A 71259-nucleotide genomic window follows, 5' to 3' on the forward strand; every position below is an offset into this window, starting at 1 on the left:
CTGCTCCCGAAAGGTCACAGCCTTGAAGACCCTATGGAGTAGTTCTACTCTGCGCACACGGGGTTGCCGTGAGTCAGAATCAACTTGATGACAACTAGCAACAACAACGAGCCTTCTCACTGTGATTGCCTTTGCCAGGGATTGGCAAATGACAGTCGGCAGGTCAAATTTGTCACCACCTGCTTTTTTAAATATAGTTGTACTGGCACACGGACATTCTCGTTTGTTTACATACTGCCTATGGCTGCTTTCCAGTTGCAACGGCAGAGTTGAGTACTTAGGACGGAAACCGTATGACCTGAGAAGCCTAAAATATTAACTATCTGGACCTTTACAAAGGAGCCCCGGTGGCGCAGTAGTTAAGTGCTTAGCAGCTGACTGAAAGGTCAGTAGTTTGAACCTACCAGCTACTCCAAGGGAGAAAGATGTGGGAGTCTGCTTCTGTAAAGATTGCAGTCTTGTTTCAGGGGACAACTTAGTCAACTGGCATTACATAGTTCACAAAGATAATGTTCTACATCCGAGTTTGGTGAGCAGCATCTGAGGCCTTAAAAGCTTGTGAGCAGCCATCTAAGATACAACTACTGGTTTCTACTCATAGGGAGCAAAAGAGAATGAAGGACACCAAAGGCTCGAAGAAGAAACTAGTCCATGGTATCAGCCCACACGAACCACAACCTCCTCTTCTAACCTGAGACCGGAAGAACTAGATGGTGCCCAGCTACCACTAACAACCATTCTGACCAGGGACACCATAGAAGGTCCTGGGTAGAGTGGGAGAAAGATGTAGAACAAAATTCAGATTCCTAAAAAAGGCCAAAACTGCTGGACTGATAGAGACTAGAGGAACCCCTGAGACTAAATAGCTTCAATTCCAAGCTCAATAGCCTTTGAACTTGGAATCGAAGCTGTTTCTGCAGATCGCCTTTCAGCCAAGTAATAAATCGGCTTATAAAATAAACAGTATCACCTGTAAGTAATGTGCTCCCTTAAACAATTAACTGTATGAGGACCAAATGGTCAACAGTTACCCAAAGGCAAAGATGAGGAGGCAAGGAGGAGAAGGGAAGCTTGATAAATGGAAACAGAACAAACAATGGAAATGAGAATGACACATTGTAAAAATTATAACCAAAGGCATGGAACAATCTGTATAAAAATTGTTAAAGTTGAACCTAATTTGCTGTGTAAACTTTCACCTAAAACACAATAAAATATTATTAAAAAAAAAAAATACAGCCTTGGAAATCCTATGGGGCTGTTCTCTGACCTGTAGGGTTGCTTGCTGTAAGTTGGAATAGACTCAACGGCAGTGGGTGGGTGGTGGCCCTTCACAAAAAAGGTTTCCTACCCTGAAGCCTTCTCCTGTGACCCTCTGTGCTGTTCCCCTGCTGATGAGCTGGAATGGAGATGACCCCCAAGGTGGCCCTGGGAGCCATGTGTGAAGATGGGTACCTGAGTAACAGCTCAGAGGAAAACTGCCTGCTGAGCCCTTAAGGGGGAAGGGGTGTCACAGGGCGTGGATACAGGGAGGTGGGGGTCCTGGGGCCACCCTGGAGTCTGCCTGCCCCTCAGTGTGCTTAGTTACTTTTAGGGGTTGTCTTAGGCTGGGTTCTCTAGAGAAGCAAAACCAGTAAAGCATATAAACATATATAGGGAGAGAGATTTATATCAAGGAAATGGCTCACGTGATTGTAGAGGATGGAATGTCTGAAGTCCTTGGATCAGGATAGAGGCTTCTTGTGATTCACGTAGCCGCAGGGGCTGGCAAACCCAAGATCAGCACATTAGAGAGCAGGGCTCTTGTTCACAGGCTGTGAAGATCAACAAATCCCAAGATGAGCAGGCAAGACCACAAGGCTTCCCCTGATTCATGTAGCTGCAGGGGCTGGTGAACCCAAGATGGGCAGGTCGGAGAGCAGGGCTCTTGCTCACAGGCTGTGAAGATTGAAAAATCCCAAGATCAGCACGTAAGCTGCTAGCTCAAGTCGCAAGAAGCAGAGGTCAGACAAACAGGAGGCAGCTGTAGGATCGAAAGCAGACAAAAGCCAGAATGTCCACTTACATTCGGATGTAGGCCACATGCCCAGAAAACTCCCTTGCAGCTGATTGGCTACTCACAGTAGATCCCATCATGGGTGCGATCACATATAAACACTGAGAATCATGGTCCAGCCAAGTTGACAAACAATCTTGACCATCATAGTCTGCCTCCTGTCAACTTGGCACCTGTACACATCTCCCCAAAACATACATAATCTCTGAATAAAGACAATTACAAAGATACTTGTGCCTAACATGATAAAACTAATGTGTACAACCGAAAACACACTAGCCCTGTTTACATCTTATATTTTATAAGTGAAGAAAACAAAAATATTTGATGCACATATACAAAGCAGAAATACTCATAACAGGGGTTGTCTAAGTAATAAAGTCAGCACTTCTGTGGGGCTTACTTTGTGCCAGGCAGTGTTCTGAGGACTTCGTGTGCATCAACTCACTAACCCTACATCAGTCAGGAGAGGTTAGGTTAGGCTTTGCTGCAATAACAATCAACCCCAACTCACTAACCCTACATCAGTCAGGAGAGGTTAGGTTTTGCTGCAATAACAGCCCCTCATCGGTTCACATCTTATCTGTTGTGAGTAGGCCTGGAGGGGGGGTCATGTGTTTCTGGCTCAGAGCAGCTGTCACCTGAAGTGAAGTGAATGGAAGGAAGCAGGTGAGTCGCACGCTCTGAAAGGAACACACAGCACACATTGCTTCCACCTGCATTTCCTCAGCCACACCTGAATTCTGTGGGAGGGGGCTGCAGTCCTACCTGTGCTGGGGAAGAGAATCGGGAAGCGATCAGGTTCAGGGAAACAACATCCCCGACTGTCACCATCACCAGATCTGTGATGAAGCAGGGATGATCACTGCCCACATTTTTCAGACAAGAAAAACAAGGCCCAGAGAGGTTAGCTGACTTGCTCAAAGACATACAGCTTTTAAGCAGCTAAGCAAAGCAGTCACCCTATAGCCTTACAACCTTCCCATTTCTAATTCATGCCAGGTGTGTTTTGTAGTCTACTCTGGGATGCATGCACACTGTCACACTCACACGCATATATATACTCACATGCACAGACACACACATTTACACTCACACTCATACACACAACTTAGGCACTCAGACATGCAAGTCATGCATACATACGCTCACACATGCACACACGTAAACACATACACACAAACACACTCACTCGTACATATACATACATGTTCAAACGCACACATACACACATGCACACACACACTCATATACTCACAGTTTCATGCACACTCACCCCCCACCTCAGCCACACAGTGGGGTGATGGTTTGGAACGTGTAGGCTGTGAGGCCCCATCGTCCTCCCCTTGTACCTTCTGTGGCTACGCTGAGATCACTGTGACTTCCTGTTACCTTGTAATAATTTATGGCAAATGTAATGTGCCCACCACTGTGTGAGCTCACCCCAATCGCTCTGTTGTCTGAGCCTCTACTGGGAGATGTCCTCGAGCCCTTGGTATCACTACTGGGTGATTGATGGCACCAGCCTCCCTGCGAATTGAGGCCGACCCAGTTGGAGGCTCGCCCTGCTCAGGAGAGACGGCAGAGAAGGCTCTGGTTGGTTTGCTTTGTCCCCAGAGGAGAGCGTGCCTGAGGAGGGAAGATTTGCTGAGCTCCAAGCAGACAGTGCAGTTTATTTTCTGCTGGCGGATCCTCGGAGGGGAGGCTGGCTGGGCCATGATGGCTCCCGGGCCTCTTGACCTGAAGCATTTACAGTTGACCCCTGACCTGCTCCTCCCGCGTGCGCGGTCTCCCTCTCTGTAATGGCAGCCTCACCTTCCAGTCTGCAGGCCAGAAACCTCCGGGTCACCCCGATTCCGCTTTGTCTGGTGCCCTGCACCCGACGCATTAGAAAATTCTCTTGCTTTAAATCTTTAGAATAGATCCAGAATCTGACGGGTCTTTGCCCTCTCCACGGTGCCCCCAGATCCCAGCACCATCACCACGCACCTGGTCTCCCAGCTTCCACCCTGCTCCACCTGCTGTCCACACAGCTGCCCAAGGAGTCCTGCTAAAACCCAAGTCAAAGGAGGTCCCTCCTCTGCTCTAAAGCCTCCCATGGCTCCCAACTTCCTCAGAATAAAAACCAAAGTTTTCACTGTGCCCTGAAGCCCCAGGTGTTCTGGCCCCCATCCCCTGTCTGCCTTCATCTCTCACCATGGACCCCTTCGCTCACAGCATTGGCCACACTGGCCTCCTTGTTCCTCATTTGCCAGCACGTTCCAGCCTCCAGACCTTTGCGCTGGCCGTTCCCTCTTTGCCCAGTACTGCACGCTCACTCCCTTACCTCTTCCAGGTGACATGGTGTCCTCTCTGCAAAGTCTCTTCTGCGTTACTATTTACAGTCCCACCCCCAGCGTCCGCTGCTCTGCTCTGTTTCACCTTCCATCCTCAGTGCTTACCGGTATCTGACATGGTGTATGCATTTCTACCTAAATGCCGGTTTCCTTGTGGGCAGGCATTCTGTCTGTTTTGTTTCCGGCTGTATCCCCAGTGCTCGGCACATGGTAGGTGCTTGCTAAATATTTCCTAGATACATGCATTCAAACATGAGTTAAGCACCTACTGTGTGCCAGTCCCTGAGTAATGCAAACTTAATGTGCTCAGCTGCTAACCAAAAAATTGGAGGTTCGAGTCCATCCAGAGGCACCTTGGAAGAAAGGCCGGGTGATAAACTTCCAAAAAATCAGCCATTGAAAACGCTATGGAGCACAGTTCTACTCTGACACACATGAGCTCGCCATGAGTTGGAATCGACTTGATGGCAACTGGTGTTCTTATGGTGTGCCAGGCACTGTGAGGCCTCTGGGGTCACAGCAGAAAGCAAGCCTGAGGTACAGTCTGATGATGGAGTCGGAAGAAGGCAGACAGGCCAACAGCATTATGACTTCATGTGACTAGGGCTGGAATCAAAGAGCCAGAGAGAGGGCCTGAAGGGGGGCTCAGAGCTTGGGCTCCAGGGTGAGTCCAGGTCCTGGCCCCACACCCAATAACAGACCTGTGTGATGCTGGGCAAGTTGCCCAGACTCTCTGAGCCTCAGTTTACTCATCTGTAGAATGGGATGGCCATGGTATTTTCCTGCTCTGAGGGATTGCTGTGAGGGTTAATACAATGGGGCTCTGTAGAACACTTACGGCTATGCCTGTACATGGCAACGGCTAAGTAAGCGTTGTCAGGGGGTGCTTTTGAGTTGATTCCGACTCACAGCAACCCTGTGTGACAGAGTAGAACAGCCTCATAAGGTCTTCTAGGCTGTACTCTTTATGGGAGCAGATTGCCAGGTCTTTCTCCCAAGGAGCTGCTGGGTTTGCCATTGTTATGTATTTTAATTGGGTTTATCAGGAGGAGTAGGGAAAAGTGCCTCTGCCACACCTTTCCAGAAGCTGAGGTCCCGCCGTTGTTGTTTTAAAAGCAAATACATCTAAGAGTTGCTGTGTATTACAATTGACTAGTTGATGTAGTGTTAGGTTCTTTCAATATCCAAGTCAACACCTATTAGTTTAACTTTGCCATTTATTGTCTTCTATTTTGCGGACGATGTATTCTCTGTTTAAGGTCTCAGACACTGTCACAAGCCCTCTCACTGGAGGTCCCTGATTGCTGTGCCCATAGGGTCGGCGGCTACAAAGACCTGGGGGTTGGTGCTCACAGCATCTCACCTACACCAGGGTCTCCCCAGCCTGGTCTCCTCTTGCTCTTGAAGTCCCAGTCTCACAGCTTCTTTCCCTCCACACATCTCCCATTTCAGGGCTGTAATGGTTAAGGTCGTGTGTCAACTTGGCTAGGCCACGATTCTCAGTGGTTTGGCAGTTATGATGTAATTTGGCAGTTATATAGTGATGTTGTTTGGCAGTTATGTAATGATGTGGTTATTCTCCATTTTGTGATACAGTCGCCTCCATGATGTGATCTGATGTAATCAGCCAAGCAGTTGTAAGGGGAGTTTCCTTGAGGATGTGGCCTGTCTCAAATATATATATGGACGTCCTGGCAGAGCTCTCTGGCTTTGGCTCAGTTTTGATCCAGCTTGCCATCATCTGACCTCCAGTTCTTAGGACTTGCCTTGAGCCAGTGACCTGCCATATTGCCTGCCTATCTTAGGATTCGTCAGCCTCTGCAGCCTGTAAGCCAGCAGCCTGCCATCTGACTTGCCAATGTTGGGTTCGTCAGCCCCTGCAGCTACGTGAGTCAGGAGAAGCCTTCAGCCTGATGCCTGACCCATGGACTTGGGACTTGCTAGCCTCTATAGCCATGTGAGCCACTGAGCCATTTCCTTGAGTTAAATCTTTCTCTCTCCCCATATAATACCAAAAAACCAAACCCGTTGCCAACTCATAGCAACCTTATAGGACAGAGTAGAACTGCCCCATAGAGTTTCCAGGAAGCGCCTGGTGGATTTGAACTGCTGGCCTTTTGGTTAGCAGCCATAGCACTTAACCAGTACACCACCAGGGTTTCCATATGTATATATGTTTTACTGCTTTTGCTTCTCTAGAGAATCCAGCCTAAGACAAGGGCCTTTGTACCTGCTGAGCCCTCTGCCCAGAATGCTTTTCCCTTTGTTCTTCAGGAGAACATAATCATGCATCTTTCAGACTTCAGGTCTGTCATCATCTCCTGGGAGAAGCTGTCCCCCACGCCCCAAGACTAGGTAAGATCCCCAGTCATGGGTGCCCCTAGCGCAAGCACTTTTTGTTCAGCGCACTTGCTACGGGTGACACTCATGTACGTGATGTATTGCTGCATCTCCTTCCCCCGCTGCCCAGCTGTGAGGTCCACGAGGATGGTGACGTGTCTGGCTTTGTTCATAGTCCTTTCTCCAGCACTGGGCCCACAGCATGGGCAGGTGCTCAGTAGTATTTGTAGAGTGTGTGACCCAGGGGCCCACACTTGGTGTCTGATCAGTGACAGCTGCTGAAAGCCAGTGGAGTCCCTGGGTGACGTAAACGGTTAACGCTCTTGGATGTTCACTGAAAGGTTGGAGGTTTGAGTTCACCCAGAGGCTCCTCAGAAGAAGGGCCTGGTGACCTTCCAGAACATCTCAGCCGTTGACTACCCTGCGGAGCACAGTTGTGCCCTGACCCACACGGGGCCTCCGTGAGTCAGAGTCAACTCAACAGCAACCGGTGGTTGGAAGTAACCAGTTACAAATGGTGGGTGTGCTGTGTTGCAGTATCAGCTTCCATTCTTCACCCTTCTCTGTTTACACAGCCTTTCTAGTTCCTTCTGCTGAAGAGGTGGCGTTTACTTCCCTGCTACTTGACTTTTGCTTAAGCCGATAGCATGAGGCAGAGGTGACCGTGCGGCAGCTCTGAGGTTAGGCCTCAAGGGACCTTGTTTGATTTTGCTTGTTCTTTGCTCCTGTGCCATCACTGCGTGAACAACATGCCGAGTAGCCCACTGCTCCCAGAATGAGGAGGAGAGGTGCGCTGCGCCGAGCCGCCCTCACTGAGTGCCTCCGGCCGAGCCTGGCCCGTCAGCCGACCTGCAGTTACACAGGTGAGTCCATCTGAGGTCAGCAGAGTCCACTAGGCAAGCCGGCCCAGACCAGCCCACCCCAGGCCAACCCTCAGACCCCTGAGCTAACTGAATGCTCACTGCTTTATGCCACTGAGGTTCTGTGGTGGTTTGTTAGAGCAGGTGTTGGCATATTTGTTGAATATTTGAACATACAACCAGACGGCACCCAAATGCACCCAGCACTGTGCCTGGCACGTTGTAGGTTCTCAGTATACAGGTGGTCCCTCTCCCCACTTCCTCTCTCAACCACAGTAGCAGTAGGTCAGAGAGGCCAGTATCTGGGACTTCTTAACAACTTTATGTGTTGGAATCCACTTGAGGGTAATGGGTAGCAACTTTCAGGAGTCCCTGGGTGCCGCAGATGGTTAGGCGCTGGACCACTAACCAAATTGTTTTACACAATTATTTGCATCCATATAATGACATTAGACTTTCTCTTTTGGCTCTGACTCATGGCAACCTCACTTCCTTTGGACATGTTATCAGGAGGGACCAGTCCCTGGAGAAGGACATCATGCTTGGTAAAGTAGAGGGTCAGCAAAAAAGAGGAAAGACCCTCAGTGAGATGAATTGACACAGTGGCTGCACCGACGGACTCAAACGTAGCAAGGACTGTGAAGACGGCGCAGGACCGGGCAGCGTTTCATTCTGTTGTGCAGAGGGTCGCTGTGAGTCAGAACCAGCTCGAGGGTACCTAACATCAGTAACTAGAATGACAGCAGAGGAGCCAGGTGACCCAGGCAGTCTGTGATCTGCTGCTAGCCCAAGATTGGCTGCTCAAACTCATCCAGAGGCACCTTGGGAGTAAGTCCTGGCAATCTGCTTCTGAGAGGTCACAGCCCGAAAACCCTAGGGATGAGTTCTGCTCTGCACACACGGGGTCGCCAGGAGCCAGAACCAGCTCGGCGGCAACTAAGAACGGTAACGGCAGCCTTCAGCCCACCCACAGGCACCCCCAAACCCACCAGCCAGTCCTCGGTCAAAACCTTCAGCCCGCCCACAGGCACCCCCAAACCCACCAGCCAGTCCTCGGTCAAAACCTTCAGCCCGCCCACAGGCACCCCCAAACCCACCAGCCAGTCCTCGGTCAAAACCTTCAGCCCCCCCACAGGCACCCCCAAACCCACCAGCCAGCCCTCGGTCAGCGGGACCTGAGGATCTCTCTCCCGTTCTGCTCCGACAGAGAACCCTGTCTGCAGGTGATGAGGAACCCTGGGTCCGACAGTGAAGCCACTCTGCACCAGCCAAGGGTGCCTGCCTTTCGCCGCTGTAAAAAGACTGGATTTTTCTCTTCATCCTGCTCAGCTCCTGTTATTTACTATAAATAATCAAATAAGATCTTCTTCCTCCTCCCTTCCTACCCCTTTCCACATGCAAAAGCCATAATTATTTCAACTCAGCATCCCTGTCACCAGTCCTTTGGAAAGGAGACACAATTAGCAGTGTCTGGGGAGCCAATATTTCATGTTTGTACACAGTGATTATTTCAGCGAAGCAGGTGGAACATTCAGCCTGGAGGTGTGTGTGTCTGACACACCTCTGCTCACTCGCCACTCCGCACCCCAAGCTGGCCCTCTAATTCCCTCTCATCTCCCCTGTGCGCCCCACGCCCAGGGGCCTCCAGGCAGTAGGCCCTGGCTGCGTGCCGGCCAAGGTCGAAGTGGCCGGCTCCGTGAGGCCAGAGTCCCCAGGCAGGCGGGACTGATCTAGTCAATGAGACACGGTTCACTGCAGGGCAGTGAGGCCCACAGGGCAGAGGCGAGGGGCAGGAATGTCTCTGGGGCCTGCTATTCCGGGTGGTTCCTGGCCATTAGTTCTCAAACTGGATTTTCCACTGGCTCCCGAAGAACTTTTGGCAGCCTGGGGGCAAGGAACGATGTGCCACCTCTTCACTTAAACCCCAGGTCAGGCCTGCCATGCAGAAAGAAAGGCACAGGAGGCAGGCCCTCACGCCTGTGTCCCCGTATGGCCCTTGCGCCCTCGCCTGCATAACTTCAGCCAAGGCACATCACTTCTCTGCCTCTCAGTCCATCTTTGAAACAAGTGATTCCAACACTGCTGATGCCTGGGGCTCATAGGGGGCAGTGGTGTCCCGGGGTAGAATTCCTACCTTCCATGTGAGAGACACGGGTTCAATTCCCGGCCAGTGCACCTCATGGGCAGCCACCACTTGTTTGTCAGTGGAGGCTTGGGTGTTGCTGTGATGCTGAAGAGATTTCAGTGAATCTTCCAGACCAAGATGGACGAGGAAGAAAGGCCTGGAGATCTACTTCTGAAAGTCGGGCGGGCGGTGTTCCGTTCTGTTGTTCATGAGGTCACCGTGAGTCACAGGCTGGGTCAGTGGCAGCTAACGATAACCAGGACTTGTGTTCAGGTTTCAGCTGAACTTACTTTACACTGCAGCCCTCTTGACTTGAAATCAAGTTCCTCAGAAGGAGAGCCTGAAAGCCAGCTTGTAGAGGGCGAAAGAGGGAAGCAGGCAAAAAACAAAACAAAAAACCTTGTCCTGGAACCAATTCCAACTCTAGGGAACCTATAGGACAGGGTAGAATTGCCCTGCAGAGTTTCCAAGGCTGTAATCTTTACGGGAGCAGATCTCCAGGTCTTTATCTTGTAGAACCTGGTCCCATGGCGGCTCTGGAGCGATACCAGTACCAGGGTTAGGTCCATCTTAGGCCAAGTGGGGTTGGGCCCCTCGTTAGTCATTCATTGCATGGTTGGCCCCTCACATCCCAAGTGGGGCACTGCCTGTTTGGACCAAGACAGGTCCTCTCGTCACCCACAGCCGACACTCTCAGCAGTTGAGGTGCCTGGTGGGCACCAAGAACACCCACTGCACCTCCCCACCCATCCCTACTTCTCCCTTCCTATTTGTTTTTCTCCCTTTTTTTTTTATTGTGGTAAAATACCTATAACAGGAAATTTGCCATTTTAACCATTTTTAAGAGCAACCACCACCTCTAGCCAAAGGTGGAAACAACCCAAATTTCATCAATAAAATTGATTAAAATTTTTGTACAATTCAGCGGCATTAATGACACTCACTATGTTGTGTAACCATCACCACTATCTAGTTCCAGAACATTCTCATCACCCCAGAGAGAAACTGTGTGTGCCTTCAGCAATAACCCCCCAGCCCCCAGCCCCGACCCCTGGTAGTTCTGGCCTACTCGTGTCTCCACAAATGTGCCCATTAGATATTGCACATAATTGGAACCGTGCAGTATTTGACCTTTGGTGACTGGCTTCTTTCACGTAGCTTCATGTTTTCGAAGTCAGCTATGTTGTAACATGTTTCAGAATTTCATTTCTCTTTATGGATGAGTGGTGTTTCACTGTACGCATCCCAGAACCCAGTGCCATCGAGTCGACTCTGACTCACAGCGACCCTATAGGACAGAGTAGAACTGCCTCATAGAGTTTCCAAGGAGCGCCTGGTGGATTCGAACTGCTGACCCCTTGGTTAGCAGTTTGTGTGCATAGACTACTTTTTATTCGTTCATTCATTGACGGACCCTTGGGTTGTGTCCACCAGCTATTGTAAATAATGGCACTTGGAGCACTGGTGTACAGGTATCTGTTTGAGTCTTTGTTTCCAGTTCTTTATGGTGTATCCCTAGGAGTGGAATTGCTGAGTCCTGTGGTAATTCTATGCTGAATTGGTGGAGAAACTGCCAAACTGTTTTCCACAGTGACTGTGTCATTTTACATTGCCATTAGCCGTGTTCGAGGGTTCCACTTTCTCTACATCCTTGCAACACTTGTTTTTGTTTTTTAAAAATTATGGCTACCCTACTGGGGGTAAAGTGGTGTCTCACTGTGGTTTTGATTTGCCAGAGCGGGCCCGGGAGATGCAGTTTGTAGGACCAGCCTCCTGGTGCACAGAGCTAGGCAGAGAATGGACGCAGGGGCAGAGAATGTCCAGTACAGATGCTGATAATATGTGGTAATTAGATTTTTCTCTTATTGAGGTAAAATTCACATAACACAAAACTAAGTATTTTTAAATGAATAATTCAGTGTCATTCGGTGCATCGCAATGTTGGCTATCTACCACCTTTATCTAGTTCCAGAACATTCTCATCAGCCCAAAAGGAAACCCCGCACCCATTAGCAGTCATTCCCCATCCCTCGCTCACCCAGCCCCTGGCGACCACCAGCCTACTTTCTCTCTATGCATTTGCTACTCCGGATATTTTATGTAAGTGGGATCAAGCGATAAGTGCTCTTCCGTTTGTGTGTGTGTGTGTTTTCACTCAGCATGCCGTTTTCCAGGCTGATGCACACTGTGACATGTTATCAGAACCTCATCTGTGTTTGTGGCTGAATAATACTCCGTCGTATGGATAGAGCACGTTTTGTTGAGGGAACTTGGGCTATCTCCACCTGGGCACCGTGAGTGGTGCTGTCTTGAGCACATGTGGACACCTACTTGAGTCCCTGTTTTCAGCCCTTTGGAGTCTGTGCCGAGGAGTGGACTTGCTGGGTCGATGATGAAATTTTGAAACACTTGGTGATGCCCTGAAGACCTGGCCCACGGCAAGTGCCCTGTGAGGTAGGGGCAGAGGGGCAAGAAGGGGAGCCTCATTTCACAGATGAGCAAATCAAGGCCTAGGAGGCTCTGGGCGGCAGTGGAGCTGGTTTCAGAGGGCCCTGAAAGCAGAGAAAAGCCCCAGCTCTTGGCCTGCAACTCCATGTTTGAAATCTGTCCATCGCCCATGCTGATCGATCACCTGGACATGTCCCCTGTGCCCGGCCTCCCACGCGAAGCTGGTCGGGGATTATCCAATCGGGGAAGGCTCCGGCCTGCTGAGTCTCCTCCGACCCAGGCACCAGCGTCTCATCCATCAACTCGGGTTATTCCTCCAACTGGGCTGGGTAATGCGATTACGAGGGAGACGTTTTCCCGGGCCCATTTGTAATGTCTTTACAGGCACTTTCATGTGAACTCATGTCAGATTCTCTGTCTCACACCGTGGCTTCCACTCCTGCCATGGCACCCCATGGATGACTGTGTGGAACCCCTGGGCTGTCTGTTCTCACAGGGTGTGTTCCCCTGCACACATGGGTCCCTCTCTCAGGAAGCCACAGAGGTGGAGCCAATGGCCTGGGTTCACATCCTAGCTCTGCCATTTATCAGCTGTGCAACTGCCCACTTCTTATTTACCCTCTCTGTGCCTCAGTTTTCCCATCTGTAAATTGGGGATAATCACAGTAACTACCTGTTACAGATTGAATTGTGTTCCCCAAAAATAATGGGTCTTATACCCTAAACCGTGTATCTGTGGCTGTAATCCCGTTTGGAAATGGGTTTTCTTTGTTAATGAGACAGTGTTAATGTAGGGTGTGTCTTGAGCCAATCTCTTGAGGTATAGAAGGAGCAGATTAAGCAAGCAGAAATGGGGGAGATTGATGCCATTCTCCGTGAATATCACCAAAGAGCCAAGGAATAAACCAAAACCAAACCTAAAACTGGTTCCCGTCGAGTCGATTCCGACTCATAGCGACCCTATAGGACAGAGTAGAACTGCCCCATGGAGTTTCCAAGGGGTGCCTGGTGGATTTGAACTGCTGACCTTTTGGTTAGCAGCCGTAGCTCTTAACCACTACTCCACCAGGGTTGCTGGCCAAGGAACAGAAACTGAAAAGAGACAAGGACCTTCCCCAGTGCCAAGAGAAAGCATTCCCCTAGAGCCAGCGCCCTGAATTCAGACTCCGAAATTGTGAGAAAATAAATTTCTGTTAAGGCCGCGCACTCATGGTACTGCCGTTACAGCGGCACTAGGTGACAAATACACTACCTCAGGGTTACTATGTGTCCAGCATGTGACATGCTTAGAGTAGACCTGGCACAGGGCAGGCATTACAGGGCGTTCACTACTACCGTGAATACACTGGAGAAATAGAAACCCCTCTTGTTTAAGCAGCTGTTTTGAGGGACCTGTTACATGAAGCCAAATGAAACCCTGACTGTGCAGCTACGAAGTGTAGTGAACCTCAGAGTGCTGAGGCTTAGCCCCAACCCTGCCCCCTTCCCAGGGATCCTTCTCCAGTCCCCTTGGTACCCTACCCAGGACCCCCCCACATCTGCATTCAGCTGTGGGACCTTGGCCTGGGGAGGGGCAGGCAGGCAGTGAAACAGAGGAGGCTGCTCCAGTCCTGGCTCCCCAGCAAGGAGAGCTTAATCAGCAGAACTCTTTGTCTTCCTCTCCTTCTTCCCAAAGTGCTGTCAGAAGAGCTTCAGAGCCTGGAGGGTTCTCGAACGTGAGAGGTTTCTGGAACAGGACAGGGCTCAGAGAGGGGCAGGGGCTGGGCCAGGGTCACACAGCGAGTACCTGGGACACCCAGGAACAGCGCCCAACAGGGCCCAGCAGGTGAGGAGTGAGGTGGGCCAGGTGGAGATGGTAGCACACTGGGATGCTCAAGGCTTGTCCAGAGAGAGTGACTGGATTGTGCCCACATGGGGGACACAAGCCCTGCGTGACCAGGCCAGGCCAACTGAGTTTTCAAGAGAAGCTAAAATCCACATTTGTAAGGGACATCCTTTACTGATTCGATGTTCTGGAAAACCCACTGCAGGCCAAGCAGAGTGGTGCTTGCTGAGGATAAGGTCTCCATTCAGATATCGTGATGCCAATGTGGACACAGCCCAGAGGGTAAAGGCAGACTGTATCTCCTTGCAGGGTGAGCACCTGGGCTTCTCTTGGCCTCCAAGTGCTGAGATGAAACTTCATGGCCTGCACTACACTAGTGTTCCCTCCAAAACCCCCTTTCAGCCAAGGGGTCTTTGGTATCCCTGAGGGGTCTGTAGCAGCCCTGCCATGCACAAAATACAGGTTGTGCACTGCACAAAGGTGCCTACCCATCAGTAGGGTTCAGCATCTTGGCTAGGCAATGAGAACTGTACTTGGATTTGGAGTGGGCCCAGTGGTAAAAAGGTTTCTAAGCCAACAAAGTAAAAACTTGCCACCAGGTCAGAAGACTCTGCTTGAGAGTGAAGTCTACACAGAAGAAAACAAGTTAAGACATAGAGAGACCAACTCCTGATGACCTTGAGCACCTGGATCCAGCCATACCTGAAGCTGGTTTATGTCCTAAACTCTTCGTATTCTGAGATTATAAATCCCCGTTTGAGTGGGTACTCATCAAACACTGAATTGAGTTTGTAGTTCTTGCTACCAGGAGTCTTGACTAGTACTCTCTTCTCCAATTTTGAACCGCCAGCCCAGTACCCCAGAATTAATGCACTATTTTGTGTGTGGGCACCGAGCTCAAGTCTGTCTCACTTGCTCTTCTTTCTTTTCCCTCTCCCCTGCCAGCTATGCTATTGGGTGATACATGCTAATGTATATTTAACAGTGGCTCAAAATCAAATTAATTTAGATTGGTTAATAAACTGTAACATCCGTTTCTAAATCGAGCTACATTTTCCTCTTGAGCAACTAAATTCATGCCTGTTGGTTTAATTTGTTGCTATTGTAATCTTTTAACGCTGATGAAATTATGGAAAGGTTTCTAGTGAAATTATCCAGATTTGATTAGGGTTGAGCATATTAATATTTTTCCTTCCCAGTAGTCTTTGGAGATAGATTGGCTTAAAGTCCACAGGTTCCATGTGCTATGAGGGGCTGGGAGCGTGATCTCAGAAAGCAGACTCATTCTGTCCCTCTTCACATAATCCTCCTTTTGGTGTGCATTTATTGAACACCAACTGTATGCCCCAGCCCTGTGCTAAGTACTGAAGACACTGGATGAGTAAGACACGCCGTCTGCCATAAGGAATTTGCGACCTTGTGGGGGATGAAACAGAGCAACGATGACCAAGGAGTTGAGAAGTGTGTCTTAGCTTGGGTTCCCTGAGAACAAACCCTGCAAGACTTGTACATTCACGCTTGCGAAAGCTGGAAACTTTATAAGATGGAAACCTGTCTGTGAATGAAAGCTCAAATATTTTCCACTAATAGAGAGTGGTAGAATAGTGGAAAGAATGCCCCCGTCAAAGGCGGAAAACTTATGAGACTGGAAAAATAAGGCAGTCGCGTTGAGATCCAGCTCTCACAGGTTTCCCTGTATTCGGGAAGATGTCCCAGGAAGCAGCTAGGGGTGGGAGAAAGAGACTGGCAAGGGAGGGAAGATACACCAGCATGTTAGCAAGCAGGCCACCACTGTGGGCAACTGGGCTCACTTCTGCTGGGGCCTCTGGAAGACTCTGTAGGAACGTCTCAGAGTTGCCCCACACCCCCAGGGCATGTTTTTTCATCAAGCCCCCTCCCATGGGATGACCACTCCCCACGCTCCTACACCAGAGAAGTCATAGATGCTGGCAAAGAAAGCCAGCAGACTGAATAGGAAGAGGGCTGCCAGGCAATGGGCAGGGCATGAAGTAGAGGCCTGCCAATACTATCACAGGAGGGAGGTCCAGCTAGCCTAGAGGGCTTCCTGGAGGACCTGTCGTTTGAAAGTATGGGGGGAATGGTGCCTTCTATCTCCTTTGTCCTGGTCCAGCCCAGCCTAGGGGCTGCACACAGCATTGTCACCAAGCAACCCTGTGGTGTCTGCAGGACCCACCACTGAGAGTTGATTTCTTTGAGGCGAAGGCTTGGGCCCTCCTGGAGTTTCCTATTCCAGGCTCTAAGAGTTTTGGCAAGTCCATTGTGGGTGAACCCCCAGGGACACCCTAGGACCCACATGCCCATCTTGGTGCGCTCTGTTGGCTTTTCTGCTCTCAGCTTCCTTTTCCACTGCTCTCCACCTAGTTCCCAATGAGCCAGGCAACCATCTCATTTCCTTTGTGCTCTCTTGATAGGATAGGGTTAGGATGTTCTCCACTCACTCCTCTCAGGCAACAAGCAGCTGCCAAACCCCAAATAAAGTGACCTTGGGTGGCCAGTTGGCACCAAGTGTCAGTGGCAGGAAGGGTTGACAGGTTCTCTGGCCCTGGCTCTGGTTCTGTCTTAGGGATATTAACATTCTTTCTGGAAAGTCTGTGTGTGGAAGGGGTTCTGGGGTTCTTTGTGACAGCTGTTGTGAGGGGATATTTGGGAACACTGAAGGTCGTCTCACACTTGGCCTGAAAAGGGACTCACCTCCAGTCACAGTGGACCCTTTGCTGTCTTGGTCGTTGGTGCCAGGCATACAGAGGCATTCAAATGCAAATCAGTTTGACCCTGAGTTTGAGCCTGAAGAATCTCCTGCTGACAGACAGCACGTCTCCAGTACCCCATACAGGGCCTGGTGGCGCAAATGGTTAAGTGCTTGACTTCTAGCCGAAAGGTTGGCGGTTCGAACCCACTCAGAGGTGCCTCAGAAGATCTGTTTTTGAAAGGTCAGAGCCTTGAAAACCCTACGGAGCGCAGTTCTCCTTTGCACACGTGTAGTCACATGAGTCAGAATTAACTGGACAGCAAGTGACAACAGCAACCAGTGTTTCATGGCGACTGGAACAGGCTGAGAAAAAGAGAGGGAGCAGGGGTCACACAGGCAGGCAGGTTTCATGTCCCCTTCCCATCCTCCCTCCTGAGGTTACACTGCCCCTGCCTGCTAACTCCATTTGTTCCGGAATGTTCCAGGCCTCGCCCCAAACAGCACATAATCACAGAGGAATCTGAAGTGTGTTTCCAGGTTCCCCCTTTCAGGAAAGAGTGGGTTGGGACAGAGCCTGGATGCTCAGATGGGGGTTGGAGGATGTCAGGCACAGAGAGGCCCCATGGGGTCCCCCAACCCCAATTTCCAGCCAGTCTGGGGTGGGGGTGGGGAGGAGGTAGCCTGAGCAGCCTGATTAACCCTCCCCTCACCAGCGTTTTGGTTGGTGATTCCTGGGCACAGAGCAGAGATAGCTAGAGGATGCTGCCCATATTTTACACCTGGGTGAGTGGTGTAATGATCACCCCTCATATTGGCAAAGTTTGTGCCAGCATGAGTGCCTTTCAGAGCCACAGATGGGCAGAGGGCGGTCCCACGGCAAAGCTTTTGCATATGCCCTTCCCGCTGCTGGCATGCCCTTCCTGCCTTCTCCCGTTCCTTTTACCCCACAAGCTTGGCCTTCAGGTCTCACAGGGAGCATCTCTCCTTTGGGGATACCTCCCCACTTCCTTGGAGTGTGCTCTCCCAGCTCTCAGACCCCTTTGTAGACTCCATCGCGCAGGTGACTCTAGAATTGTGGAATGACTTCCTAGCACCCAGCTCCCCTAGACTGCAGAGTCTGTGAGAGCAGGGGATCCGTGTGTCTAACCCACAGGTTGTTCACCGGTGGCCCCCAAATGTGTTCAGTTGAGCTTGCATAGAGTTTCAATTAAAAAAAAAATTGCCATCATTTTAAGCTTAGGAGATTTCATATTAAAAATTCGGGTTTGTGGTCTCGAGGAAGTCAGAATGGGGCCTCATTCCTACCTGACAATAGTTGGCTGAAATTGGCTTTTAAGCAGAGTGGGAGCACTCTAATTGACTTTGCCCCACTCCTCACCAGTCCCTATTGAGGCACACCTGGGCCCCTTCACCTGTTGGTGTTTCCTGCCTGATCCCTGTAGGGATATGAATGTTCAACCCCTTGTCTGTCCTTCTTTGTGTCCCTGGAACATAGTAGGCCCTTTACATTTAGTCAGTCCTTACAACAACCTGTGAGGACACATCCTTCCATTCTCAAGATGAGAAAACTGAGGTTCAGAGAGGCTAAGTACACTTCCCCAGATCACACAGCCAGTGAGTGGCAGAGCCGGGATTTGAACCACCACCTACCTGGCTCTTGAACCTGGACTCCCTCCATACCAACCCACGCTGGCACCAACCAGGGCAGAGGAAGCCTCTTAAAATTCCACCGAAGTCCTCGTCAGAACTCCCGCTTGGTCCATTTAACGCAGAATTGAAAACTCAGCTGCCTATGGGGCCACCTGGTACATAAACAAGAGGATGGGGTTGGGGGAGCGGGGAACCTGGTGAGCATAGTCTGAGTCTGCTCGTCCCTGGCCCAGCGTGGCAGGCAGACAGGCGGCCTAGTATGGCGGAACTCCTGATGTCTCAAGAGAAGCCAGACATCTGGATTTGTGTGTGAAACAGCCCTGTCTTTAAGCGTTGGCCACAAATTCCAGGGTATACTAAAAGCCCTCAGTGGCCACATCGAGCACGTCAGCAGCTGAGCCTCCCCGCCCCATGTTGTCAGGGTGTGCCCTTGACTTTTAAGCTTGGCTCCATCTCTGGCCGCAGGAGCTCAGGGTATGCCTGGGAGGAGGGGCTCTTTGCTCACTGGACTCGGGGCGGGTGGTCAGAGCCCTGTCAGCTGGACTGAGGGCCCTTTATGGGGATATTAATGGGACCCAGGAGGCGTAGGTGCCACAGCCTCCAGCATCCAGATCCCCGACTACCCACCTGCCCAGACTATCTCTAGGCTCTTCGCTTTGGTTCTGGTTATTCACCCATTGATTTAAAAACTAGATTAGTTACCACTGTTTGTGTCCTGGGGCTGCTGTGAGACAGTCCCACTAACTGGGGGGCTTAAAACAGCAGACATGTATTCTCTCACATCTCTGGAGGCCAGAAGTCCAAATTAGGGTGTCAGGGGGCCATGTTCCCTCTGGAGGGTCTAGGGGAGGAGCCTTCCTTGTCTCTTCCAGCTTCTGGTGGTTACTGGCAATCCTGGGCTTGCAGCTGCGTCACACTAGTCTCTGCCCCTGTCGTCACATGGCTGTCGCCCCTGTGTGTGTCTGTGTCTCTCTCATGGCCTCTTGTGAGGACACCAGTCACTGGATTTAGGGCTCACCCATCCACCCAGATGCACCTCGGAAAACAGGCCTGGCCATCAGCTTCCAAAAGACCACACCCCTGAAAACCACGTGGCGCAGTTCTGCTCTGCACACGTGGGATCCCCAGGCGTCAGAATTGACTCAAAGGCAACTAACAACAGCTGCTCTGGTGTGGCGTCATCTTTAACTTAACTGATGACATCTGCAGAGACCCAGGTTCCAGATACGGTCACGGTCACAGGTGCAGGGGCTTAGGACACAATTCAACCTGTTAGAACCACTTACTACGTACCAGGCACCATGCGAAGCCCTGTGTAGCTTCCAAAATGAAACCAGAAATTACTCCTAGGGCCTGAAAGAGATGGGTCTCCCATCTTCTAGCACGTCAGCTCCATGAGGGCAGGGATATTGCCTGTCTTGTTCCTTGCTGTCCCTCCAGGGCCTAGAATAGAATCTGGCACAGAGTAGGTGCTTGGGAAATGTTTGATGAATGACTAAATGACAGTGTAGTAATAGCATCTTCCCATGGGTTTGCTGATGGGAATTCCACCGCAGGAGCTCCCTCCTCTGGGGTGAGCAATCTGAGATGCTGAGAGAGGCAGGGGTTGGCCAGTGTTTGCACAGCCACCCAGGGCGGGGCCTGGGGCAGAACCTGGGCCTTTCTGGCACCAGCCAAGGAACCAAACCCTCTTTTCCCTCTCTCCTTTCCAGCAGCAACGTGAGCCTTTTTACACGGAGGTTTTGGGAGCCTGCGGCTGACATCCAGTGAGTAAATAGTTGGGTAGGGAAACGAAGACCTCTTGTAAGAATGTCCGCTAAGTCCTGCTGGGCCATTCCTGGGAGACAGGCTTCTTGGAAAGGGGACTCACTTTTCCCTCAGAAGGGCCTCAAACTGAGGCTGCCGTGGAGCAGTGCCTTCTGGAAGGATGTTTCAACATTTATCAAATGTACCATAATTATGTCGCCAAGTAAAATGTTAGCACAGCGCTTCAAGGAACCCAACAAAAGAAAATGAGTTTTAGGGAAAAAATGTACACACACACGCACATGCACACACACCCTAAATTCCTGCCTCAGAACATAAGCTGGAAAGATTTTATCTGCTCTCGGAGGGAAAACTCAGGAGGTTGAATTTAAAACTTGGTCGGACTCCTGACTCCTCAACGGGGTGATTGTTTCATAGTCGGGGAGTGAGATAAGAAGAAAACGCGTTGGAGCCAGTGTTTGGTTTGGCTTCAGAAATTCAAGCCAGCCGTCTTCTGAGAGCTTTCGGGCCTCTTGTGTGGCTCAGACTGGTGTCTCCCTCGGCCAGAGACCAGATTTCCAATAACATTTATGCAACGGGAGACTTCCAAGGGAATGTGGGCAGTGATTGCACCTGGCACGCATGTACGGTGGAGCTGGGCCAAAGGACGTGGTTACCTGCCCTGGCTGCATGGAACACCTCAGCCTGAACGATCGTGTAAACTACAGACTAAGAAAGATGTAGGAATCGTCTTCCATGGTCTGGAAATGCCTTGGCACTGCAGCATCGTTGCATCTGTCCTCTCCAGAGTTCCCAACTCTCCCGCTACCTCTCCACCAGCTCACCAGAGGGGCACCCAAACTGCTCTTAAAAATGTGGACTGTAGCATCATCCCAGCTTCTCCTTGACTCTTCCGCTGCCGTGTGATCCGGTTGAAATGAGCAAAACATTGCAAATATCTAGAACTGTGGTGCAATGGTTAAGCACTCAGCTGCTAACGGAAAGGTCAGCGGTTTGCAATCACTAGCAGCTCTGCAGGAGAAAAGACTGACAATCTGTTCCCGTAAAGATTGCAGCCAAGAAAACTCCATGGGGTCACTATGAATCCACTTGACAGCACATAACAACAGAGCTGTTTTTGAGGGCGCTGGTGGTTCAGAGGCAGAATGCTCGCCTTCGGTGCAGGAGGTCAGGGTTTGATTCCTGGCCAGGGCACCTCGTATGCAGCCACCAGCTGTCTGTCAGTGGACGCTTGTGTGTTGCTGTGATGCTGAACAGGTTTCAGTGGCGCTTCCAGACTAAGACAGACTAGGAAGAAAGGCCTGGTGATCTGCTTCTGAAAATCAGCCAGTGAGAACCATTGGATCACAATGGCCCAATCCTGTTGTGCACGGGGTCACCATGAGTTTGCCGGGCCAACTCAGCGGCAGCTAACAACAACAAGCTCAGTACCGCTTTCTCCCCTCCCGTGGTAGCCACGAATAAACTTTGGTCTCCACGCATTTACCTGTTCTGAGTATTTCGTATAAGTGGGCTTATTTTGTCCTTTTGTGTCTAGGTTATTTCACTCAGCATAACGTTTCAGGGTTCAGCCACGTTGTGGCAAGGATCAGGACTGCGTTCCTTTTTATGGCTGGATAATAATCTGTTGTGTGGATACACCACATTTTGTTGATCCATTCGTCTGCTGATAGACGTTGGATTGGTTTCATCCCTCAGTGATTGTGAATAACGCCATAATGAACATTGGTGTACAAGTATCTGTTTGTGTTCCTGCTTTTAATTCTGTTAGACATATATATGTATATCCAGGAGCAGAACTGCTGGCTCACGCTGTGTTTAACTTCTTCAACCACCAAGCTGCTTTTCACAGAGGCTGCAGCAGGTTACGTTCCCACCAGCAGTGGGTGAGGGTCCCAGTTTCTCCGCATCAGCAGGCAGAGTCTTGAAGTTCATCTGCTCTTTCTGTTTTGGCTTGTTGGCTGATTCACCCCACGTCTGCCCTCTCCCCAGCCCCCGTCCGGGAGCCCCTAGCCCTGCCTGCCAGGAGAGCTGAGGCCACTGGTAAACTGTCAGTCCCGGGAGCCGAGCTCTCTGTATATTTGCCGAAAGGCCTGATACAGCAATAGCTCAATTTTATTGATCGCGTCAAAAGCAGTAATTCAAGAAAGCTATTTAAATTCGCGGGAGGAAGCCAGAGCAATTATCTGCGTCTGCATCAGATTCTTCATCATTTTTGTTATTGGCGATTGAGCGTGGAGACAGACATTTTATGTAACGCTGAGGTGGCAGCCAGGGGAAGGCTGGGGTTTTGTTTGCAGCCCGGAAGAAACCATAATCAACAGTTCGCCAGTGTAAATCCATATGCATAAAGGTTTACAGGGTATTGCCATGGGGGCACGCGGGCACCTGTGGTTTAAATTCATTTTGTCCTTAATCCCAGCCAAATCTCCCCAGCACAGCCCCGCATCCCTTATTTCAGAACATAATAACATTGTGATTTGTGACGGAGCAGGTGATTTCTCCTGCAGTCTTTAATGTAGTTAAACTTTAATGAAAGCTTAAATCACGGCAGAATTCTCGCGGGTGACAAGCAGATGAGCTCTGTGGAAGGCACAGTGAGACTGGCTGGGATTGGTGGGGAGGGGGGCCCCCACCAGAGTGCCTTGGACCCCAGCACACAGCATCCTCCCTGGGCAGGGATCATGCTTAATTCAGCTGTAAATCCCTGGCACCTGGTACAGTGCCTGGTGCACAGTCGGTGTTCAATGAATAATTGAAGGAATGAATGAACTGGGTGAGTTGCCTACTTTAAACTGCTGTTTGCCAAACTCAGTTTTACTCCTGTATGTCACGATATTTGCTGTGTCTCTGCTGGACATCTTCCGTTGGTCTCTCCAGGTCTACTCTCCACTCTACCCCCTCTAGGCTGACTTGTATGGGCTGCATCACCTGGGCACCTTGATCCTCTGGTGTTCAAATGAATTTAGCCAATGGGAGGCACCAGCTGGAGATTAGCAGTGGGTGGAGAAAGAAGTGGAGGTGTTTATTCCCCGGCTCCTTCTCTAGTTTGCCTCAGGTTGGCTGCTCCACCAGAGGCTGAGTCCTTTTGGGTGCCTGTGAATACCTAGCTGCCCTCTGGGTACCCACTGGCTTGTAACCTTCCAAGGTCACTGGTAAATTCTGTCCTATGACTTTTTTTCCTCCCTTCTTCTCAACTCATGGCCCCGGACAGGGAGCTTGGACCCCACATTGGATGTCTGTGGACCCGTCTATCCAAGCTGTCTCTTTCTGGGAGGAAATCTGCCCCCATCCTGTGTCCCACAGGGGAATCACCCCTCCCTTCTTCTTCACCCTTGTGATTTGGGTGGAACAGAGCCTGTCCCATTACCATAATGATTGGTTCAGGAATAATCAGGTCACCGAAGCTGGGCCAATGAGAACCTTCCCAGGGACTTACGCTGGAACCACTGGGAAAGAAACTTTCTCCTTCCGCTGAGTTGCTAAGCTGGTAGGATGTAACTGAACCTGCCTGAGAAAAAAATCAACCCGAGAAAAGTAGCACTAAGAGATACGGAGAGACTGATGATAGTATTTGAGTCCCTGAATCCAGCCATGCCAGAACTCAATCCCTTGGACCCTTCAGTTACATGAAACAATGCATTCTGAGAGTTGGGTTTCTGTCTCTGCCTACTCAGTTGTCCTGACTAACACAGCCCTGCTTCTGTGGTTCCCCTTGTACCCTCCCACTCTTCAGCCCAGCACATCCCCGGCTGCAGCAGACTTTGCTGAGTTTTGGGGACAGTGAAGGGATTTTTCAGCACCAAGCTGCCCAGCCTCCTTTTTTTTTTTTAACTCAAGATTCCCGTCTTTCATGCTTTCCAGCCTCTCATTTCTCAGACGCCCCTGCAAACTCTATTTCTCAAACTTTCCGAGGCTCCATACCAAGCTTGGATTCCTGCCACATCTTCAAACCCTCATCATTGTGTCCTGCTAAGGAGAGACCATCCACTCTGTCCCCCTACCTTGGCCTCACAGAAGAACTGGCTTTTCACTGTCCACCTCTTCCTTGCTCTTTGTGAAAAGTCTAAGAGTACCAGAAGGTCTAAGTTCAAATTCCAGCCCCTCCATTCACCAGCTGTGTGGCCTTGGGCAGGCTGCTTGACCACTCTGTGCCTTGGTATCTAAAATGAGAATAAGGATGATGCCTTTTTCTTAGGGTTGTAGTGAGGATTAATTGAGTGACTTTATGGAAAACACTCAGAACCATGCCTGGCTTGTATTTATTATTTATTACTATGAAGGGGGGATTATTACATTTATTGCTACTAAGAGGGGGATGCCCTAGGAATTTATATCCTCAATGAAATGAATATGCCACCTCCCTTAGAAAGCAGAAGTAGCTAACACCATTCCCCTACCCCCAGCATACCTGGAGGACTTTGAACAAAACTTCTCCAACCCGAATGGAAGATGGCGCCCTGGAAGGAGAGAGGGTGGGGCCATGTTGGGGAAACCCTTCAGCATGGAGGAGGGAGCACTTGGGACTCACTGTCTGGGGCAGCAGTGAGAGTCTCTGACTGGTCTTTGAGCAGGAGGAGATGTGTTTCGAGTTTCCTATCTAGGTGGTATGCAGTGGGGCCACATCCGTGCTAACACTCCACCAGGCCCCGCTCTAGCATGGGTATTGAAGAAGCCGCCTCTCCCATAAGCTGAGCTGCTCCACAGCTGATGTAGAGATGACGGAAGAACCCAGTCAAGCTAACAGCCCTTCCTGGCTGCCCTGCAATGATCAGCCTTTGTGCTGAGCAGGAGGAAAGTGTTGGCGTTCAAGCATTCACACTCTCTAAGGAGCAGCTACAGGGAGGAAGGGCCACCACTGGGTCACACTCAAGGGTGTTTGAGCTGCTGTGGGCTGCTGAGAGGGGGAGTTTATTCCAGGCAAGCCCAATGCCCCTCCACACCCAAAGTAACCCCATACTCATGTCTGTAGAGGTGGCATGCTCTTTATATATGGTGGTCTCACTTTGCCCCATTTTACAGATGAGGAAACTGTGGCTCAGAATGGAGAAATGACCCATCCAAGGTCATACAGTTGGGAAATATGTACTGAATCTGGACAGGTGTGTGTGACTCCATGTAATTTTTGTTAAGCAGGTGGCCTCACGGAGCTGGTAGGGACAGGATGGAGGAGGCATGCATGGGGGTAGAGAAGCCCCTTTGAGAAGCAAACCAGAGAGGGCCCAGTCTGGCGTCTTCACAAGTAAGATTTAGTGAGGACAACCTGGATGCAGGCAGTTGGAGGAGGAATGTGTGTTAGAGAGAGAACGGTCAGCCTGTATCTTAGTTCTTCAGAATTCCCTCATGTCCTAGACCATTTCCAGGATTGCCAAATATCCATCCATTCACTCATTCATCTAGTCATTCAATATTTATATATGTTTAACTGAGTACCTACTGTGTGCCAGGTACTGCACAGGTACTGCGAAATCGAGTAGTGGACAAGATAGACAAAAACCCAGACCTTCATGGAGTGTATATTCTAGTTGGGGGGCAGAGGGGTAATGACCAGGAAGTAAACAGCTGCATCTCAGGCAGGGACAAGTGCTGCAGAGGCGGGGGGGGGGGGGGGTGGCGGCACACAGGACAGAAAGTGACCGGCACAGGTTGGGAGGGTACACTTTACTGAAGATTATCACAGAAGGCCTCTTGGAGGAAGTGACATTTGAGATGGGAACCATCTGTCAGAAAAACAAGAGTTTGGTGCCTGCAGACCCATGACACACTTTACCTTCAGCTGGAGGGAAAAAGATTTACCAGAAACCCAACACAAATGTAGCTCAGGAGTAAATTGGCTTTGTAATGGAAAATTCTAGGGGTAGCTTCAGGCATGGCTGGATCCAGGGACTCATACGATGTCATCAACATTTGATCTCTCCATCTCTTGCCCCTGCTTTCTTCTCTGTTGTCTTCATCTTCAGGCTGGCAGACAAGATGGACACCACAGGTAGTAAATAGTTAGCTTCTCTGGACCTGGTGGTGGACACAGGCACAGCAGAAGAGCTGGAAATGGGCTCCAGGTCAGCCACAGTGTCTGCCACAGAGAGCCTGCCCATGGCCAATTTCTTTGGAGTTGGTACAAGCACACAGTGCTCAATAGAGAGCAGTAGTTAAAAATGTGAGCTGTGGAGCTGGGCCACCTGGGTTCAAATTCTGGCTTAGCCACTTTCTAGCTGTGTGACCTTGGATAGATGACTCCACCTGTCTGTACCTCAGTCTCCCTATGTGTAAAATGGTGATCATATTGGTACCTACCTCATTGGGTCATTGTCTAAGTTAAGTGTTGACACATGCGAAGTGCTTAGGATAGTGTCCAGCCCAGAGAAAGTGCAATTTAAAAAAAAAAAAAGCAGTTTCCATCAAGTTGATTATGACTCAGAGTGACCCCATGTGTGTCAGAGTGGAACTGTGCTCCATAGGGTTTCAATGACCAATTTTTTAGAAGTAGATTGCCAGGCCTTTCTTCCAAGGCACCTCAGGGTAGACTCGAACTTGCAACCTTTGGTTAGCAGTCGAGTGTGTTAACCGTTTGCACCACTCGGGGACTCCATAGGTGGTATTTAAAAAAAAGTGCCATTAGCTGCTGCTCTTATTTCTGCTGTCCCCCCTCAGTCCCCATAACGGCTGAAAACTTCCCTAGCTCAACGGTCCTGGTTTTTATATGATTGATTGTGAGTAAGCATGTGCCTTGAGGATATACCCAGTAGGATGACTGATGGAGACGAGGCCAATTCCAGGACAAACTGTAGGGTTCCAGGATGACCTTGCAAATTCCCTCACGTAAATGAAGCCCAGAGACAGAGCCGGTTCAGCCGCTTGCTCATCTACGAGCCAGTCAGTTTCCCTCCTTGATGGAGGATCAGCCACAGAAAATGACTGAACAGAATGTAAAAGGCATTCTGGAGTCCAGTGGTAATAGAATTACCCTCAAAGCTTCTCTCCCCTGTTGGAAGTTAACTCGCTCCTAATGATTAACCCTTCCTGCCTGGCCCTATCAGTGCGAGTGGGTGGATGGTTCTCCAAAGGAGGAGATCTCGGCCTCTCACCAGGGTCCTGGTTCTCTCTGCCCTGGAGCGGCCAGGGGCCGCCAGTGTGGGTTTGGTCATGGCCGAGGGGAGAACAAGAGGCAGTTAGAAGCCGTGGGCACGCTGTCTGAGGGAAGGAAACGCCGGAGCTGCCGTCTCTGACCTCCTCCTCTCCTCTCTGAGCTTCCAAAAACAAAGGCTAAGGGGAGGGGACTTACACCACTCACAGATGCCTTTCCAGCTACCTCAGGAAGGTGCTGGAATGTTTTGGCTCATTTAACTGGACACAACCCAAATCCTGGAGGCTGTTCTGCAGATTCTGACACTCAAAACAACATTCTGGTTTTCACCGGGTGAGTCACTCTTGGGAGAAGGAAAGCTGTGTTGTTGGCAGTTTCATTTTGACTTTGTGGCAGCTCACACCTTGCCCTCCTCACTCCCCTCCCTCCAGTTTCTCCTGATCCGACCCAGAGGAGGAGGGGGGACTCTGAGTGGGACTTGCTTTGGAGATTTGGGCAAGCTGGGGGGTGCTGAGGGTTGCTTTGTGAATTACCAGGCACTGTGCAATGCAATGCAATGAGTCACAGTGCTCTGAAGGTCTGACATTCTGGAGTCCTTAGATATATAGCTAGCTGACCGGCAAAAGGGATGTGTCCCCCTCGTGGCCTCTCTGGCGCTGGAGCATTCTGGACCTGTGCTGGGACCTGAATTTACCTTCTCCAGCAACATCGTCTCAGACTCAGTCGTGGGTCTGTGGGTTACAGGGCACCCTGGACTTTCTCCTGCCCAGCCAGCCCAGGCCTTGCTGATTTTCCCCCGAAGTGCTCCCTGCCTCATACATAAACTGCAGCGCACAGTCGGATGAATTATGTCCTGAGAATTTAAGATGCTCGGAAATGGACAGTTTTGACACAAACAATCATAATAGCTCTGTGCCGTGTGTCAGGGGCTGGCACACCACACAGACATTAAAGAGAATGAGGTGCACCGATGCGTCCTTGGCTGGAATAATGTCCCAGATATGGAATGTTAAATGACAAAAGCAAATCACAGAAAACAGGTTTTAAAAATACGTTAAAAACAAAACCAAGAACTGTTCTGCTAAGTAGCAGTGTGCCGTAGTGGTCAAAGGGGTGGATCAGGAGCCAGAGTTTGGTTTGAACCTGGTCCACCATTTGTTCCCTCTGTTCCTCTCTGAGCCTCAGTGTTCCTGTCTGTAAAGTGGGAATAACTCTCTGAAGTCCTGACCCTCAGAGGGTTGCTGTGGGTCTTATACAAACCCGTTGCCATCGAGTCAATTCTGACTTATAATGACCCTACAGGACAGAGTAGAACTACCCCATAGGGTTTCGAGGCTGAAATCCTTATGGAAGCAGACTGCCACATCTTCTTCCTGCGGAGCAGCTTGGTGGGTTCAACCGCCAACCTTTCGATTAGCAGCCACGTGCTTAACCGCTGAGCCCCCAGAGCTCCTTGGGTCCTACTCAAGAATGTGTTAAATAACAGCTCATAGAAGGAGCCACCGCTGTGAACTGTGGTCACCTCTCGGGTGGGGCTGGAATGAGGAGGGCCAGGACCTCCTTCCATTGCTTCTAGACTTCTTGGAATACTGCACAACCGGCATCTGTGGACTACATGTGTATTGTTTTTAAAAGAATTCTGGTCTTTATTGTTACTATTTTTTGCAACCATCACCGTTATTTATTTCTAAAACGTTTTTGTCACCCCAGTCAGCCGCTCTGTATCCATGAGGCCTGAACGCCCCATTCTCCTTGCCCCCAACCCGTGATAACCTTCATCTGCTTTCTGTCTCTGTGTATCTACCTGTTCTGGGTAATTCACCTAAGTGGGACTGCACAGTGTTTGTCTTTTCGTGATTGGCTTACTTCGCTCAGCAAACGTTTTCAAGCTTCATCCATGTTGTGGCATGTATCAGGACTTCATTTCTCTTTGTGGCCGAGTAATATCCGTGGCATGAATAGACCACATTTTGTTTATCCAGTTCATCTGTTAACGGACATTTGGGTTGTTTCCACCTTTTGGCTGTTGCTGTTATTGGCTGTCATTGCAGTGAACAATGATGTATAAGTATCTGTTTGAGCCCCTGCCTTTAGTTCTTTGGGGTCTGCACTTAGGGGTGGAATTGCTGGCTACCTGTGCAAATTTTTTACAAGAAGAAAATGAAAATTCATAATGCTGTTTTTAAAGTGTTGTTGTTAGGTGCCATCGAGTCGATTCTAACTCACAGAGATCCTACAGGACACAGTTAGAACTGCCCCATAGGGTTTCCGAGGGGTGACTGGTGGATTTGAACTGCTGACCTTTTGCTTATCAGCCAGCCTCTTAACCACTACGCCACCAGGGCTCCTTTTAAAGTGTTAGCATGCAGGAAGTTTTTAAGAACCCTTGACTACTGACACCCCGCTCAGGGGCCATCATGTAGTTTGAGGGGTGGGTGGGTTGGGGTGCGAAAGCAGGCAGGCAGCTCAGGCCTGTGCAGACTCTCTCCCTTTCAGGCTTGTGGGCAGGCAGACCACCCCAAGAAGGTAGAAGGGGCCGCAGGACATTACTGGAGTGGGGAAATGGGCTCTCTTCCTGAGAGGGCCCGTCTTGTGTTCCCTGTGGCCCTGGGAGAGAAGGCCTTTAGCACAGCAGGCTTCTTCCTGCCCAGCACACGGTGAGCTGAGATTAAACGCTCTGTTGACGCTCAAAGGAACAGCTTCACCAGGAAAATTCCGTGGCAGGGTGGGGTGTGCCTGCACACGGTGCAGGAGACAGGACTCCCAAGGGTTCACTAAGAGCTGGGCAGGGCGGGGGCTCCTTCAGTCCGGCAACACGTGCTTCCTGCAGGCTACTCCGTGCCGCCCTGCTGTGCGCCCTGAGGACGGGGCACACAGATGAAGGAGTCCCACCGTTCCAGGCCCTTGGGCGTTCCGTGAAGGTCCCCGGATGGCGCAAATGGTTTGCGTTCAGCTGCTAAACAAGCGTTCGGTGCTTTGAACCCAGCCGGTGGCCCTGCAGAAGGAGGCCCTGGTGTCCCGCTCCCATAAAGATCACAGCCAGGAACCCCCCGGGAGCTCTGTGCTGACTCACGGGCTCGCCAAGAGCCGGGACAGACTCCACGGCAAGTGGTGCGCTTTGGTTTTGGTGCAGGGTGTTCTCTGCAGACGACGGGGCCCTGGTGGCGCAGTGGTTAGGAGCTACAGCTGCTAACCAAAAGATCGGCAGTTCAAATCCACCAGCCACTCGTCGGAAGTCCTGTAGGGCAGCTCTACTCTGTTGCTATGGGCTGGAATCAACTAGATGGCAATGGGATTTTTTTCTTTTCTTTTTTTTTTTTAAGATGATAAATTAGTTTATGGGTTAAAGGGTGACTGGGTGGGAGGGGCACTTTGATTGTGTGGTCCCCTATGAGGAAGTGACGTTTGCACAGAAATCTGAATAAAATAAGGAAACCAACCTGGGGTGTATGTGGGGGAACAACATTTTAGTAGGGGGCACAGCCAGTGCAAAGGCCCTGAGGCTGGGGTGGGTATGGCATGTTCTCAAAACAGCAAGGAAGTCAGTGCATGGAACCTAATGGTTTAGGGGGACATGGGGCAGCTGAGGTCAGTGAGGTGGATGGGGCCAAGTCACTGCTGGGCCTTGACCCTGGGTAAGGAGTTTGGTCTCCAGAATTGACTTCCTCATTCACTCAGCACACTTGTTACGCTCATAAGCACCAGCTGTGAGCCCAGGGCGCACTCACAGGGTGTTGTCAATGTCCCCCGGGGGTGGTTGGGTGGTGAGAGGCGGGATTGAAGGCCAGGGCTGGACTTGGTGGTAAGACAGACAAGGCAAAGGAGGCACCAATGCAAAATTTGAGGAGGTGCTCACTCTCAGGGCCGTGCGAGTGCACAGGCTATGCCCGAGAGTGGGCACCTCCTTAAAACATGTGCCAGAGTGCCTCACTCGCCTCACCCTAGTCCCTGACCCACTGAGGACTCTCAGGGGTCTGGTAACCACTGACCCAGTAGGCCCTGGAAGCAGCTCGAGTCTGGCAGGGGTTGAGGGGTTTGAGTCGACCTGGGACTAGCTAAATTCTGGAAGCTTCTAGTAGGCTGTTTCACAGGAGGGCAGCTCAGGGGTCTGAGAAATCAGCACAGCTAGCTGGTAGCCGCCTCTCCAGCAGTCCTGGCCTCCCCCGAATGCGAACATGTAGGTCTCACTGCCTGCACTCCTTGTTACCCGTCACCCATGTGTGCTCTGTGGGGGTGCCACCTGCAGTCCCTGAGGGCTGCAACGACGTGCCCACACCATACAGCTGGACAGGGTTAGAGTCAGGACTGGAACTCATGCCAGCCTTGGTGCAAATCCAGTGCAGCCCCATTCCCTCCCACCCCGGGCTCTCTCAGCTTTTGCTGGCAGGCCTTCTGCAGGGCCAGCGCTGTTATGGCTTCACGTGCACACAAGTCACCTGGGAATCTCGTTAAAATGCAGGTTCTGGTTTGGTGGGTCTGGGGTGGGCCTGAGACTCTGCACTGTAACCAGCTCCCACATGAAGCAAATGCCACTGGTCCCCGGACCACACTCTGAGTAGCCAAGATTTGGGGGACAACTCTGGGCTACCCAACTCAGCCACCACCCCCACTTGTGCTTGCCAACAGACTATGATTTTGTTCAGTGTTCATCCCTCAGGGAAGATGGCTCAGTCCATTTCAGGATAATCCCTATTAATCTAGCTAGGGGTCAGCATGCTTTTCTTCTGTAAAGGGCCAAACAGTAATTATTTTAGCCCTTGTGGGACATACAGTCTCAGTCACAACTGCTCGACTCTCCCATCATAGTATGAAAGTAGCCACAGACAATATGTAAACAAATGGATGTGGCTGTGTTCCAATAAATCTTTATTTACAAAAACAAGCTGGGGGCCAGATTTGGACTGTGGCCGATTATGTCTCCTGACCCCTGGTCCAAATCAATCATGGTCACCCCATTCCCCTTACCAGGTATTCATGTGACCCAGCTCTAGCAATGAGATGTGGGGGGAGCTCTGCTGGGGGATTTCTGGGGAATGTTTACTTTTAAGAAAAAAACAGAGAGAGAAAAGCACGAGGACAAGATGGCTACCTCATTTTCTGTTATACTCTATCCTGTTGGGATGTGATGACCGGATCTCCTGCAGCCATCCTGGGACCATGAGGGAGTGCCCAACGCTGAAGGGGGCAGAAGAGAGAGATGGAAAGAACTGGTCCTGATGGCAACAGGAGCTGCTGAATCAGGCCCGGAGTGTCCTCACCTCAGGACTTCTTACTGTGGAGAAGAATGCATCTTCCTCATTGGTAAAGCTGCTTGAATTGGGACATTTATCTGCTGTCTAAGGTATCCTGACTGATCCAACCTCCTTCAGGTACCCCAGGTCCTGGAGCCGCTAGCCTCCCCTGCCCAAATGAACACACGCCTCCTGCCAGCCCACATAATGCAGTGAAAAGCCACTGAATTGACTTCCTGCCCTAAATCTGTGTGACTTTGGCCAAACCGCTAGCCTCTCTGACTTTGCATTTGTGAAGTGAGGGTAGCTCTACTGGTCAGACCTGTTTGAGCTTCCTGAGGACCAGACTGTGCCCTCCTACACAGAGTAGCAGGCAAACTCTAGAACCGTAGTAGCTCCCTGTATGGCATGGGGAACCGGCCAGGGCTCTGCCCACAGCCCTGGATCTCTCTGAACATTCTGTGCACCGCCCTCTGACTGTGCGCTCTGCTTCTAACTGCCCAGGCTTTTGCCTCGCTCCCTGACTACTCCTCGGCTATTAGAACTGCCTTGGCCTGTGCTGCCTGAGGGTCTTCATCTCCCTGGGCTGCCCTGCGACCACCCCGTGACAGTGCGAGAGCCAGCCCACCGTGTGGAAGCAGGGCAGCTCCCAGGTGTATGTCATGCTCCCGAGCCCTGCGCGGCTCAGGCTGAGGCTGGGACTGCACCTGGAGTCATACCTATGCTTGGCTTCCTCTCCTCCCCAGCCTTGTTTCCCGTGCCAACCCTCTTGAGCACTTGTCCAGAATCTTCCTCTCAGGATCTGCTGCTGGGGGAAACCTAGGCGAAGACCCTCATTGACTCTGTGCCAGCTCTTGTTTTTAGTGCTTTGTTGTCGTTGTTGGGTGCTGTCAGGTCGATTCCAACTCGCAGCACACCTGTGTGACAGCAGAACTGTCCCACAGGGTTTTGTTGTCTGTAATCTTTACAGAAGCAGATCGCTAGGTCTTTCTCCCTTGGAGCCGCTAGGTGAGTTCGAACCCCTGACCTTTCAGTTAGCACCTGAGTGCTTAACCCCTGCACCACCAGGGCTCCTTTCTAAGTGCTTTGCACATGTTATTAGCGGACTTAATCCTCACAGGTCCTCTATGAAGCGGGTACCATAATCTGGTTTTGCAGAAGAGCAAACTGAAGCCCAGAGAGGTTGAGTAGCTTGCCCAGGATCACACAGCTAGTCCAGCTCCAGACTCCATGTCCTACTGGGCAATGGGGAATGTGAGCTCTGGGGCTAGTCCTGGCTTTGCCCTTTACTGGTCGTGTGACCCTTGGCAAGCAGTTTTGCTCCTCTGGGCCTCAGTCTCTTCATCTGCCGAATGGGCCATCATGAGAACTAAGCAAGCTGATACTGGTAAAGGACTAAGCGTTCACTGCACGTCAGTTGTTCAAGTTATTATGAAGAGAGATTAAATCTTCAAGCTGGCTTTGCCCTGCTGGGCTTGGGGGTGAGCAGGGAGCTCTGGGGACCCACAGATGACCTCTGGGGGAGGAGGAAGGAAAAGCTGCTGCTGAGCCGCAGCCCACTCAGGGCTTGGGAGAGGCAGGATGTGGCCCACGCAGAGTCCAGGGCAGCTGGTCCTGTTGCCATGGCAGCAGCCTCCGGCGCTTCTCAGCTGTCCATGAAGCTGTAGGGGCCTCCACCCACGTCCCTTTCTGAGGGCAGTCGAGGTGGCCACGGCGTTCTCATGCCAAGGGCGGCCTCTGAATTTACAACCTGCAGTCTTCTGGCTCAGAGCACCACAGCTTAGTTAAGATCTGTGAGGGCAGCAAGCCAGGGGACCTCAGGGCTACCCGAGGCCTGGGGCACTGGCCAGGCTCCCACATTCTGAGGCATCCCCAAGGCCAGCGCCCACCAGGGAACGCCCACCCTCCTTTCTGAGCCATATGGCTGTTGGGAGGCCGGTGTGGGGGACAGGTCTGAATCCTGGCTCAGTCATTCTCTGCCCAGGGGGCCTTGAGTGAGGGCCTTCACCTCTCTGGGGCTCAGCTTCCTTATCTTACAAAATAACGGATCAAGCAACACATGCCTTGTAGGGCTCCTTCCTTCCTTCTTTCCTCCCTCCCTCCCTCCCACTCTCCCTTTTCTTCCTTCCTCCCCTCCTTCCCTCCACCTCACTCCCACCCTCCCTCTTTCTCCCTCCCTCCCTCTCCCTTTTCTTCCTTCCTCCCCTCACTCCTTCCTCCCCCCCTCCCTCCCTTCCTGTCCCTTCACTCCTTCCCTCTTTTCTCTCCTTCTTTTACAGAAAACCGACTCTAAGTCTAAAGCATCTCTTCCCCCACCTGAGGGCTTGCACCCCCCTCTGGAGCTGCAGGCGCTGGGGCACAGGGAGGGAATGTTTTTCTCAGTAATGTCACGGTAGTCCTCAGCACTTTTCATGTTCAAAGTGCTTCCTCGATGCTAAATAATTAATTCTCTCCACGCTCCCGTGTGAGGGAATAAATAAATGTCACTTGTATGGGGTGACTAAAGCCCGTGGGGAATCAAGGCTGACAGCTTCGAAGCACCAGCACAGGGGTCGGCTGGGGACACTGCCTTCAGAGCTCATCACAAGTCAGAGATAAGTGGGCATGCGGCCAGCCCTGGTGGCCCCTCAGAAATCCCTTATGGGCGGGGCAAGGGGGTCTGCCTCCTGCGCCTCCTCTCAGAAATGCCCACAAGATGCAGACCTCAGTTTTCTCATCTGAGAAATGGGATAATAGTAGGCTCCAGCTCCCAGGGCCAGTGTGAGGACAAAACGAGCTTTTATGGGCTTAGGGTATCATTTCTCAGATGCCAGGCAAAGGGGTCCAGCCACTAGGAGGCAGGACCTCGGGGCTGTGGGAGGGGATAGTGGAGATCAGCTGGCCAAGTAGAAATCCAGGAAGGCTTCATGCAGGAGGTGACCTTTGAGTTGAGTGGTGAAGGTTGAGGAAGGACCTAGAAATATGTCTGGCATGTAGTAGATGCTCAACAAAGAATTAGTTTGCTCACTGCTGTATCCCCAATGCCTAGAGTAGCTCCTGGCACATAGTAGGTGTTCAGTAAACAGTTGTTTGATTGCTGTTGTCATCAGTCTAGTGCTGGAAGCATAGTAGGTGTCTAATAAATATTTGTTCACTGCTGTGTCCCCAGTGCCAACAAGAGTCCTTGGCACTTAGTAGGTGCTCAGTCAACATTCGTTTTGTTCTTTGCTGTGTCTCCAAAGAGACACTTAGTAGGCACTTAGTGTTTACCGCATGAATGGATGGTTGAGGGCTGTCCTCTCCCCAAAGCCCCAGAATCTTCCAGAACAGAGCCATCATGTTGTTATGGGGGAGAGGTGGGGAGTACAGAGGGCCGCGGCAGCCCAGTGTGGCAGGCCCACTGTTCAGCTGTCTGTACACTTGGTGCCCTCTCTGCAGAGCAGCTCCCGGCCTCCTGCCTGCCCGGCGCTGTTGTGGCTGCTGGCAGCACATGGCTCCAACGCGCTCCGCCGGCCCAAGAGTCTCCGCCAGTGCTGGGCATGGCCACACCGGGTGGCGGGGAGGGGGCCTGCAGATGGCTAGCCATCTAGCCGAGCCGGAGGCTGGATGGGCAGGCAACCCCCCGCCCCCACCAGCCCACGTTGTGCTGTTACCTTCTTTGCTGGTTGAGGGGCCAGGTGGGGGCTCCAGGACGAGGTGAGGGGGTCTAGTACCCTCACCAGACTTAAGGGCCTTATCTGGGTACCTGGAGTGTGTTGGGTCAGCATCTGGCCCAGGGTCCAGTATGAGCCTGGTGGTACAGGTGTCAGGAGGAATGTGATCAGAGCATCTAGGGAGGGGCCAGGTGGGGACTCTGAGGACAGGGCTGGACTGGACCCCTCCCTCCCCGCAGCAGCACCATTCTGCTGCCCGGCACTTTGCACTCCTGGCGGAGGCCAGGCAGACACCTCGCTTCTCCTCCCCACAGTGGTCCCAGACCCGGAGCACATGGAGCAGGCAGGAGGGCACGGGGGACAGGGACAGGAGCAGAGGCAAGGAGGGTGATGGAGTTTTGCCTTTTCCTGTACATGTTTGGGTTACATGTTTTTCTGTTCATGATGAAGTAAACGGCACATGTGCATGTTTGTGTGTGGGAAGAGGATACACACACAGGTGATCACGTGTGCCTGTGTGTGCTGTCCCAGTGGCATCTTGTAGATTTTATGCTACGGGTGTCTCTGCAGGGGCACGTCCGTGGTGGTTTTCACGTGTGTGTGCACACACCTCTAAGTATGTGCGTGTGTGAGGCCAGCCATTGGCATAGGTCTGTGCAGGGGAACAAGCTCGGTGAGGCCTGAACTCTCCGTATGTGCAAGTGTGTGCACGTGTGTTACTTATACTTGCATATATGTGCATGTGTTTGTGAGAACGTGCATGTATGTGGATCGTGAATGAGTGTGCGCATGTTGATATGTGTGTATGCATGTATTTATGTGTGTGTGTATATGTAGTTGCCCTGAGTTGGAATTGACATCAGCGGGTTTGTTGTTGTTGTTAGGCTTATTCTGGTATATGTGTGTACATGTGTGTGTATTTATGGCTGTGTGTATCTGTGTGCATGTGCGTGTGGACATGTACGTCACCATAATTTGCGATGATTTCCAAATGGTTGGCAGGACCGGGGGCAGACACAGATGCGGCGTTAAATAATACTGAACAGCAAGGAAGCCCTTCCTTTGTATCTTTCCACCCTTCTGCCAACTTCAAGGAGAAAGTCTCCATGGGGTGCTGATGGCTTCAACACCTCTCTAAGGCTGCTCGACTTCCTTTATAACAAAGCAGAAGAAATTTCAGTCACCATGAGAGATGAGACGTTAGTCAGCCAGCAAGATCTAAACCAGGGGTTGGCGATACCTTTTGTTTTCATAGTGTTTATTTGCACGGTCACCTTAAACTGTCCTTTTAAGTCAATTTCCCACAAATTTAGTCACGTGAAAAGATGGCAAGTGGTTGTTTTTTAAGAATCGAGCAAATCGTAGATCAGGCACAGACAGGGCAGAGTCTGTTCCAGCATGTGGTATAGGTGCTGGGAGGATGGGCAGGATGCCCGAGGGGTACGCAACCCGTTGCCGTCAAGTCACCTCCAACCTGTGGTGACCCCACGTGTGTCAGAGTGGAACTGAGTTTCATAAGACTTTCAGTGGCTGATGTTTTGGAAGTAAATCACCAGGCCTTTCTCCCAAGGCGCCTCTGGGTGGACTTGAACGTCCGACATTTCAGAAGCCAAGCACGTTAAACGCTTGCACCACCCGGGACTCTGGAGGGGTGGGTACAGCTGGTGTTTTGGGTCCAGAGTGGAGCGTTTCACTGCACAACTTCAAAGGATTCCACCATCTGGGTTATCTTTGATCTGTGTAGACATAGCCGGGGACAGCTCATATTCAGCACCATCTCCTGGCACTCGGAGGCCCCCTGCCACGGGTAGCTGGGCTCAGGGGGAACCAGGCAGTGCCGTGGGACCTGACCTAGAAGGATGAGGGCCAAATGGGGCTGAGAAATGGGGGAGCCCACTGCAGTTCAGCTCCACCGATACCAGCAGAAAGCAGTTCTCTGGCCTGGCTCAGTGATGTCGTCAGAACCATGAGAGGGGACATTTTTGGAACAGTCGGCTCTGTGTATGGGCTGCCTGGGTGCCAGGCCAGGCAATGTCCTCAGTGCAGCCCTGTGCTGCGGCCCTGGGCCAGGAGAGGCTGGGCCTCTGCCTCCTTCCATCTCAAGAACAGGTGTCTGTCGCCAGCCGCACATCATATCTGCAGATCCATGGCCATGCGGGTCAGTTCGGGTTCTGGTTTTTTCCTTGCTGTGTCAGTTTCCATGGCATGGATGTGCCACAGTTTATTTGTCCATTCACCTGCTGATGGACATTTGGGTGGCTTCCAGTAGCCCCCTTTTTAACTTCAGTTAGTGTCACCTTGTACTTAGCAGCGATGGCTGTGAAGTCACTGGTGGACGTGCTAATCGTATCCTATCCAGTGTGCATTTCAAGTACATTATTTTATTTTTTAATTATTAAAAATTTTAAATGTGTGTCCAGGAACCACATCCGATCGTTTTGGGGGTGCTTGGGCCACGCTTTGGCAAAGGTGGCGGTCATCAGTGCCGGGCTTGTTGGATTGTTACCTGAGGGCGCCCGCAGCCTTGCTGTGGGCCCCAAGGCTAAACCCCCACTCCTGACCCCCATTTAGTCCAAGCAGTATCTAGGGGAACAGCATCCCAGCAAAGGGCACAGTAGTGCAAAGGCCCTGAGGCTGGGGTGGGCGTGGCCTGTCCCAGAAATAGCCTAAGGGTTTAGGGAGTCAGTGAGGTGGGCGGCCCAGTCCTGTTGGGCTGTCAGTCCTGGTAAGGAATTTGGATTCCAGCATGGACTTCCTCATTCACTCACCCTGTGTGCTTTAAGCACCCGTTTATGTGCAAAGCAAAGAAGGACTCTCAGGGGCTTTCTGGAATCTTGCTCCTTCCCGCCCAGCCACCCCAGCTGGATGGAGACACAGAGCTCAATTCATCCTGCCTTCAAAGAGTGCCTGTCTGATCCGGGCTCTCAGGCAGCCAAAGGCTCCTAGAAAAACACACTCGGGCCTTGTTTAGACCGAGGCCCGCCTGCAGGAGGCCAGTCCAGCTGGGAGGGTTGAATCCAGTGCAGCCACGGAGCATGTCAGCGGCCTCTGGTTCCCCAGGCCCACCACGTGAGAAGGAGGCTACTCTGGACGGGAAGCCCTCACACATCCCAAAGGCCAGCCCTTGGCCCCTCTCAGAAATGCTACACAGTGGAATTTAGTTTCCTTCCCAACTAGACCCTTCTTCCTGGCAGTGGATGCCCTCAAGGCTCTCAATCTTAAAAAGAACAATGTCCCCTGACCCGGTATCCCAGTCACAGGGACATTTGCTGTTTGGGCAGCCGGAGCCCCCCGCCCCACACACTTCCTTCTCTCCGGTCATTCCATCACTCCTTAGTATCAGTTAGGGATGCTTGCAGGCAGCAAGTCAGAGAAAGCTCTGCTGTCAGTGGCTTGAACAAACAGGCATTTGTTTTTTTCCTCTGAAAAGAAGGCTGGTGGAAGGTGGTGGCTGCTGGGGTTGGCTCAGCAACTGGGCCTCCACGTCAGGCCTCAACAGTTTCCTTACCTTTCTCTGGTGGTCGCAAGATGGCCACCACAGCTCTCAAGCATCCAAGACAGGAAGGCACAGGGTGCTCACCCAGCTTGTGGAGGGAAAACCAGGTGGCTGGCGCGTTAAATACCCTCAACCCATGACAGATGGGGACTGGGTGGGTAAATAGCCCAGCTCTCTCCCCCTCAGGTGGATGGCTCTGAGGACTGTCTACACTGCCTCAGGTTCCCCAGAAGGGCTGAGCTCTGGGTGCCCCAGGGGTAACTTGTTTATCACAGGACCTAAGACTGGTGTTTTGGCCTCAGCTCAGCCACTGACTTGCAGTGGGCTTGCTAGGAGTGTCCTGGGCCTCCCTGGGAGAGGAAAATCACTGCTGACAATCACCTTCCCATGCCATTGGGAGTCTTAGCTCCCCCAGCAGGCAGGCTGGACTCCAGGACAGAGACTGTGCCTTGTTGGCCCTATGCCACAGTGCCCAGTGAGGGGGCTGGCACATTGTAGGGGCTCCAGGAGCTTTCCCTGGATGAGGAAGTAAGGCGTTACGGTGTGGTGGTGCAGAAGTGGCTCCAGTCCCCAAGTCAGCTCGTGCCGAGCTAGCCACGTGACCTCACACAGTCCACCCCGGGCCAAGCATCAGTTTCCCCTCTGTAGAGCACAGTGGCCAAGTTTATCGACCTTGGTGCCAGACTGCCAGGATTTGAATCTCAATCCCACCTCCTTGCTGTGTGCTACTGGGGACAGTCCTCACCCTCTCTGTAAAGTAGGATTCCTGGATAGCACCTTCCTCCTAAGGTTGGCGTGACCGCCGACGCAGGTGCCTGCACACACTGTTGTTGTTAGTTGACTCTGACTCATGGTGCCCCGTGCACAACAGAATGAGACGTTGCTGGGTCCTGAGCCATGGCCATGATTTCGGTATTTGGGAGTCCATTGTTGCGGTCATTGTGTCGTTCTGTCCCGCTGAGGGTTTCCTCCACCTTCACTAACTCTTCACTTTACCGACCATGATGTCCTTGTACAGTAGGTCAGTCTTTCCTGATGACATGTCCAAAGTAACCAAGTTGAAGGCTCAGACAATATTCTGGGATCCATCGGTTTTCATTGGCTGATTTTTGGAAGTGGATAACCAGGCCTTTCTTCCTACTCTGTCTTCCCTGGAATATGTGTGCCCACATACCAGTGCCAGTACCAGCTGCTGTTGAGTTGACTCTGACTCGTGGTGGCCCCATGCGTCAGAGCAGAGTGGTGCTCCATAGGGTTTCTTACCAGGCCTGCCTTCCCAGGTGGCTCTGGGTCCATTTGAACTGCCAGCCTTTTGGTTAGCAGATGAACAGTTAACAATTTGTGTCACCCAGGAACTGTATGCTCACATACAATAAGTGCTAAATAAATGCCTGTGACCCTGCCAATCACCTGTAACCTGAGATCTTTCAAAGCTTTTTTTGGCATCGAGCCCCCAGCTCACTGAAACCCTGTCTTCCAAGGTGACATGTGGAGATTCAGTCTCCCAAAGATGAAGCCCGTGGACGAAGCGGCCCTTGTCCCAGGAGATCTCAGAACCTCTCCATCTGCCTCCCAGTGTGCGGAGTGCCCTTCCAGGGCAGCGCCTTGTCAGCGCAGCGTGGGGACAGCATGCATTTATGGATGAGTGAATTTATGACCTCAAAGAGATGGAGCGGTGCTGATTCACGGCTTTTCATCCCGCCGGGAGGGAGCTCCCTCCGCCTGGGCTGCCTTCATTTATTTCAGACGTTTGTGTGAAGAGGCCGCTGCTGGTAGGAGAGAAGAGAGAAGAAAAGGTTGAGCAGTGCAGAGTAGGCTTGGAGCTCGTCCGCCCACCAGGAAACGCGCGGAATGAGTCAGAGGACACGGGGGCTCCGTTCTCCGGCTTCTAAAAGGAGGCAGGGAAACCGTTCTGCACGTCTGCAGGCCTCCCCCACTGGCTGTCTTTCTTTCCTCCTGTGAGCACAGAGGACACGGACCTGTGGCCCAGCACGGCGTGGAGCGGCTCGCTCATTATAGGTTGAAAGATGTCACCAAGCATTAGCCCGCCTCTGGTTCATTGCTGCCGCCCTTGGCGCTCACTACTTGATCACACCCGTCCCCGTCCCGTCCCCTCAAGGCCCAGCCTGGAGAAGGAGCCCCAGCGGGTTCACATTTCCCCAGGACTCAGCGGGTTGGAGGTGGCCTCGCGTCCTTGCTGCAGCAGCCAGCACAGAGGTGATGGAGACTTTTAATTTTCACCAAGCTCCTCCATCGGAGCCCAGCTCTAAATCACTTTAATGGTGGATTAAAAATATATAAGCTGATATTAGAGGACATTCTTAGTACCTTTGTAAATAGCTTAAATCAAAAGTTTGGCTTAATTGCACGTGGGTGGTTTGGGGAGGTGGGGGAGGGCTGGAGAGGGGATGAGTGGAGGCCCTGCAGGCAGAGGGGGAGAGGAGGGGCCACGTGGGCGGGGATGCAGGGTCCACAATGCTCAGAGTTAGAAAGGCCTGTCCATTCCGCATGTGCCCATCCAGTTCCCCTTTCTGGACCAGCTTCCTAGCCCCGGGCAGCAGCGGGTATCAGAGGTGCTCCCTCCCCCAGTTCTAGTCCTGCAGGGGTGCCCAGCAGACAAAGAACCACAGAACAGCATCAATACCCATCACTGAGCCCGTGCTCCAGGCCCCTGACACATATGATCTCATTTAATCCTCACCACAACCCTGTGAGATGGTGTCCTGGGTTGAATAGTGTCCCACCTCTCAAAATTTATGCCAACTGGGAACCTGTGAACGTGACCTTGTTTGGAAATAGGGTCTTTGCAGATGTGAAGACAGTGATTCCTAGCAGCTTCGCTCAAGCCCCTAGATCCAGCCATTCCTGAAGGCAGGCTCTTCCTGAAACTTTCCTGTTACATGACCCAGTCCCATTCTCTCTTTCCACCAGGGTGTTCTTCTGTCCTTTGTCACCCAGAGTCCTGACACTGGTCCAAGGGATTTCCATCTATTATCTGACCTGTCATACACATTTCAGAGGCTTTGCAGAACCTCCCACAGATCCCAGGCTGACAGTCTGCCTTGAGGCTTAGTGCTGAGAGCACTGTACTGGGTGGGAGTTAGGAGACACTCTCCCACTTGCTTCAAATCTCAGTTCTCTTGCGGGTCAGCTGTGTGAACTTGGGACAGTCACCCACCCACCCAGAGGGGACCCAGGTTTCATCATCTGGAACACAGGGTAATGGCTGCAGGTGCACCGATTTCATCTAGCCCTGGGGCGTTTGGTGGGATAATGTTGGGAAGTGGGCTTCTTAATCTCAGCACTCAGAATAAGACCCACAGTGGCCTCAGGTCCCATACCTCAGCTCCTATGACTTTTACCCTTCTGTGGCCACACTGGCGATTCTTTCAGTTTCTTGCACGCAGCTCATCTCTACCTCAGGACCTTTGCAGTTGTTGTTCCCTCTGTCTGGAACATTCTCCACTGAGAGCTTGGCGTGTCTGCTTCCTACTCAATCTACAAGGCCTAGCTCAAATGTCACGTCCTCCAAGAGTTCCTCCCTGACCACCCCTGAGATCCCTGCCTGTCCCATTGCTCTGTCTTAACTGTTTTTGAGCTTATTTATTTTCAAATTAATGTTGGCCTCCTCTCACAAACCTACAAACTCTGTGAGGACAGGGACCTTGTAGGTCTTCTAGACTGAGTATTGTGTTCCCAGCAGGCACACAGTAGGAGCTCAGTTAATCCTTGGGGCCGGACTGCATGACCCCAGGCAAGTCACTTACTCTCTGAGGCCACCTCCTTCCTCTCATCTGTAATTTGAGTTCTTCATTCATGTCAGAAGACCCATGGGGACCCCGTGAAGTGATGAGGCTCTGTACACCATCGAATGATCTTGAACTGAGACTATCAAGTGAGGGCTGCCTAGTAGGTTGTAAGTGGGTCTCCCACACTCCCCACCAGCCCCCTAAGCCCACCATCCCCAAATGCAACCCTGAAGGAAGAATTCTCCCTGCCTCACAGGCTTCAGTCTGCCTGGGCATTCTCCACCCAGCTTTTAGCCCCCACCCTGGTTCCTGGTTGGCTTCCCCATTTCAAAGCCTCCTCCCACTTCCTGTTCTCATCCCAAAGCCTTGAAGCTTCCAGTTTGCAAACCCCTCTCTATCCTCACTGCCCACCGCCCTGCACACCCAGCCTAGGCTGAACACCTTCCTCTAGAATGCTAGCGGTCAAGGTCATGGCTCCTGCCCTGGTGTCCCCCGCCCCCTAGCCTGGGGAATTAGACCTGGGCCACGCCATCTGTCTGAAAACAATTAGCAATAAACGCCAGCACGCTGGGGCTCCAGGTCATGGGGGACGGAGCAGTGGGGGTTATAAATCCAGAAGGTTCCCAGCTGAATCAGCCTTCCTGTCTGTGGGCCAAGAAAAAGCCTCCCCGCCGGCCGGGGAGGGAGCTTCCCAGTGCCTGTCTCGGGCCTGACGGCAGCCTCCAGCGCAGAGCGGAGCCGCACAAAGACCCAGCCTCAGCTGGGGAGGCGGAAGGGGACCATCTGGTGGAGTGTGGGGCGGCGTCCGAGCCAGACGGAGGAGCAGCCTTTTTTGCTGTGTATTGTGTGTTCCGTTTCTCAAAACACCCCTCGCATGTGCTTCCAGTGTATTGGCCCACTGCCAGCTGGCACTTGGGATCCTGGAGCTGGAGGTGGGTGGGTGGGGGCTTCTGAAGCGATGGGGGAGGGTGATGGGCTCAGGGGTGGGGACAGCTCAAGTTCCCCCGCCCCAACCCGCCTGCCTGGCACCGTCCCTGGTCCCTCCCCACTGCTTGGCCTCTGCCTGACATTCCACTATCAGTGCATCCCGGCCTCGTTCAAATGTCTGCTCCCCTTAGAAGGGGCGTCCACTTTGCCAACCTTGACTTAGTTTATAAGATTTGGCACACAGAGTTGTTTCTTTCCTTTTTGCTAGTTTGAATTGCCAGTGATTAAAGATAAATGAGGAGCAGGAAATTCTATCTAAAAATCTGTATTTTTCAGCTTCTTTTGAAAATTGAAAGATCTGGTCAGCCCTGTGACCTAGGGTCAGGCCTGTGACCCTAAGGTCTGGCAGACCTGGGGAGGGGGCGGGTGGCCTTCCCTTCAGACTGTCACAGCCTTTCTGCTCCAGTCATTCCTTTGATTGTTCATGCATTCATGTGGGGACCTCGTGCTGTGCCCAGGCCTTCACGGGTTTAGATTCTTGCAGGGGAGACCGAGGCTACACCCCTAACCCAGTGGGCATATAATAGAATGTCAGCTAGTGATAAGCGTCGCAAAGAAACCTGTAGCAGGAAAGAGCGTGGAGAGAGATGGGGGTTGGCAGGTGTGCTGGAAGGGGCCAGGAAAGACTGCTGAATTAGACACAGTGGCCCCGAGGTGGAGGGCGGGCATTCCAGTGGGAGGGAGAGCCAGTGCAAAGGCCCTGAGGGTGGCATCCACTTGGGGTATCTGAGGAGGGGCAGGAAGGCCAGCGTGGCTGGAGGGAGTGAGTGAGCGGTGACCATCCTCCTTTGGGACAGGTAACCTAGACACACAGGGGTGTGGGTTACCCCAGCTGGAGCCCTATTTCTGCTCAGGATCCGGGTAGTCCAGCCAGTGAACCCCAGGAATTTCCAGAGTAGGGCCCCACTCTTGATGACCCCAGATGGTTCAATCCTGATTCCCAGGTTCTCCCAGCCCAAACTTTGGGTGTAGCTTCCCCAGAGGTAGTGAGCCCAGTGGTTCAGGCTCCAGCTGCCTGGGTTCCAATCCCCTCCACCGCAGACCGACCCTCAACTTGGACAAGTGCCATCACCTATTAGAGCCTGAATTTCCCCATCTGTGAAAGGGGGGTAAACAGGACCCATCTCAGAGGGTTGTTGGGCAATTTAATGAACATCTGTGTTAACATCGATGCAAAATGTTTAGACAAATGTCTGGCACATAGAAAGTGCTAGGTAAAACTGTTGTTGTTACTAGGTGCCATCTCATCTGCTCCAACTCACAGCAACCTGACGTATTAACAGAATGAAACGTTGCCTGGTCCTACAGCATCCTCGCAACTGTTGCTATGTTTGAGCCCACTGTTGCAGCCACTGTGTCAGTCCATCTCATGGAAGGTCTCCCTTTTTTCTGCTGACCCTCTACTTTACCAAGCATGATGTCCTTCTCCAGGGATTGGGCCCTGCTGATACGGTGTCTAAAGTAAGTGAGGCGAAGTCTCACCATCTTGGCTTCTAAGGAGCATTCTGGCTATACTTTCTCCAAAACAGATTTGTTTGTGCTTCTGGAAGTCCATGGTATATTCAGTGTTCTTTGCCAACGCCATGATCCAAGTGCATCAATTCTTCTTTGGTCTTCCTTGTTCATTGTTCAGTTTTTGCATGCATGTGGGGCGATTGAAAATACCATGGATTGGGTCAGGCACACCTTAGACATCAAGGTGACATCTTCGCTTTTTAATGCTTTAAAGAGATCTTTTGCAGGAGATTTGCCCAGTGCAATACATTGTTTGATTTCTTGGCTGCTGCTTCCATGGGCATTGATTGTTGATCCAAGAAGAATGAAATCCTTAACAATTTCAATTTCTTTGCCATTTATCATGATGTTGTTTATCGGTCCACTTGTAAGGATTTTCATTTTCTTTATGTTGAGGTGTAATCTGTACCGAAGGCTGTAGTCTTTTACCTTCATCAGTAAGTGCTTCAAGCCCTCTTCACTTTCAGCAAGCGAGGTTGTGTCATCTGCATATTGCAGATTCATGAGTCTTCCTCCAACCCTATTGTTGCGTTCATCTTTCTATAGTCCAGCTTCTCGGACTATCTGTTCAGCACACAGATTGAATGAGTAAAGTGAGGGGATAGAACCCTGCTGTACACGTTTTAAACCACTCGGTATCCTTTTGTTCTGTTCGAATGATTGCCTTTTGATCCAAGGTGACTGTTAGGCACTCTAATTTAAGAACTACTGTGTAAGGTGCAAATCGTTAAGTGCTTAGCTGCTAACTGAAAGGTTGGAGGTTCAAGTCCACCAGAGGTGCCTTGGAAAAAAGGTCTGGCAATCTACTGCCAGAAAATCAGCAGTCAAAAACCCTATAGAGCACAGTTCCGCTCTGACATGCTTGGTGTCTCTGTGAGTCGAGGTTGACTCAACAGGACCTGCTTTGGTCTGGATTGGTTTAAGGTAGCAGTTCTCAAACGTTTTGGTCTCAGGACTCTTGTAACTCAGAAATGATTGAGGACCCCAAAAAGCTCTTGTTTATGTGGGTTATAGCTAGTGATGTTTAGTGCACTAGAGATTAAAACTGAGACCACTAAAAAATGTACGCGTATTAAATCATTTAAGAGGGACGGTAGCACGCTCATTACATGCCAATGTAAATAACATTTTTATGAAAAATAGCTATATTTTGCAAAGCAAAAAACAATTTAATGAGGAGACTAGCATTGTTTTATGTTTTTACAAATCTGTTTCAAGCCTGGTTCCTTTGAAGAGGGCGGGCCCTCGACCCTGCTTCTGCATTCAAACTGTGGTGTTGTGCTGATTTGGTTAAAGTACAGAAAGGTGGTTGAAAAGGGAGGACCTTGCGGAACCCCCCCTCCATAAAAAGGTCTTGGGGACCCCCAGGGGGCCTGGGGCAACGCTATGAGAACCAACAGTCTCAGCTGTGGCTCTGGTCTAGAGTGGGGGTGGGACGTGAGGGTTCTTTGGTTCAGCGGCCTGTGCTTGCCTGCTGAGGCCCAAAGCTGCCAGGTGCTTCAGCCCAGCCCTGCCATGCTGGGGACAGGGACCAGTGGGCCAGGCCGGCAGATGAGTGGGCATTTGTAACCCAGGATGCTGTGAGCAGAGTGGGGGCTGCCGGGCATTGAGGAGGCCCCATCCCAGAGTGGGGTGAGTGGAGCAGTAGCCATCTGTGGGACAGAGCTGGAGCCACCTGCGGTACCCAGAGCCTCTGCAACCATCAGGACTCTGATCCTGCTGCTGCCGTGGAGCCTGGTGGCTCAGCAGGTGCCGTAGGCTGGCATTGAAACTTCCCTTCATTGCCTCTAGGGAACCAGTTACCCCATTTTATGGAGGTTGCCTTAGTTACCTAGTGCTGCTATAACATAAATACCACAAGTGGATGGATTTAACAAATGACTTTATTCTCTCAAAGTTTAGGAGGCTGTAAGTCCGAATTCAGGGTGCCGGCTTTGAGGGAAGGCTTTCTCTGTCAGTTCTGGGGGAAGGTCCTCAGCAATCTTCTCCTGGTCTAGGAGATTCTCAGTGCAGGGACCCTGGGTTCAAAGGATGCACTCCAGTCCTGTCTCTTCTATCTTAGTGGTAGTAGGTCCCTCTTGTCTGCTTTCTTCTCTCTTACAGGGCAGTGACTCAGGATACTTCCCACCCTAATCCTGCCTCATTAACATAACAAACATAAACTAATCTTCTTTAACATAGCCTAATCCTGCCTCATTAACCACAGGCAGAGGTTAGGTTTTACAACACACCACAAAATGGAGGATGACCACACAATACTGGGAATCGTGGTCTAGCCAGGTTGACATGTATTTTTTGGGGACACAATTCGGTCCATGACAAGGAGTAAACTGTGGCTGCCACCCTCAAGGTTGAGTCACTGGTAAGGACATCTGGGCCTGGGGTCACCACTGGAGCTGGGGCAGTACCAGGCAGAATAGGGATAGTCCTGTCTCCCCAGCATTGAGGGCTTGGGGGGCTCTGGATGAGCCCAGGCCTGAGGGTCAGAGACCTGGGTCCCTTCCCCTGCACTTTGGGCTCCCTATCTGCAAAGGATTTTTTTTTTTTTTTTATTTGCAAAGGAGAGCTGTTCCCAAGGGAGAGAAGGGATCTACCCCTCTCTAGCTGCTCCCAGAGCCTCAGTTTCCTCATCTATAAAGTGGGGGTAATAACCTCCGTACTGGCTGGAGACAGCAGGCTGGCAGCCACTGCCCCATTCCTCCAGGCCTCCTCCGCTTGCACAAGTTTCCCAGGACTCGCTTTCCCTGTAAACAAAGTCTCCTTTGTGTGTTATTATTTGTAAAAGCACTCCGGCAGATTGCTAAGGCCCATACAGCGCCTGCCTCCTCCAGGCCTCCCCACAGCTGCCTGTGCAGCATCCTTACCCCTCCCTCCGCAGGAGAAGCCCCTGAGGCTGGGGAGCTAAGCAGCCTGCCCAGGGCGCCCAGCAACAAGGCGCACACCCGTTTCCCGCTCCACCCCTCACAGCACCCCAGCAGCAGGACACGGACAGGCCTTGTCCAAGCAGGAGGAACAGAGGAGAAAATCAGCACCCATGTAGGGAGGCCAGCCACCCCGTTTGCTCTGAACGGAGGGGTTCCTGGGACAGTCACCCTCCTCCAGGTCTGGGGCAGGGAGGGGCAGGCCGTTCTGAACAAAGCCCAGAAGGTGGCCATCAGTGCCTGGGCTCCAGCCCTCTGCCCTGTGTCCGGTGTGGTAAGTGTGGATCCTGCCAGCCGCGGGGGCAGGCAGGCTGGCTCGCTCCAGAATGACCTCATTTCTCGGCCAGGCTTCTCATGAGGTGACTTCACCAGCAGAGGGGGAGGAGGCCTTCCTGGGCTAACGCAGCCGCAGGAGGAAGAGGGTATTTCATGCCTTGTCCAGACACAGAGCAGTGACCGGTGACCCCAGTGACCTGGGCAGGTAGGGCACTGGGCCTCAGACTGGAGGTCAATCCATAGCCAGGGAGGCGGAGAAGACCCTCTGGGGGGCTGATGGCAGAAAAACGACAGTGGGTGCCAGTTCCTAACACCAACCCAGGATCCTGGCCTTATTACACACAACCCTCTGCTGAGAAACCAAGGCAGCATATCTGAGCTGGCTCTGCCACCTCCTGGCTGTGTGCCCTGGGGCAAGTTGCCTAGCCTCTCTGGGCCTGCTTCCTCCTGTACCTAAGGGCGGGCTTAGCTGACACTCTCCACACTTGGCTCATTCTGTCACTCTTGTTCTATCCTCCTCAGCATTGCCACGTGAAAACGGAGGCTCGGAGAGGAAAAGCGACTTCCTCAGAGTGCCACAGCTCTAAGAGATGAGGCCAGAATTTGAACCAACTTGGCCAGGCTCATACCCATCACATCCCTGTGACACCTGTGCTACCTGAGAAGGTGAGTAAAATGAAGTCCTGCTATCAAAAAGTTTATTGTCCCTTGCTTCTGAAAGTGGGGTGCCAGGGCCAGCAGCATCAGGCTCACCTGTGAGCTTATTAGAAAGGCAGAATCAGGCCCCACCCCAAAGCAGCTGGATCAAAACTTGCCCTTTACCACAATCCCCAGGTGAGTTGTATACACAGTACTGTTTGGTAAGTGCTGGCCTAGATCAGGGGCCCAGGTGGTGCAGTGGCTAAGTGCTGTGGCTGCAAGCCAGAAGGTCGGCAGTACAGATCCACCAGCTGCTCCCTGGAAGCCCTGTGGGGCAGTTCTACTCTGTCCTATAGAGTCACTACCACTCAGTGGCAATGGGATAAACAGGGCTAGATCTGGGTTTCCTGGAGTGTCTCTGGGGAAATGTGAGTAGGGGGCTCAGTGTCCAAATCAATTTGAGAAATGTAAGATTAAATGAGAACATGCAGGACTTATCAGGGCCTTTAATGTGCAGATACTCCTCATGGGTCTGTAGGAGATCTTTCACAATCATGTTGATCTTAGAATCCATTTTTTTTTTTTTTTTTGAGAGGCTTCTTGTGCTCTGCAGAATATACCGGGGGAACCTGGGTCCAGGCAATATTGGCAATAAGACTTCTGTTGGTTGAGCTCTTATTATGCACCTGCCTGTACCAAGATTTTCAGATATATTTTCCACCCAACAATCTTCTGAGTCGCCAGCAGCCCTTAGGCCTCCTCCCTGCTTCCAGGTCCAATTTAGCACTAGCAATGGAGTCTTGGAGCCTGGTGGTGCAGTGGTTAGGCTTTTGGCTGTTAATTGAAAGCTTGGTGGTTCAAACCCACAAGCCATTCTACCAGAGAAAGATGTGGCAGCCTGCTTTTGTAAAGACTGCAGACTTGGGAACCCTATGGGGCAGTTCTACTCTGTCCTATAGGGTTGCTAAGAGTCAGAATCAACTAACGGCAATGGGTTTTTGTTTTTTTAATGGAGTCTTTCCACCACCCATCTGTCAGTTTGTCATACTGTGGTGGCTTGTGTGTTGCTATGATGCTGGAAGCTATGCCACTGGTATTTCAAATACCAGCAGGGTCACCCATGATAGGCAGTTTTCCTCAACCTTATTTTGCGGTTGAGGAAGTGGAGGTTCAGTGGGGTCAAGTTCCTCGCTTAAGGACATTCAGCTTCCAGACTAAGACTAGGAAGGAAGGCCTGGTGATCTGCTTTTGAAAATCAGGCAGTGAAAACCCTATGGCTCATGCAGAATAGTGTCTGATATAGTGCTGAAGGAAACCCTGGTGGTGTAGTGGTTAAGAGCTACGGCTGCTAACCAAAAGGTCAGCAGCTTGAATCCACCAGGTGCTCCTTGGAAACTCTATGGGCCAGTTCTACTCTGTCCTGTAGGGTCGCTGTGAGTCGGAATCAACTTGATGGCAACGGCTATAGTGCTGAAAAATGAGCCTCCTAGGTTTGAAGGCACTCACCTACACGTGGCCACAGCAGTGGAGTCGAGAGTACCAACGATGGTGAAGATGGTACAGGACAGGGCAATGTTTTGTTCTGTCCTACGTGGTAACTCCCTGAGTTGGAGCTGACTCAGTGGCACTAATGACAACAGTTAACTTCACAGCAGGCCAATACATGGCCATGGTCTGAAAATAAGGACAGTCACTCCCTTTTCCCTGTGCAGACTGGCCTCCGTTTCCCTGACACCTTTGTCCCCAGATGCCAGCTCTGGTGTCATTTTACACATTGTTCCAGACGTCTCTGGCTGGGGGACCCAGGGACTTGGAGGTGCCCCAGGGGAGGTTTATGGCCTGGAAAGTATGCTGTCCTTTCCAGAGCTTGTTCACAGCATCTGCTGGGCAACAGGGACTCACCAGTTCCTCTCTCAGCTCCAGGCGACATGGTGTGAGGTCAGCCGGCGCTCAGACTCGTCACCCTGTACACACCTTGGGCCTCTGCTTTCACAGGCTGTCGAGCGAAAGTTCCTGTCAGGTTAAAAAGAGCAAGTCCTGTCCGCATGCGCGGGCTCAGGAAGACAGAGCAAACGTGGAGGGCAGAAAGGCACAAGGCAGGGCTGCAGGTGTGCGTGCAATTGGCTGAGTAATGGGATGTTTGCGACCTCATCCCTGGAACCTGTGAGTGGGACCTGACAGGCCACTGTAGACATGGGATTCAGTTGAGGCTCTTGAGATGGGGAGACTGTCCTGGATTATCCGGGCGGGCCCCGTGTGATCATGAGGGAGAAGGGGGTTAGAGTCAGGGGGAGATTTGGCTACAGAAGAGGAGGTGGGTGATGTGACAAGGGAGACAGACATCAGAGTGATGCAGGAAAGGGGTCACAGGACAAGGGATGAACGTGGGGGCCTCAGGAACTGCAGAAGACAAGGAACAGAGTTCCCTGGAGCCTCCAGGGGAAGCAGCCCTGCCCACACCTTGGTTTTAGCCCAGTGGACCTTGTGGGGACCTTCTGGCCTCCAGAACTGCAAGGGGGTGACTCTGTTGTTGGGGCAGCCAGATTGTGGTGATTTGTTACAGCAGCCACAGACAGTGCTAGGAGAGGGCTGCCCACCAGAGCTGTGGCCTGCAGGAGGGGGACGCGGCAGCACCCCGCAGACCCTCAACCCTGCAGGGCGGAGCCGCGGGATGAATACCCCGCCTTGTTCTCATCCACCCTCTGCTCCACTGCTGGTGCTCCCCCCAGTCCCAACCCCCAGAGAGTCAGCCCCAGGGGATCCGGAGCAAGGCAGAAAAGAGTGAGATGTTTATTAGTGATTAACCCTATTTTAAGGTTGAGGAAGTGAAGGCTCAGAGGGGTCAAGTTTCTTGCTTCAGGACACTTGGCTAACAAAGGGCAAAGCCAGGATTTGAACCCAGGGCCATCCGGCTCCAAGCCCCAACTCTCCACCACTATACTGGGGCAGAGCAGGTCTGTGTTGGGAGCCCAGCCATGTGAGTACATGGCCCATGTGCACATGTATGCGTGTGTGTGTCTGTGTGAGTGGAGTGTGTGTGTCTCTGTGTGTATGTGATTGTGTGTGAGTCACTGTGTGTATGTGATTGTGTGTGAGTCTCTGTGTGCGTGTCTGTGTGTGTGAGTATGTGTGAGTGTGACTGAGTATCTGTGTCTGTGTGTGTGAGTGTATCTGTGTGTCTGTGTGCGTATGTGTGGTGTATGAGTGTCTGTGAGTGAGTGACTGTGTGTGTCTCTGTGAGTGTGTGTGTGTGGTGTATGAGTGTGTCTGAGTATCTGTGTGTCTTTGTGTGTGTGAGCGTGTGGGTGTGTCTCTGTGTGTGTGTGGAGTATGAGTGTCTGTGAGCGACTGAGTATGTGTGTGTGTCTCTGGAGTGTGTATGTGTGAGTGCACGTGTACTCACGCTTGCAGCTTCTCACGCCCACACATAGCGTCTCACTCCAGGCATGTGCTTCTGTGGGCGTCTTCTTTTTCCGATCTCTGTCACCACCCCGAGTTTCAGAAGCAGAGGGAGCGAGAGATGAAGTGACACTTTCACTGATCAAGTACCAGCGCCCACCACTCCGCGTGCTCATGGAGACTCAGTGTCTAATCAGGGCGTATGTGGTTCTGAGTGTGAACAGGAATTCGCTGCTCCCTGCACAGGCAGGCAGTGCAGCTGCTGTGGGCCAGACCGAGACCCCAATTCCCAGGAAGCAGGGCCAGGCCTGGTGATGAGGTTTCCAGCACCTTCTGTGGGACCTGGCGAGGCTGCGTCCGTGCTCTGGAGACAGTGGAAACACCAAGTGCAATGTAACAGGAAGGGCTGGGTGCATCTAACCTGTCTCTGTGAGGTGGGACGTCTCCAACCTCTTTGGTCAGATTATTGCAATGTTTCTCGCACCTCTATGGTTGGAGGCTGTCTCCTTGGTCTGGGATGGGAAGGGGTAAGGCACTTGGTGTAAATATGATTCCGGTAGTCCTTGCAGCACCCAGCACTCATTACATCCAGCAGAGAGTGAGGAAATCACCTGCGGTGGAGCTGGGTTCAAGGGCAGCCCCACGGTCTACACTCGGCCATACTCTGCTTCCTTTGGCCCCTCCCACGCCCTTTGGAAAATGCTGTTCCTTGCTTTCCTGGCCTAGCTTATCCCTACTAATCTTCCCACCCAAACTCATCTTCCAGCCTCCCCTAAAAGCCACTTCCTCTGGGGGGCCCCCGGAGCCAGGCAGGAGGGCTTTTGGAGCCAGACCACCTGGGTTCTAATTCCAGCCCTGCCACTTGAACTGGGTAACCTGGGGTAAGCTGCTTAAACTTTCTGTGCCTCAGTTTTATCATCTGTGAAATGGGTCTAGAAAAGATTGAATAAGGGAATTAAGTAAAACACATAAAACTATGCTTAGGTACAGTGGTTAAGAAATATGCGTTGGCTACTATTATAGTTTGATCCCCTCAAACAGGCCTCCCTATTATGAGAACTGACTCATTCTCTCTTATTGACTTCAAACCATTAACCCATTGCCGTTGAGCCGATTCCAACTCATACTGACTCTATAGGACAGAATAGAACTGCCCCATAGGGTTCTGAGGCTGTAATCTGTATGGAGGCAGACTGACACATCTTTCTCCTGTGGGGTAGCTGGTGGGTTCAGACCACTAACCTTTTGATTAGCAGCTGAGTGCTTAACCCCTGTGCCATCAGGGCTCCATGACAGTGACTTAGGGCTGCTGTAATGGAACTATAGTCGTGGCGTGGTTACTTGTGTGTTGAGAACATCCGCCTCTCCCACCTGTCTGTGCACTCCATGAGGGCAGAGACCACGTCTGCCTTCTCCTGTTTCCGGCTACTAGGAATACAGCTGTTAGGAGCATTCATTTCCCTGTGGACGTGTGTTTTCATTTCTCTTGGGAATGTACACCAAGGAGTAGGATTGCTGGGATACGAATGGCTTCCATTTGGAGGTTAACATTGCGCTGATTGCCAGAGTGGTGGTACCAGTTTATGCACAACCCGTGTAAACGAGGGCTCCCGTTGCCCCACATCGTCGCCAGCACTTGGTGTTGTCAGACTTTCTGATGTTTTGCCAACCTGCTGGGCGTTTCCCCCCTCACTGGGAATCACCGTGGCAGCATTGGGTTGTGGTGCTGCCATGTCTTCGTAATATGACTTTGGGCAGGTTACTTAGCCTCTCTGTGCCTCAGTTTTCTCATCCATAAGACGGGGGTGACAACAGCACCTCTCCCAAGTGAGTGAGTGTGTGTAAAGAGTTTGTGCAGTGGCTGAGCACAAGGGGTATGCAAGGACTACAGACGCTAATTATCTGTAGCTATCGTCACTCCGCCTTGGGATGGGGCGTTTGCGTCTCTGTTCCACCCACAGAACCAGCAGCTCCTCAAAGACGGGACCTCCCTGCTTTCACCTTGGCACCCCTGGCTCTTGGGCACACTGGAGTGTGAGCGTTTGGTGAGTGAACTGCTGACGGACTCTGGGCTCTAGGTTTTCTTTTGTTACGTTAGTGAGGTTGTACCAGAGTCAGGTAGGTCCTAAACCTAATCACTTCTGAGTGGTGTCTTACAAAAAGAGCAGAACAGACACACAGACACACACGGGGGGTGGCGGTAGGGGGGAGACAGACACCATGTGAGGACCTGTGTACAAGCCAAGGAATGCCAAGGATTGCAGCAGCCACCAGAAACTAGGGGAGAGGCCTGCAGATGGAACTGACACAGCCAAGACCTTGATGTGGACGTTTTAGCCTCCAGAGCTTTGAGAAAAGAAATTCCTGTTCTTCAAAGCCACCCACTGGTGGTCCTTCTGTCATGGCAGCCCTAGAAGTAAGATGGAGGGACAGCCCTTTACACTGAGACAAGCTTGTCCAAGCCTGGGAAGGCGCCGGCTCCCTACCTGTGCTTCCACGGGAGCAGGTGGCCAGTCTCCACTTGCGCCTGCCCTGGGAGGCAACCTCTGTGGGTCTGGCCAACGTGAGGCTGCAGTAGGAGACCAGAGGGTGGAAGGAGAGAAACGGAGGCCAGAGGGGGAAAGGAACTTCCCCAAGAGCAACCTACGTTAGTGCAGAGCCAGGACACGATCTCAGAGCCCCTGAGGTGGATACTTTATCATTATTATTATTGTGATAAAATACACGTAACGTAAAATTCACCATTTTAACCATTTTTGAAGCATACAATTCAATAGCATTTAGTACATTCACAGTGTTCTGCAGTAATCACCTCTGTCTCGTTCAAAAGCACCTTCATCAGCCCAGAAGGAAGGCCTGTGCCCATTAGCAGTCACTCTCGGCTCCCCCTCCCCGCCCGGCACCCACCAGTCTACTTTTTGTCTTTCTGGATTCATCTGTGCTGTAGACGTCACAGAAATGCAGTCACATAGCACGTGACCTTTTGTGTCTGGATTCTTTCACTCAGCATGTTTCCAGTGTTCACCCATGTTGTAGCATGTATCAGTACGTCATTCCTTTTTATGGCAGCCTAATATTCCACTGTGTGGCTATGCCACATTTTGTCTCTCCATTCATCAGCTGATGAACACTTGGATTGCTTCCACCTTTTGGCTGTCGTGAATAGTGTTGCTGGGGACATATATATACAAGTATTCGAACACCTATTTTTGGTTTTTTTGGGTATATACCTAGGATGGAATTGCTGGGTCATATATCTGTCCTGTAGGGAGGCTATGAGTCAGAATCGAATCGATGGCACTGCGGTTGGGGCTTATGGTAATTCTGTGTCTAACTTTCTGAGGAACCACCACACTGTTTCCCACTGGCCGAATCATCTTATATTCCCACCAGCAATGTTAGCGGGCCCAATATGGATTCTGAATCATAGTTTTATGAACTCTTTGGTCAGGAACGGGGCTTTGAGGGCACAATATAAACTGCTCTCTGATTCTAGTGGGTAAAAGTTGTGCCTGACCACCCAGCATCCTTTGCCTCATCTCCTCTTTTCTCTGTGGGGAGCTCTCTCCCCCATGGTGTGCAGTCTTGGTGTGGATATGAGTCCCAGTGGATACACACCTCATATTTGTGTGTCTCCACCCTTCTGCTCCAGAACAGCCATTGCTCATTGGAGAGCCCTGGTCATTGCCACCATCACCTCATCTAACACCACTGGCTGCTCATTCTCCCCTTTGGTGAGGGCCACACCCTGGCCTGGCCTCTATCATCCTGCTGCAGGGACCGGCCTCTGAGATAGCCCCCGAGGATCCTGCCTGCTGGTGTTCACACCCACGTGTAGTTAGTTCCCTCCCACCCTGACCTGATCTGCGTAACTGGTCTGTGTAACCAGTAGGATACTGTGGAAAGGACAGACAGAGACTCCTGAGGTTAGCTCATAAAAGACACTGCGGCTCCCTCCTTTCTCGTTGCGGGATCACTCACTCTGGAAGGAGCAAGCTGCCATGTTGGGAGAACACTCAAGCAGCCCTGTGGAGAAGCTCATATGTCGGGTAACTGAGGCCTCCAGCCATCAGCCTTCTGACTGTGCCATCTTGGACATGGATCCTCCAGCCTCAGTCAAGCCTTCAGATGATGGCAGCCCGGGCCAGTGTGTTAGATACGACCTCACGAGAGACCTGGAATCAGAACCACTGAGCTAAGCTGCTCCCAAACCCCTGACCCATAGAAACTGTGTGAGATAGTAAATATTTGTTGTTGTTTTAAGCCAGTACATTTGAGGGTATTTTGTTACGCAGCGGTAGATAATACACCTGCCTTGGAGAGTCACAAATCTCTAGCTCCTAGGCCTGACGCAACCCGACCGTAGAGACCCGGCCTGCACGTCGGCAGCTAGGTGAAGCTCTGTGCGGGGACTGCAGGATCTAGCCTTCCAGCTGCTCTGACCAACAAGGGGCAGAGGTGGATAGAGGCTGGCAGGTACTCACACAGGACTGATCGGCCAGCTGTGTTTGCCTGTGGAGCCATGGCCAGCTCAGCGGGCCATCACCTTGCCCATCCCTTTTCCTCCTCCTTGCTCTCCTGAAGCGGCATCCCAGCGGAATAGGCTTAAAGCAAGTCTGCTTTGCCTCAGACTCTGTTTTCCAGTAATCCAGGCCAAAACAAAGAGACTGGCACTCACAGTGCCCCACCTTCTCCTGCCCAGGAGATGACCCAGCGAGCCAGCCAGCCTCTCTCCTTGCAGGCTTGCAGTCTTCAGGGGAGCGCAGAAATCGCTGGGCGATGATTCACGCCAGCGGTGCCCAGGCCAGCCCGTGCCTGTGTTCTCCCTTGCTGAGCCTGGCGCCCCAGCTCTTCTGCTAATCCTGTGAGCCACCCCGTAGCCTTTCCCAGACTCCCTTTGTGCTTGAGTTTTGAGCTCGGTTTCTGTTGTTTGTGGCCAAAGATCTCTAACTGATACAAATATACATACAGATGCTAGCTGTTTTTGCTTGTTGATCACTGGACGGATTTCTGCCTGGTGTATAGTTGATGCCCAGCAGCCACTTGCTGACAACAAATGGGTAACACGCCCACGCTCTACAGGAGCCCCCCCCCAGGCAGCTGGGTGCCTAACCAGGCCTTTTTTTTTTTTCCAGGACTGTTTGAAGTTCTGCCGAGAAAGGTGCTCTGGAAATTTTTCCTCAGCCACGTTTCTGAACGTCTAGCAGAGCTTGGTGTCACGAGTTTTTCCCTCACACCCGGCTGAGTTTTCACCTATTGCAGCTCATACTCCCTCCTTTTGGCCTTCGTTGGTTTGATTGCGGTGATTCTTGGAAGGAACATTTGGCGAGCTCTGTTCCTCAGCTGGACACCCTGGTGGCATGGTGGTTAAGTGCTACGGCTGCTAAGCAAAAGGTCAGCAGTTCGAATGCACCAGGCGCTCCTTGGAAACTCTACGGGGCAGTTCTACTCTGTCCTACAGGGTCGCTATGAGTCGGAATCGACTCGATGGCAGTGGGTTTGGTTTTTTGGATTTTTTGGCTTGGGCTCCTCAGCTATCCCTTTGGCCTTGAGGAATGTGGACTCTAGACTGGAAGTTTAAAAACCACTTGCCTTCAAGTTGACTCCGGCTCACGGCGACCGCACATGTGTCAGCGTAGAACTGTGCTCTCGAGGTTTTTCAGTGGCTGCTTTTTTGGAAGTAGATCACCAGGTCTTTCTTCCAAGGCACCTCTGGGTGGACATGAACTATCAAACTTTTGGTTAGCAGCCGAGCACGTTAACCACTTTCACCACCCAGGGACTCCACACTGGGCATCAGGAGATGTAAATTCTGGATCCTTCCTGTTACTGGGTCTCAGTGTCCCCACTTATAAAGTGAGGGCTTTGTGCTAGCCTAGGCACAGCAGGGAGCTTTCATCACGTGTCAAAGGGAAAACCAAACCTGTCGCCATCAAGTCGATTCTGACTTACAGTGACCCCATGCCGCAGAGTAAAACTGCTCCACAGGGTTTTCTCGGCTGTAATCATTATAGAAGCAGGTCACCAGGCTTTTATTTCGTGGTGCTGCTGGGTGGGTTTGAACCGTCACCCTTTAGGTTTGCACCATCCAGGGACCTTACGTTAAAAAAAAAAAAAGGTAACGCTAATAATTCTCTGAATGCTAGCTGTGTGTTGAGCACCGTTCTCAGGATTTACAAACATGTGACATTGTTATTAGTTGGCCCCTGATTCAAGGTGACCCCACGCACAACAAGGAAACGCTTGCACGTCCATCATCGGTTGCGGATCAGACCGTTGTGATCCGTAGGGTTTTCCTTGGCTGATTCTTGGAAATAGATCACTGGGCTATTTTTCCTAGTTCGTCTTAGTCTGAAAGCTCTGCCAAAACCTATTCAGCGTCATAGCAACACTCATGTTTCCATTAACAGACAGGTGGTGGCTATGCATGGGGCGTATTGGCCAGGAATGTGAACCTGGGTCTACCAGGTGGCAGATGAGAATTCTGCCACTGAACCACCACGGCCTGGAAGAGGGAGGCAGACACTCTTACTAGCCCAGATCACAGGTGAGGAAAGGAGTGACAGAGGGGCAGGCACTGCCCCCCGGGACACACATTTTGCCATAGTCCCCACCACTCCCTATTGTCTCACACCCAGCAGGAAGCAGGGATTCAACGGGAATTCTGATTTAGAGGAGTGCTCAGTTGGAGCCAGAAGCCAAAAACCAAAAGACAGGTTCAGCCAGTCCCAAGAGGAAGGGCACATGGCCCATAAACTCCCCGACCAGGGCCCCACCCGGCCCCAACCAGCCCTGCCACACCCACCTCCTGCCCAGGTGGGCCCTTGCCTGCCCTGGGCAGTGAAGCGGGGGCTGATGTGGGGCATTGTTGCTTGCTGCCTGTCTGCTCCTCTTGTTTGTTCCAATTATGTCAAATACGTCATTATAATTTTATGTTTTTTAGGTTAACGTTTTTGCTCAAGGGCACAATAACTAGCAACCGGCTGGGAGTTTAATGATTCCGGGCAATAGCTAGGGCAAGTTTTCCCCGGTAGACCTTTGGAAAGGCCTGGAGGCTGCTGGTCCGCCCCTGCAGCCCCGCAGTCCCAGGAGAGGGGGCTTTGTATGGTGCAGACAGGCTGGGTGAGGACAGAAGGCCAGCCCCAACTCTGGGCTCCCAACAGCCCAGACCGCCGTCACAGCCCCCATCCCTCTGGGCCTCTACCGGGGAATTATCCTCCTCTCCATAGAGGAGTGAACACATCAGTCTTAGAAGAAATACAGCCAGAATGTTCCTTAGAAGTGAGGATGGCAAGACTTTGACTCACTCCAGACACATCATCGAGAAAGACCAGTCACTAGAAAAGGACATCCTATTTGGTAAAGTAGAGGGCCAGTGACAATGAGGGAAGCAGTCTATGAGATGGATTGACACAGTATCCACAGTGGACTCAAGCACACCAACGATCATGAAGTTGGTACAGGACCGTTACACATAAGGTCACCATGAGTGGGAGTCGGCATGACGATCCCAGCTAACAACAACAACAGCCACCCTTTTCCTAGGCTCTGTCCTATCTTTTCTGTCCAGGGCTTAAAATTGTGCTTGGTGTACAGCAGGTGCTCAATAAATGTTTAATAATTAAATGAATGGACATAGGTTGCATACTGGTGGCTGATAGGCCAAATCTAGCCCTAACCATGTTGAATCGAGCCAGCACAATATTTTTTATAAAACTTGAATGAGTTGCCACCATTTGGTGATGAGGGCATTTTACATACATTTAAATTTCCAACTTCTCTAGAAAAATGGGGAAGTTCTGCCCCCACTGGATCCATGTTGCAGCAGTTTTTGGAGGTGAAATTGTGTCTGCCCCCTCCAGATTGGATGTGGGCAACATTTTGCCACAGTCCCCACCACTCCGTATTGTACACCCAGTGTGCTTCTCTCGATTACATTACCCATCTGGCCCAGTAAGCATATGGGTTTGGTTCTCTTGATATCAGGAGCCCTGGTGGCACAGTCATTAAGCGCTTGGCTGCTAACCAAAAGGTTGGCAGTTTGAACCCACCAGCTGCTCTGCGGCAGAAAGATGTGGCAGTCTGCTTCTGTAAAGGTTACAGCCTTGGAAACCCTATGGGGCAGTTCTACTCTGTCCTCTGAGTTGCTACGAGTCTGAATTGACTCCATGTCAATGGGTTTTTGGTTTGGTCTTTTGATTTAGAAAGGCTGCCCCTAGTGGCATAGCACAACAGAGTTCTCCCAGACATAACAGTTCTGGGTGGGCATTTATATGATGAAGGGGGCTCTCCTGCCTCACAGTCACTCACAACTCAGTTTCCTCCATCTCGTGGTTCCATCATGTCCCAGAGCTTCATCACGGATCAGGTTCCAGATGGCGGAGAAAGAAAGTTATTGAGGATCTTACAGGGGAGGTTTCCAGGGTCAGGATGGCACGTCTCTTAACTTGCCTTCCCTTGGCCAGAACTCGGTCACGTGACCACTGCTAACTGCAAGGGAGGCTGGGAAATGCCGTCTGACTGTGGATTCTAATGGAGCCTGTGGTCTCTGCCTACCCTCTAACCTTGTGCTCCCAGCCCAGGAAGCTATCATCCCCTCCTGGGCAGCTGGCATGGGTTTTTTTTTTCCCATCAGTACATATATTTTTCCCAAGGAGCTCTGGTGGTGCAATGGTTAAGCGCTTGCTAACCACAAGGTGCAGTTTGAATCCGCCCAGTGGCTCCTTGGGAGAAATACCTACTGATCTGCTTCCATAAAGATTACACACCACACCCAGTGCCGTCGAGTCGATTCCGACTCATAGCGACCCTATAGGACAGAGTAGAACTGCCCCTAGAGTCTCCAAGGAGCACCTGGCAGATTTGAACTGCTGACCTTTTGGTTAGCAGCCGTAGCACTTAACCACTACACCACCCAGCCTAGAAACCCTGTGGGGGCGGTTCTGCTGTGTCACACGGGGTCACCATGAGTCGAAAACTACTCAAAGGCACCACCACCACCGACAACATTTCCCCCCAAATCTATTGTGTCTGGTGTGTGTCTGGAGCTCTTCTTGGCTGAGATTTTGAAGCTCAAAAGCCCTGCTTTTGCAATTCAAAAGCTTTGGCTTCTGAAACTGAAAAAATTTTTTTATGCTTTTCCATTCTATTTTTCCTCCCCTGAAGCAATGAATCCCTCTTGGTCTAGCATGAAGACAGAAGGGCAAGGAGCAAAGAAGGAATTACTGGGATAAAAAGGACGTTGGTTAGAAATGTTACCCTGCAACATGGAAATATGATAGACTACAAAGTAATATACTATGACCCAGAACTTCTGCTCCGAGGTTTTTACCCGAGAGAAATGGAAGTATATGCCCCGCATAGCTTGTACACAAATGTTCATAGCAGCTTTACTGATAATAGCTCAAACTGGAAACAAGCCAAGTGTCCATCGCCTAGTGAATGGATAAATGAATTGTAGTCTGTCCATACAATGTAATACTACTCAGCAATAAAAAAGAATGAATTTTTGATGTCCTCAACGATGTGAGTGAGTCTCAAAATCATTATGCTAAGTCAAAAACTAAACCCGTTGCCGTCAAGTTGATTCCAATTCATAGAGACCCTATATGACAGCATAGAAATGGCCCATAGGGCTTGCAAGAAGCAGCTGGTGGGTTCAAACTGCTGACCTTTTGGTTAGCAGCCATAGCTCTTAACCACTGCACCACCAGGGCTCCAGGCTAAGTCAGGGGTCAGCAAACTTTTCTGTAAAGGGGCAGATAGTAATATTTTTGGCTCTGCAGGCTATACTGTCTCTGCCCTAACTACTCAGCTGTGCCGTTGTAGCGGGAAGGCAGCCACAGACAACATGTAAAGAAAGGAATGGGCATGACCGTGTTCCAATAAAACTTTATTTAGGGACGCTGAAATTTGAACTTCATATGATTCTCCTGTGTCATGAAATTCTGTTCTTTTTTGAAATCTTCTTCTTCTTTTGATTTTTTTCGACCTAAAAAATGTAAAAACCATTCTTAACTATAGTCCTCGAAACAGGCAGGGACTGGATTTGGCTTCCAAGCTGTAGTTCGCCAACTCTTAGATGTCACTGCACATGAGGTGCCTTGGCTGGGAATTGAACCCAGGTCTCCTGCATGAAAGGCGAGAATGCTACTACTGAACCACCAATGCCTGTATTAGACTCTGTTGTCGTTGTGTGCTGTGGAGTCGATTCTGACTCATAGCAACCCCATGTGTTACATAGTAGAACTGCCCTGTGGGGTTTTCTAGGCTGTAATCTTTACAGGAGCAGATCACCAGGTCTTTCTCCCTTGGAGCTGCTGGTGGGTTAGCAGCGGAGTGCTTAACCATTGCACCACCAGGGCTCCTTTATTAGATTCTAGAAAAGACCCCTCTCTAGTGACATAAAGCAGGTCGGTGCCTGCCTGGGTGGGGAATGGGAGGGGACACAAGGAAACTTTGGCACGTTGATGGGATGGTGCCCATTCATCCACAGTACACATTCATCAAAAGTTTTGAACTTGTACACTTAAAAATGAGTGTATTTTATTAAAAAACATCATGGGAACCCCAGACTCGGCTTCCTGAAGTCAGGAGTTCACTGTTCTCTGCCTGATGGGTGGAGAAAATCAAACCAAACCCATTGCCATAGAGTCGATTCTGACTCATGGTGACCCCGTGTGTGTCAGAGTAGAACTGTGCTCCATAGAGTTTTCAATGGTTGAGTTTTCAGAAGTAGATTGCTAGGACTGTCTTCTGAGGTGTCTCTGGGTGGACTCGAACCTTCGATCCTTCTGTTAGCAGCTGGGCCTGTCAGTCATTTGCAGGGACTGTCAATATTTATCGGGTGAATGAAACAACATAATGAGAACCCAGTGCCGTTGAGTAGGAATCGACTCATAGTGACCCTGTAGGTCAGAGCAGAACTGCCCTATAGAGTTTTCAAGGAGCGCCTGGTGGATTCGAACTGTTGACCCTTTGGTTAGCAGCCGTAGCACTACACCACCACGGTTTCCAACATAATGAGAAGGAGACACTAACTCAGCTGGGCACGGTGGGGGTGGGTGGGACAGCGCTGTGTGGGGGCTGCCCCCAGAAGCGTTTGAGCTGGAGCTTGAATCCGAGGCAGGTACTGCAGAGAGGAGGGAAGTGCTGAGAGGTGTGGGGTGCCGGGTGAGTTGAGGAAGCAGCAGGGGTGGTCCTGGAGGGGTCGGGAGGTCAGCAGCAGCTGCCTGAGCATTTCAGCATTTCCTTCCCCTGAGGGGAGTGCATTGTGGTCAGATCTTGTTTGTAGAGTCCTCACCCCTACCAGTACCAGTTGCCCTGGATTCCGACTCCTGATGACCCCATCTGTGTCAGCGTAGAACCGTGCTCCCCAGGGTTTTCAGTGGCTGATTTTTTAGACGTGGATTTCCAGGCCTTTCTTTTGAGGTGCCTCTGGGTAGACTCAAACCCCCAAACTTTCAGGTAGTAGCCAAGTACATTAACTGTTTGCTACAGGTCAGTTTCCCCCTTATCCAAGGTGGCAGCCCCAGGCCTTTGGGTCTGTCTGCATTAGGAGCTGACTTTATTTAGCTAATTAATTGTTTTTCAACAAGAAGCAGTAAGTCACAGACAAAGTCATAGAGACAGAAAGTAGACTGGTGGTCTCCAGGGGCTTGGGGAGTGGGGGATGGGGAGTGACTGCTAATGGGTGTGAGGTTTGCTTCTGGGGTGGTAAGAATGTTCTGGAACTAGATAGAGGTGGTAGCTGTACAACACCGTGGTGCACTAAATACTGCTGAATTGTTAATTTAAAATGGTTAATTGTATGTGATATGACTTTTACTGCAATTTTAAAAAGGAGAAGCAGCAACAAGCTTCCCCCCGCACCCCCCGCCCCAGTATGGAATCACTTCCTTGAGGGTGGAGGTAGAAGGGCAGCTGGGCTTAGAGGCTTGTCAGAAGAGGGGACAGCACAGAATGGCCTGGAGTGGGGACCGAGGAGCTTGAGCAAGACAGGGCTGAATGAAGGGATGCACCACAGCACGTGAGCCCAGGCGTGCTGCTGTCTCACCAGGGACCAACTTGCACTGACCTGTTACGGCTTCATGGAACGTCCACTTCCCTGGGTTGCTGCCACCGCCTCCAAGGACCCCTAAGACCTCCCTGGGCCTCAGTTGAAGCGTCTGGGGAATGGACATAAGATTAGTAACCCAGCTTCCAGTCGTGGTGGATCGGGAGGTTAACTCAGCCTTGTTAATAAAATAGAAGGCACTAAGCCGGATCACCTGCGGCACCCCACCCTAGGTAGTGGCCACTTGCAAGTTTCTCTTATCTGTGTGATCTTAAGCTTCTCAGGGCCCTGGGGGCCTCTGCAGGTGACCTTGCCCATCTCCCAGCCTCCACGAGTCCCTTCTGGAAGGGCCAACGTGGCTCCTGCCAGCTTTGGCACCCCTGTAGTGCTGCACTTGAGTTTATTCCAGGGGATCCAGCGCCTGCTGAGCAGAGGGGCCAACCTTGAACTCAGCAAAGAAGAGCTAATGACTCAGTTCCAGTTGGAAGGCTGCACAGTGGCTGGAAATTTATGAGCTTGCTCTAAGTAAATGCTCAGCGCTTTCACTAAGGAGGCAGGGAAAGCAAAACCCAAATCAACATCAGATCAATGTCTCTTCCCCCGACAGCAGCCCATGGCCTCTGCAACTTCCACAGATCAGTCAGCCAGAAAAGATGTCTCAGCTGCTGGGCCAGGGACAGCCTGCTCCACTCAGGTGAAGCCCTGCAGGTGGCCATTGTGTGTTGTCCCCAGGGCGAAGGGTTCATCCCACTTCCCTTGGAACAGCACCGATTAATCCCCCATTGAGGACCAGGCCACATGTGGACACCTTCGATGCAGCCTCACACCATGTTTCTTACGAAGCACACAGCATTTTTATCTCCACTGGGCAGCTGGAAAACCTGAGGCCTAGAGAGGTGGAGCAGTTTACCTGAGGTCACACAGCTGGCCAGGGTGGAGGTGCGATACAAGCCCAGGTATAGTGGACACAAAGCCTCTTGTCCCAAACCCTGTATCACGAGGTCTGTAGAAGCAGAAGTATGTTGTATTAATTAGGAATGCACTTGGCTGCAAGTGAGAGAAAACTGGGCCAATGACGTCTTCAGTCATAAGACCGTTCATTGATAACTTAGGAGGACATCAGGAAGTAGGCGGTGCCTAGGTGGGTGCAGGAGTTCCTCAATACCACGATTTGCAATTTTCTTGGCCTTCCCCTTGTGGTGGCAAGATGGCTGCCACAGCTGCAAACATCACATCCTCACACAACATCCAAAGGCATGAAGCAAGGTGGGGGTGGGAACAAAAGGGAAGCAGCCCCTCCTCCTGTGTCTTCCTCATTTTATTAGTGAGGCCTCTCCCAGAACCCTCCGGCAGGCTTCTGTTACATCTCAGCAGCGGGAAATGGGTCAGAGGGTCACCCCAGGCTCCCCCAGGCCCCAAGGGATTGAATTTAGTTCCTCTGACATGGTAGACTGGGGGCTTAAAACCAAAACCAGTTAACTCGAGGAGAAAGTAGAGGATGCTGTGTTTCTTGCATATTGCGTTTGGGGGTGAGGTTTGTACCTGCTACTCTTGGCTCACCAGCCCATGAGCAACTTGAAAATAGCGGAACACCCCTGTCATGGATTGAATAGTGTCCCCCAAAAACATGTGTCAACTTGGCTAGGCCAGGATTTCCAGTATCGTATGCTTGTCTTCCATTTTGTGATCTGATGTGATTGTCCTGTGTGTTATGAATCCTGACACCTCTGTGATGCTAATGAGGCAGGATTAGAGGCAGTTATGTTGATGAGGTAGGACTCAATCTGTAGATTAAGTTGTATTTTGAGTCAGTCTCTTTTGAGATATAAGAGAGAACTGAGCAGAGAGGAAAGGGACCTCATTACCACTGTTATGGACTGAATTGTGTCCCTCCAAAATGTGTATCAACTTGGCTAGGCCATGATTCCCAGTATTGTGCAGTTATCCACCATTTTGTGATCTGATGTGATTTTTCTATGTGTCATAAATCTTACCTCTATGATGTTAATGAGGTAGGATTAGAGGCAGTTATGTTAATGAGGCAGGACTCAATCTACAGGGTTAAGTTGTATCTTGAGTCAATCTCTTTGAGATATAAAATAGAGAAGCGAGCAGAGGAAAGAGGACCTCATTACCACCAAGCAAGAAGAGCCATGAGCAGAGTGCATCCTTTGGACTCCAGGTCCCTGTGCTGTGAAGCTCCTAGACCAGAGGAAGATTGAGGACAAGGACCTTCCCCCAGAGCCGACAGACAGAAAGCCTTCCCCTGGAGCTGGCACCCTGAATTCAGACTTTAGACCCCTATGGTGTGAGAGAATAAATTTCTATTCGTTAAAGCCATCCGCTTGTGGTATTTCTGTTATAGCAGCACTAGATAACTAAGACAGCCCCATTCAGGTTTTACCCAGAATCCAACTACTGTTCTCCATACTTTCTTCTTCTTTCTTTTAAATAGCTTTGTTGAGATGTAGTTCACATACATCATACAACTCACCCATTCGAAATGTACAATTCAGGGCTTTTTAGTATAGTCACAAGGCTGTGCAACCATCGCCACAGCCAACTTTAGAACATTTTTGCCACTCCCAAAAGAAACCCTGTATTCTTTAGTCATCACCCCTCCCCACACTCACCCCAGGCTTCCGCTAACATCCCATTCTAATGCACAGCCAGTACTTGCTGGCATCATGGCTGCAGCCGCCAGCCTGGATCCCTGGCTTCCACCCCTGTTCCTCCTCCAGCCGGTTCTCATCACAGCAACCAGAGGGGTCTTCCCCTGCTCAGAGGGCCCCTTCGTCCATCTCATTCACAGAAAGAGCCAAGCCCTTTCCTGGCCCACGAGACCCTGAACAGTCTGACCACATCTTCCTCCACTCTCCGTCTACCGCTCTTGCCTCCTGGCTCGTCATCTCATCGCCCAAGCCCACTCCTGCCCCAGGGCCTTTGCACCTGCTGCTCCTACAGCCTGGAATGCTCCTCCTTCAGATAGCGTAATGCCCTCGCCTCCCTGTGTTCAGGTCTCTGCTTAGACATTACCTCCTCTGAAAAGCTTCCTTTACCCCCGTCTGAAATAAGCCCCTTCCTCTAACACCCTACCTCCCCTCACCCTGCTGTATCCATGGATCTGTGTTTGTTTAAGATCTTGACATCTTCATCACCATGCATTTATTTTGCATGCATTTTTAAAAATTTTTATTGAGCTTTAAGCGAAAGTTTACAAACCAATCAGTCTCTCATACAAAAAACTTATATACACCTTGCTATTTTTATATACTCCTAGTTGCTCTCCCTCTAATGAGACAGCACATTCCTTCCCCCCACTCTATTTTTCGTGTTCATTTGGTCAGCTTCTGACCCCCTCTGCCCCGTCATCTCTTCTCCAGACAGGAGCTGCCCCCATAGTCTCACGTGTCTACTTGATCCAAGAAGCTCACTCTTCACCAGTATCATTTTCTATCCCATAGTCCAGTCCAATCCCTGTCTGAAGAGTTGGCTTTGGGAATGGTACCTATCTTGGGCTAACAGAAGGTTTGGGGACCATGACATCCGGGGCCCTTCTAGTCTCAGTCAGACCATTAAGTCTGGTCTTTTTACGAGAATTTAAGGCCTGCATCCCACTGCTCTCCTGCTCCCTCAGGGAGGGGTTCTCTATTGTGTTCCCTGTCAGAGTCATCATCAGCAGTAGCTGGGCACCATCTAGTTCTTCTGGTCTCATTTTGCGTGCATTAAAATCTTATATTTAAATATCACTTATCTTGGTGACTGAGTTTTGTGCCTCAGGCCAGTGCCTCACTCTCCTTACTCTAGCCCAGCCCTCTCTCCTCCTTCCAGCACCAGAAAACCAAACCAAACCCATTGCCGTTGAGTCAGTTCCAATCCATAGCGACCCTGTAGGACAGAATAGAACTGCTCCATAAGGTTTCCAAGGCTGTAATCTTTATGGAGGCAGACTGACACATCTTTCTCCCGCCAAATGGCTGGTGGGTTAGAACTGCCAACCTTTCAGTTAGCAGCCAAGCTCTTAACCACTGTGCCATCGGGGTTAACGCTTAGCTACTGCTCTGCTCTTCTCTCTCTAGCACTGGAGAGGATGTTTATGTATGTATTCAGTTTGTCAGGTTATTGTCTGTCTGCCCTGCTAGGATGTCCGCAGCCTGAAGGCAGGAAGCCCGCCTCTCGTTCATGCCGTACCTACAGCCCTAGAACAGTGCCTGGCATGCAGAAGGCCCTGGCTTAGTGTTTGTTGAGTGTCTGGTACTCCCCTGCGGCCCCACAGGGAACATCCAGTAAGCGTCTGCTCAAGGGACTATGTGGCTGTGAGTCTGGGCGCCCCTCCTCTACACGTCTGCCCCCTGCCACTACCCCAGCTTATAAACCTCCAATGACCCTCACTTACATACAGGGAGGAAAGCAAAGTTCAGAGAGGTTAGTCACCTGGCACAGGTCACACAGCACCATCGCTATAACTCTTGAACCAGCTTCATCTCCCGGCACCACTTCCCAGCTCCAGTAGCCCCGAGGGCAGGGTGGGATAGAAGAAAACTCTCAGGAGTCAGCACACCCACGTTCAAATTCTAGCTCTACCACTTACTGACAGTGTGCCCTTGCAAATTACGTAACCTCTCTGAGCCTGTTTCCTCATCTGGAAAACTAGTGGTGGTGGCGAATAGTAACATCTACCTTGTAGGATTCAATTATAAATCAATGCTCAATATTATTAGTCATTACCAAAAGAAAAAAAAAAAACCTGTTGCTGTCCAGCCAATGTTGACTCATAGCAACCCTATAGGACAGAATAGAATTGACCCATAGGGTTTTCAAGGAGTGGCTGGTGGATTGAAATCGCCGACTTTTTTGGGTAGCAGCCAAACTCTTAACCACTGCACCACCAGGGCTCCCATTAGTCATTATCAAAAGAAAAAAAAAACCAAATCCGTTGCCTTTGAGTCAGTTCTGACTGCAAATCAAAACCACAGTGAGATACCACTTCACCCCAACTATCCATTGCCATTGAGCCAATTCCGACTCATGGCGACCCCACATGTTACAGAGTAGATCTGAGCTCCAGAGGGTTTTCTTGGCTGTGATCTTTTATGGAAGCAAATGGCCAGGCCTTTCTTCAGCAGTGCCACTGGGTGGGTTTGAACGGCCAACCTTTCAGTTAGTAGTTGAGCACAAACCGTTTACGCCACCCAGGGACCTCTTCACCCCCACTAGGATGGATGCAATTAAAAACAAACAAGCAGAAAATAACAAGTGTTGGCAACACTGGGGAGAACTTGGAGCTCTCATGCTTTACGGTACAGCTGCTGTAGAAAACAGTTTGGCGGTTCCTCAGAAATTAAGCGCAGAGTTACCATGTTGTTGTTGTATGAAGTCGAATCGATTCTGACTCATAGCGACCCTATATGACAGAGTAGAACTGCCTCACAGGGTTTCCTAGAGTTGCTATGAGGTGAGATAGACTCAATAGCTGCAGGTTTAATCTTCACAGGAGCAGATCATCAGGTCTTTCCTCCCGAGGAGCTGTTGGTGGGCTCAAACCGCCAACTTGTTGGTTAGCAGCCGAGTGCTTAACTGCTGCACCACCGGGGCTCCTGGAGTTACCATGTGACCCAGAAATTCCACTCCTAGGTGTCGGACCCAACGGAACTGAAAACATCATCCACACAAAAACTGGTACCGAAATGTTCACAGCAGCATATTTATAATTACCAAAGAGTAGAAACAACCCAAATGTCTATCAGCTGATGAATGAGTAAACAAAATATGATGTATCCACACCTGAACCAAAAAAGCCCAGTGCCATCGAACCGATTCTGCCTCACAGCCATGTCTAGGCAGTAGAAGAACATTCAGCCATACAGAGAAGTGAAGTACTGATCCATGCTGCAACGTGGGTGGACCTTGGAAACAAGTGAAAGAGGCCAGTTACGAAAGGGCGCATATCGGATGGTTCTACTTAGATGAAATGTCCAGAAAAGTCAAATTTGTAGATACACAAAGCAGATTGGTGGTTGCCAGGGGCTGGGGGAAGGAGGGAAAAAGTAACTACTAATGGTGTGTGTGGGGTGATTAAAAAGTTCTGGAATCAGATAGGGGTGCTGGTCGAACCACCTTGTACACGTTAAAAAAAAAAAAGCGAGTGGCTACCCTAG

At 51.1% G+C, this 71259-nt stretch overlaps 1 long non-coding RNA gene across 1 annotated transcript; it reads right to left on the bottom strand.

Annotated features, from left to right (window-relative positions):
• Nucleotides 1–1805: 1805 nt before the first annotated feature.
• LOC126066021 (uncharacterized) lies at nt 1806–18629 on the bottom strand. The gene is made up of 3 exons (XR_007514988.1): nt 18351–18629; nt 16703–17063; nt 1806–1938 (listed from the first exon to the last, which is right to left on the bottom strand). It is a non-coding gene; the product is annotated as an uncharacterized LOC126066021 (long non-coding RNA).
• Nucleotides 18630–71259: the final 52630 nt, after the last annotated feature.

Source organism: Elephas maximus, chromosome 22 (assembly GCF_024166365.1).
Source record: "Elephas maximus indicus isolate mEleMax1 chromosome 22, mEleMax1 primary haplotype, whole genome shotgun sequence".
NCBI lineage: Eukaryota > Metazoa > Chordata > Mammalia > Proboscidea > Elephantidae > Elephas > Elephas maximus.